At 36.7% G+C, this 71,575-nt stretch overlaps 6 protein-coding genes across 10 annotated transcripts; 4 read left to right on the top strand and 2 right to left on the bottom strand.

Annotated features, from left to right (window-relative positions):
- Positions 1-950: 950 nt before the first annotated feature.
- Positions 951-4,847, top strand: LOC129759435 (alpha-(1,6)-fucosyltransferase). Its single transcript, XM_055756887.1, has 4 exons — positions 951-1,554; positions 1,622-3,106; positions 3,193-3,346; positions 3,409-4,847. The coding sequence occupies exons 2-4, from the start codon at positions 2,028-2,030 to the stop codon at positions 3,895-3,897; spliced, it is 1,722 nt and encodes a 573-aa protein (XP_055612862.1). The 5' UTR covers positions 951-1,554; positions 1,622-2,027; the 3' UTR covers positions 3,898-4,847.
- Positions 4,848-5,099: 252 nt separating this feature from the next.
- LOC129759436 (biogenesis of lysosome-related organelles complex 1 subunit 1) lies at positions 5,100-5,874 on the top strand. The gene is made up of 4 exons (XM_055756888.1): positions 5,100-5,287; positions 5,345-5,417; positions 5,493-5,625; positions 5,716-5,874. The coding sequence occupies exons 1-4, from the start codon at positions 5,137-5,139 to the stop codon at positions 5,815-5,817; spliced, it is 459 nt and encodes a 152-aa protein (XP_055612863.1). The 5' UTR covers positions 5,100-5,136; the 3' UTR covers positions 5,818-5,874.
- Positions 5,875-6,323: 449 nt separating this feature from the next.
- LOC129759432 (DNA topoisomerase 2-binding protein 1-A) lies at positions 6,324-11,391 on the bottom strand. Its single transcript, XM_055756880.1, is given in 7 exon segments — positions 6,324-6,848; positions 6,916-7,289; positions 7,352-8,066; positions 8,068-8,777; positions 8,871-9,885; positions 9,989-11,071; positions 11,131-11,391. Coding segments are annotated over 7 exon segments (4,425 nt in total). The 5' UTR covers positions 11,236-11,391; the 3' UTR covers positions 6,324-6,425.
- A 1,088-nt stretch (positions 11,392-12,479) lies between these two features.
- LOC129759433 (WAS/WASL-interacting protein family member 2) lies at positions 12,480-40,354 on the top strand. 4 transcript variants are annotated; one of them, XM_055756881.1, is made up of 9 exons: positions 12,480-13,362; positions 26,636-26,998; positions 33,922-34,226; positions 34,309-34,367; positions 37,644-37,973; positions 38,123-38,238; positions 38,312-38,679; positions 38,823-39,346; positions 39,626-40,354. In XM_055756881.1, exons 2-8 carry the CDS (start codon positions 26,647-26,649, stop codon positions 39,177-39,179), a joined length of 1,887 nt encoding a protein of 628 aa, XP_055612856.1. In that variant the 5' UTR covers positions 12,480-13,362; positions 26,636-26,646; the 3' UTR covers positions 39,180-39,346; positions 39,626-40,354. The 4 variants fall into 4 exon arrangements, with proteins under 4 accessions (XP_055612856.1, XP_055612860.1, XP_055612859.1 ...); XM_055756884.1 differs by lacking the exon at positions 12,480-13,362 and adding an exon at positions 26,491-26,514; XM_055756883.1 differs by lacking the exon at positions 12,480-13,362 and adding an exon at positions 26,544-26,566.
- On the bottom strand, positions 40,157-41,977 carry LOC129759434 (telomerase Cajal body protein 1 homolog). The gene is made up of 2 exons (XM_055756886.1): positions 40,634-41,977; positions 40,157-40,572 (listed from the first exon to the last, which is right to left on the bottom strand). The coding sequence occupies exons 1-2, from the start codon at positions 41,870-41,872 to the stop codon at positions 40,375-40,377; spliced, it is 1,437 nt and encodes a 478-aa protein (XP_055612861.1). The 5' UTR covers positions 41,873-41,977; the 3' UTR covers positions 40,157-40,374.
- A 222-nt stretch (positions 41,978-42,199) lies between these two features.
- LOC129759437 (fumarate hydratase, mitochondrial-like) lies at positions 42,200-47,057 on the top strand. Of its 2 annotated transcripts, none has more exons than XM_055756889.1 (4): positions 42,200-42,441; positions 45,107-45,244; positions 45,599-46,604; positions 46,668-47,057. In XM_055756889.1, exons 1-4 carry the CDS (start codon positions 42,328-42,330, stop codon positions 46,928-46,930), a joined length of 1,521 nt encoding a protein of 506 aa, XP_055612864.1. In that variant the 5' UTR covers positions 42,200-42,327; the 3' UTR covers positions 46,931-47,057. The 2 variants fall into 2 exon arrangements, with proteins under 2 accessions (XP_055612864.1, XP_055612865.1); XM_055756890.1 differs by lacking the exon at positions 42,200-42,441 and adding an exon at positions 44,446-44,821.
- The last annotated feature ends 24,518 nt before the right edge of the window (positions 47,058-71,575 follow it).

Genomic DNA, 71,575 nt, shown 5'->3' on the forward strand with positions numbered 1-71,575 from the left:
GCTAACTCGGTAAATTTTACCTTTTTATTATTTTCCGTGACAGGGATCCGTTCTCTCTCTCTATTTACAGGTGGAATGGTGCATCCCGCTCTCGCGCATATCAAATTTTCAGTTCTTTCCGTTCTTCCATTGCAGCCAGCCAATTCGTTCCTCTTCAATGAAATATAACGGAACCATTACTACCGCTCTTTCGCTCTCTCTCAAGCTCCAACACCGCAATGTGTGAGTGTGCTACAATCAACGAAACGGCCAGCAAAAGTTTATTTTTTCCCGTAGAAGAAGTGTTTATAAATCCTACTTAATCCATTTTTTTTATTTATGCCAATGCATGTAGGTGATTCAATGATGATGCTAAGCTAAATAATTATTATAATTTCATAAGGGGCCGTCCACATACCATGTGGACAACTTAAGGGGGGGGAGGGGGTATGGAAATGTCCACGCTTGTCCACGGAGAGGGGGGTAGGGGTTTGGGTCATGTCCACGTGGACATAGTTACTTTCAAAATATTTTCTAAAGGTGAATAAATCTTAAGATGTTTAAATCAAAATCTTAAAATTGCAAAGCTTTCTAATTTAAGTTTGAACAATTAGTAGCTACAATTGATAAATATGATAAATTAGAAATTTAAAATTTTTAAAATTATTTTATATCATGAAGTTATTATTCAGTTTTTTTTTTCAAAATCAGCCATGTCAATAACACAAAGGCAAAAAGTGGTGTTTTCTAACTGTCAAATTATAGGTATTTAAAAAAATCTATTTCAAATCTGTCCACGTGGACATCCGGGGAGGGGGGGTAGGGGTTTGCCAAATGTCCACGCTTGTCCACGGAGGGGGAGGAGGGGGTCAAAAATCTCATTTTTCTGTCCACGTGGTATCTGAACGGCCCCTAATACAGACATAAAACTGACAGTCAATCGAGAACTAAAATCGAAAAATGATGCCTTCTTATTTATTGTTGTATTTTAGCAACAACCAAAATCGTGAAAAATGAAATAAGCATCCTCTCATGATTGAACTCATGATTGATATAAATATAAGAGAACTGAGTTTGAAAGTAGGCAATTATTTGACTGACAGTGTCTTTTTTTAGTTATTCCACCTGAAGATGAAATCTCAAATCGACGACACGATAGTCACTTATAGTTGGATTAGTCCTGGCTCTCCGTGTTTATGCAAAACTCAATGCCTCGCCGTGAGGGTCGCTGTCGTGATTTTTGATGCGAAAGCATCACTTTATTCTAAATAACAGTTCGAGTTGAATGGAAAAGAGACACAATTCAACATTATTTAAAATACAATAGTGTCCAGCTCAGGAGCCACACTTGGTCAGTTCAAAATAGCTGAACTGGAAAGAACCTATTCATGACCATTATTTATGTTATCGCGTTTGAAAGTCTTGTGGTTTTTGCTGCGTGAAGAGAGAATTGTTGTATTGAGTCTGGATTGTATGCCTGTAGAATTATCAGGCCACCGGTGGGTGGATTAACCACTCCATAGTGATCGAACGAACGCTGGAAAAAGTTTTTCGAGCAGTATTCTGATGGTAAAGGTAAAACCGAAAGCACAGTGCAGAGTAATCAATCAACCATCTTCTACAAAGTCATTTTTTCCCCTAGATTGTATGGTGGAGGCTTCCATATGTAGGCATTCTGGAACCTGAGAGAAGATAAATACAATCATAACCCATTTTGACTCTGGACATTCGTCGAAATTCATGAGTTGAATTGTAGCTAAGCCCTACCGCACAGAACCATTGGAACCACTGCATGCTGTGCGATTATCGGGAGCAAAAAATACACATTATAAAATCAAATTTTATTTTTGAGAGTGCCGATCAATGTCATAGAACACGTCACTAGGAAATGTGGTAACTATACTTTCGTTCAATTCACTTTTCGGTTGGCTTCATATGTGGCTATGTCGGACAAACATCAAGTGAACAAAAAGTGCACAGTTTTTGTTACTAAAGTGCGGTAGATTCAACAATAATTATTATTCACAACAAAATCTCCCTTCATCGCAATGATTCTACGATCGCTGATGGGGCTCAACATAGGAGTGCGAGTATTGATAGCCTTCATTTCCGTATGGGTCATCCTTGTGCTTATTTTCTACTCGAAGCTGAATGCTGGAGCCGGAACAGATACCGAAGAAGCCATCCGAAGGCTGAACCAGGCATTATCCTATTTGGAAAAATCCAAACAGGTTGATCAGGATCTTAGAGGTCTCATCAACGACTATCTCAGCGATAATTCCTACAATCGCAAACAAAAGTTTGTCGATGAGCTAGGTAACAAATTACAGCTTCAAGGTGCCGGAGCAGGACGATTTAAGGGAGTACCATCACTCGAATATGAACAACTTAGGCGGAGGATTTACAGCAACACTCAAGAACTATGGAACTACCTTCATACGGAGGTTGAAAAAACAAACCGGGCCGCACAGAAAACATCCCCTGAGCTTAATACTCCATTGAAAAACTTCCTCGCACATGCCTCGGAACACAGAAATTCGCTGTTGAACGACATCAATCAGATGCGCGCGAGCGATGGCTACGAGTTCTGGCGTTACAAAGAATCCAAAGATTTAAGCGATCTAGTCCAGAAACGACTTACTTTCTTACAAAATCCTGAAGATTGTTCGTCGGCCCGTAAACTTGTCTGCCGATTGAATAAGGGATGCGGCTACGGTTGTCAACTGCATCACGTAGTTTACTGCTTCATCATGGCCTACGCCACCGAACGAACGCTAATCCTAAAATCCAAAGGCTGGCGTTATCACAAGGCCGGCTGGGAGGAAGTATTTCAGCCTATATCCGATACCTGTTCCAGCGCGGATGGCGCCACTCATGCGAGCTGGCCTGGAACTTCCGATACGCAAGTACTAACCGTTCCAATAATTGATTCGCTCAATCCACGGCCACCGTACCTGCCACTAGCAATCCCAGCAGACTTAGCCCCACGGTTGATGAAACTACATGGAGATCCCATCGTATGGTGGATTGGTCAATTTTTAAAGTACCTACTGAAACCGACCGGAGAAACGCGTCAGATGCTGGAAAATGGAATCGAGAAGCTAGGTTTTCGGAAACCTATTGTTGGGTAAGGGCTGTGTACCTGTCACGGATTCAAATTCAGAAGTTTTACTATTCTATTAACGACCTTGTCCTTGATTGTATCCTTTTCAGTGTCCACGTGCGTCGCACGGACAAAGTTGGAACCGAAGCTGCATTCCACGGAATTGATGAATACATGGCGGCTGTAGATGATTATTACAACCAGGTAGAAATGGTTGAAGCCGTCGACAAGAGACGGGTGTTTATCGCTAGCGATGATCCGAAGGTACGTTTACCGATTTGAGCTTACAAGTCCAGCAAGTTTTAACCGTTCTGTATCTCTTTCAGGTTATTGACGAAGCAAGATCAAAATACCCTCACTACGAGGTGGTTGGCGATCCAGAGGTGGCCAAAGTTGCAGCTGTTTCCACTCGCTATACTGATTCTTCGCTGAACGGCATTATTTTGGACATTCATCTGCTATCTCTAAGCGATTATCTGGTGTGCACGTTCAGCTCCCAAGTTTGTCGGGTGGCGTACGAGATTATGCAAACTATGTACCCCGACGCCTCGGGCCGGTTCAAATCGCTGGACGATATTTACTATTACGGGGGCCAAAATGCACATAACCGGGAGGTTATCATTCCGCACAACCCGAAAAATCACGACGAAATTCATATGCGCAAGGGAGACCTAATTGGTGTGGCAGGTAACCACTGGAATGGATTCTCGAAGGGTAAAAACGTGCGCACCAACCAGGTTGGACTGTTCCCGTCATACAAAGTCAACGATAAAATCGAAGTGGTGGACTTACCGACCTATCCTAAGGTGAAATAATCGACAAACAAGGGCGGGAAGCCTCGCTCGAGTGGCCAACTATTTACAAAGCACGATAATGAATTGGGATGAAATTAGTTTTGTGATGTGATGCATGTTTACTACCTACAATTCAGATGATATTGTGTACATATTTATATTTTCCAAATTTTCTCCTGGTAATGTGAACGTGTTAAGAAGCATATTATGGAATATAACAGAATGACATTATTTCATTTAAACATAATGCTGTTTGGCTTCATGTCTAACAGATAAACATAAATTAAGCGCAAAAGACATCTAGGGCTACTATAACTATACCTGGTTCTAACTTTATTCGGTTTTATATTAATGTTAGCTTTTGTTGTTAAAAGCCATCTTTTATAATTTACTCATGCACTCATAAGGATAACAGCTTAACATGTTCAAGTGCCTACAACGGACTTGAACTCAACGGTGTAACTGAAATAACTAATGCGAATCATTTATCATGCTGTATCCACTACTCCGAACGGCATTTTGTCGAATGATGTGATGCCATCTGTGATCTATTCCTATTATTGGTAACGGCTTAGTAGGTAATAAATCAAAATGAAAAATAGCATACCTTGTAGGACAACCGAAAAAACAATAGGAGCGGATAAATTTGAAAATTTTCGAAACACAAACCGATGCGTAAACAACCTACCAAGAATTTAAATCAATTTTTACGGAAGATTAATAAAGCAATTACCACAATAACTTGAATGAATCTACTTTTAATTGATTTGATTACATTGTTTAGTACTGTCACCTTGATGTCCAATATGTTCAGTATTCAACCCAGATAACGATAAACACATAATATGTTGTTACTTTACCAATCACTGTTGTGAGGGCATCGGACATCTCATGTGGAGTTCTTTTTCCGACGTTGCGTCTTCTACTTGCAATAATATATATTAAATGTAATTTCGACTTCGAAGATCTATTGTATTCCCTAATATAAAAAAAAAAAAACAAAACAATCAATTTGCATTTAGTCAAAAACTCAATTTAATGTATTGCAAACCCTGTTAAGCTTGAGTTTTTTTTTCTCTGTAACCTAGTTTTGAGAGTTATTTTATATGATTACTACATTGCGTTCTCTTTCAGTGTAGGTATGAGTGACTTTGAAATCCAATAAGAATTTGAAACTTTCTGCGGATGTCATTTTTGTTTGGCACTCATTTAAAAAATAATCAACCCTGAAATCCAATAAGAATTAGAAACTTTCTGCGGATGTCATGTTTGTTTGGCACTCGTTTTAAAAATAATCAACGAATCAACATAAAAACTTACTTGTTTTTCCTTTATTTGATAGAAATCGGTATGTTATCGGCAATGATAAAAGATCACCAAGCCCGGCAGGCTGCAAAGAAAGAAGAACAAGGTAAGCAACGGGTTGATGCAGTGTTCGAACTTATATTTTAAAAGCTCTGTTTTCCAGAACGTAGGAGAAAGGAAGCTATTTTGTCCGCAAACGAACTAACTCAAAATCTTGTTGACCATCTGAATGTGGGGTAAGTTGTTTCAAAACCCTAAATTGTCTAATTAGTCTACTTTCTAATGATAATGGAATTCCAAATCTGCCACAGGGTTGCCCAGGCATATTTAAACCAGAAACGATTAGATGCTGAAGCCAAACAGCTACACGTCGGGGCCACCAATTTTGCTAAGCAAACACAACAATGGCTCACGCTTATTGAGAATTTCAATGGATCTCTTAAGGTACATATTTCATAAACCAATAAATGTTCAATATTATCTTTCTTGTCTTGTCCATTTTAAAACTGAACATATTTCATTCAATTCTTCCAGGAAATTGGAGACGTTGAAAACTGGGCAAAAACGATCGAAAATGATATGAATGTTATTACTACAGCACTGGAAATAGCCTACAAAACGAGTAGAGAAAAATAGATTTGATGCATGATTATCTACAACATTGTCATATTAAATTATTTTCGAAAGCATTTACATTTGCTTACACTTATTTTCTATCCGATTTGTTTATTATTGATTTTACGTTGTTGTAAATATTTGGTTAATTCTGTTCAGTAAACGTGAAGTATCGCGAATCACTAAAGGTTAAATGCTTTACATCACAATTGGGAAATGTTTGTTTATGAATTCAATACCTATTGAGATTTGTCGGGACCTTCATCTGTTGTAAATTCATGAATGTTCAAATTTTATCTTCGAAATTTTTAATCACATGGAAACCACGACATTTTGTGTATAGAAAAAGTCGGGCAACATGAAAATTATGAATAGTGTTTTCCTACGAAAGTAGCTAAACCTTTTGGCCCAGAGGTCCTCATATGGAACTTGTGTTTAGGACAAAATTAAATTGCATCAGAAGATATGCACCAACATTCCCATAAAAGACAAAGGCTTTCTTTTTGTCCTACAGATTAGTATTAAATTTGTTAACTAAGAAATATGTACAATTTTTTTCTCAGAAACAATACCTCTAACTTAAAAATAACATTTAAATCATACCCTCGATAACAACGATGATCCGCTCACTAAACTGCAAGCCGGTATTTTCCCGGATCCGGCAAAGTCTCTGACGTAAGGTAGGCATTGAGGTACATGATTGACATGACCGCGATTCCCGCCTCGGCTAATGCTTTGTGATCTCTAGAGCTTATTTTGACTTTTTTGACATCGACAAAACAATGGGTTGCCGTCATGGCATGTTCCGAATCTACGAAGGGAGGCTCAACGTCAATCACGAAACCACCGCCCGATTTTAATAAACGAATAAATTGTTCTTTTTTAGGAGCCAACAGCAGTACACGGAACCCGGTGAACACTCCATCATGTTTGCAGGTTTCTCGGGCAATTTTTATACGCCAATTGTAAGCTGCCTTCGACACTAGCTTCTCCGAACCTTCTAAAGCGGGTAAGTCTTGTGCCTTAGGGTTACCCCATTCGTAATCCTCTTCCTAGATCAAATTGTAGAAAATAAATATTAATTTGGGATTCTTAACTTCAATTGATGGTAATAATTACATTCAAAAAGTATCCATTGCTGCAGCTATCATCGATGTACTTTGTACAAAGTAACCACTTGCCGGCAGCGATTCCTGATAGTATTTTCTCACCACGGTTTGGCTTTCCACAAAGTATATGAGTACATATCGGATCGTATTCATTGGGCTTTGTGGAAAGCTCTCCGCCCAGTTCTTGAATTTTTTTCGACAGCTCCATACGTAAGTCTTCGTTCACACCGGACAAAGCGAACACCGGAGTTCCTCGATAGCTCATTTGATCCTTTTTGCGACCTACTGCCGGTGCACCTTCAGTTCCATCGCCCTGGCGTCTTTCACAATCAAACTCGGTTGGATCCCGCCAGCCTACGCCTGGAGCATCTTCGCCCACCATCTCTAACGGTGAAAAGCAAAATTGTGAAATATAAGTTCTATTGAAATAATCCCAATCGACTTACCTGAATCGAAACGAGGCAGTTCTGAATATTGTGTTTCTTTGCTTTCATCGCGAAACTTTCTCGTCTTTTTGGCGGAGTTTTTGTTTGTGTTAATTAAATCGCTCAATCGTTTCAAATTATCCATTTCCGCTATGTTCAATCGTTTCGGTGCTGGTTCTGGAACAGCATCTCCATCAAAAGCACAATCCTCGTCGTCATCATCGTCTTCACGAGGCCGTTTCTCGCTAACATTGCTTCCGGTAGATTTCCTGCTATCATTTCCGCTCTCATCGGCATCTGGTGCCAGTTCTTTGGACACATCTCTTCCCCTAGAAGTTCCTGCTCGTGAAGTGCTCGGTTGACAAAGGTCTTCCTGTTCTTTCGATTGATTCTTTTGATCTCCCTCGACAGGTTCGTCATAAGGTTGAAATTGGGTTGAAGCAAATTTGGACTCTACGTAGTCTACGTATTCATCTCCCAGGTTCTCACGCCAAAATCGGCGTTTGATCTCACTAAGAGGAGTACTTTTTCTTCGATCCGTGTTTTGTTTTGGACGATAGAACTGATCCCAGAATTGCAATTTTCTTTTATGGTAAAGATGATTCTCGGGGCTGGCATCCGGTCGGAATCCATATGGTGTCACGGGTTTGGTCATACAATCGGGAAGAGTGGGTGTTTTGACGTGACCATCTTGTCCTGTGCTTGGTGTGGCCAGTAATTCATTCATTCTTCGCGTCCCTCGGCGTAATCTTTTTCTCCGCTTCTTCGGCTTCCTTAAGCACTTTGTACAGTGTATCTCGAATAGGAGTTTCAAATTCCATAACCCGTTGAGTAACACTAAGTTGTTCATACTCCGATGCACCGGTCGTGGAATTTGGAGTCACAGGTGAATTTACTCCCGAAAGAGTTGATAGACGACGGTGTTTCAAAACAAATGGTGAATCCACTGCATGACCCGGATCAAAAGGCTTTCGTTGATCTCTTTGCGATTGGATAAGGTCTTCGTACTGATGGAGTTCCTGTGAATAAACCTGACGTTCTTCGTATGAGATTTTTCGAAGCTCTGGAGAAGACAGGCGTTTGAATTCGTACTCTACTTCGGAAGCGTCTTTTGTTTTTTCCACGGAGATATATTTATAGTTATCCGGCTTGTTCTCCTTAGGCAGATCGACGGACGAACGTTTCGAGGCAGTAATAGATGAAGGTTCACCACCTACAGGTGGACCCATCATTACTGAATCGATGTCTACGTCGTCTGTAGAGGTGGTCGGTAAACAAGCATTTCTAGGAAATTCTGGCAAATCAGACAAACGGTTGCTCACTTCTGAAACTTCGGTGACATTTTTAGGTGAGCAAATAGATTTACCCACTAAGAACAGTTCTTCGTTAACACGACGCTTTTGTTTCAGACATTCACGCAGCCAATCGGCATTTACTACTGTTAGATCTGTAAACAAATTTAATCAATCAGTACAAATCCATGTAAAGCTCATACGTAATTCTATTGAGAAAGAAATACTAAGTACACAATTATACTCACCCCATTTGATGGCAGCGTCATATTTCGCTCCACTAGGTTCCTTGCAGATCACAATCGGAGCTGCTTTGCGTACTAATCTATCCTCGACGTTTGCTCCCAGAATGCCTCCCAAAGCAATAAGATAATTGCGTTCGGCCCCAGAGTAAGTGCTTATCACTAAAACTTCTCCATCCAGCGGCTTCGGGTCATTTTCTCCGTACAGAATAGGCTCGAAATAGTATTGTAAGGGATGACAAGTTTCATCCTGAATAGATGTTTCCAACCAAATGCAGTTGACTGTCTCTCGACCTTTTACGCTGAACTCAATTTCACCGAAACTACAAGTCGGTAGCAGAATATAGTCAGCTAAGTCCGTGTAGTTTTCGTCTACTATCATACCTCCATAATTTTCGCAATCACTTACAATCTGCATAGCATCGTCTTCTGAAAACCCGTAAATGAATAAAGTTTTACCCTCCATGAATTCCGTAAATTGAGATTCTAGTTCTGAATCTTGTGTGACTGAAGTGACGGCCTTCTTAGAATCTGACGCCGCAGCTGGGGGCAGTTGCATGGACGTATTTTTTTGCATGTATTGTTGAAGCACGTCATCTTCCGAACGATTCGTTTGTTGTTGGCGACTCGGTCCAGGTTTCGGTTCGTCGTTGAGGCGGAACTTGGGAGGCAATTCCGGTCGTTTAAAAGTGCTATTCATCGACTCGAGGTTTTTTTTACTTGCTGGGGATGGCGGTTCCGGTACTTTATCGGGGACATTTTTCGAATTCGGAGGCTCAAACATGAAATCATCCTCCGCAGAAGGAGATTTCTGTTCCATAGATTTCACCAACCATTCGAATGTCATTACATGAGGATTTACGTTTATTGCATTCATCTCACGAAAATCTGCTGGTACGTAAGAACCAACAATAACGTGACTTATGCCGTCACTGATTTCGTCGTAACGAGTAGCTCCTCCAGTATTGAGTATTTTGTTCAGTTTGTCCTTTTCTTCGCTGGTGAACCCACTTAGGTAAATCTAGACAATGAAATTTTTATGAATTTATGAATTTTACAATTATTCTATACTAAGGTGACATATCCAACGATTTTTTTTTCTGAAAAGGTATATTTAAACTTACATTACAACCGTCCAGAAATGATCCAGCTGCTTTGACTTGCTTGAGATTCAGTCCCTCGAGCAGCGTTTTGTATTTCGGCGTTTCCGACTCTTTACCTCCTGCTAAACTTCCTCTACTGGGTATCGCTGATAAACGAGCTCCAGTTTGCGAAGTGGTCGTCGCGCTCAGTAGACTCTCATTGATGGTTAAATTTCTACTGTTTACATGGGATATCATGGAGAGTTGTGTACAATCAGGATTGAAATCCCTGCTAGAAGTCATTCCGAGATCATCTTTGGTCGGTGTGGACGACTTCAAACTTCGAACTTCATAATTAGTCACAGGAAGAGCGTATCCTTTTTCCACGCTGTCAATCACCCACGAAGGTGTTAAGCATTCTTTCTTGCACCGAACGGCGCCTTGAAACTTTGGAGTTCCAACACTACTTTTCTCCAGTATCAAAATATCTGTTATTTCCGATTTAAAAGCTCCCAAATATTTCCCCCCGTTGTCTTCAATCAGTTGTTTAATTTGATTTCGCTTAGCTGTACTTAACCCGGTAGAGGTAATAGTGAGCGAATAGAAAATCGGAAGAAGATGTCGATTGAAGACAGCATCAGAGGCATTTATTATCTTCTTCTGGCTTTGCTCCCAAACATCCTTTACCCAGTCCGGATGCATAATCTTCAACTTGATCTCTCCAGCTTTCTCGTACTTGACGGATTTAACCGTTGAGGCAACCAGATGGGTACAAGCTGCCGTAAGTATGTCCAAATAGCATCCGCCCATGTAAAACACCATTTGACTGATTTTTGTTTTCTCTTCTGGTTTTAACCCAGAGCTACAGACCATTAGATTTCGCATGGCAGTAGTCATAACAGGATACTTTCCCAGAGGAATGGCTTCATTATCCAAGAAACAACTTATAAGACAACGAGGCCCGATTAACACCGCATTGGCAGCCCGGATGTGCTCGAATGCTTCGCCGGCAAAATTTTCAAACACGAATACGTGTTTTTTAGTAAGTTGATCGGTCCGTATACGCAAACATTCGCTCTCGTCTAGCCAACTTATCAACTCCTCAACGCTGTGATCTCTGGCCATCTTAAAAAATTAAGAGACGATAAAGGGTATTCATTTCGCATATATCGCAGAATACTAACCGAATAAGCCATTTGCATGTCCTCCGTAGCATCCTCCACCTGTTTACCATCCTTGAGAACAAAATACAACTTCACCAGTTGCTGCTCGTGAATCGATTTACTCATAGTTCAAAACACTTTTTCCGTGGTTACTATTTCGAACGAAACTTGCTGGAGGTTAACCGATGTTCCTTGAACTATTTATGCAAACCGTGCGCGAATTTCACACAAGAAACCGAAGCAAGCTGATGATGGCTGGAAATTTTTGAATTTTTTGGTTTGACAAACGTAATCAGTGCTGCCATCATGCTTTTGGTGGGAAAACTGTCGGAGTTCGCGAATGAAAAGAGAATCTGCACGCTGGTTTCATTCAGCGATACCCGTGGTTAAAACATAACCATTCCGATATCGACGACATAAACGTGGTTGAATTCAATATTTTTGCTGAATAGAGTGTTTTTGACATTTTTTTCGCACACTTTCAAAGCTTGTCTATACAAGCTCTGAAAGTGTGCGAAATATGAGACGGTACAATTAACCTCAAAAACTCTCAGAACAAAAAACGGGAGGCCGGTCGACTAACAAGGTCGTTTTTGTGTTTGATTTTTCCAAAACTGAAAAGTGTTGGTGAAACAACCAGCATAATATTACGGACACTTCGCGCGGCAAATAGCATAATATATTGTTTTTTGAAGCCAATGGAAAAAACGCAATCAAACAAGATAACAATAACAATATTGCCTCAGATTTAGGAATTAAGTCATCTGATTCAGTTTAAAGGTCACTTTTCAAAAAAACTAAGATTGATTGTTTCCCATTGTTTTTTTTTTTTCATTACAATTTCCAGGGGCATAGATCAGCTTCAGCATAAACATCATTTCGTTTATTTTGTTATTTATTAAAAAAAAAAACTTTGATTTTGGTTTAATTTTATCTAATTTGAATCTTCATAATCAATCCTGTGTAGAGATGCTAACCGTTTATGATTACGAAACAACTGTCAGTTTTGAGTGAATTTGCATGTATGAGTGAGTTCCTCTTTGACATTTCAAAACTTTTAAAATGCAAGTCAGTGCGGCCAAATGATACATTTTCCCCAAAAAAATCCAGAACTTTGAGGAATTGTATTTACATTAAATTTTTAGCTTTCTTTGGTCTTGAGTCTTGACAATTTAAGGTGTTTTTTCTAGCAAATAAAATAAACTTAATAAAATTTAATTAAAAAAAATAACGGTTCATCCTGAAGTTTTTGGATATAATAAAAAAGATAATGAAATTTTCATTCATTTTATGAAATTTTGTTCATAATAGAAAAGGGAACAAGCGGAATAAACAAATTTTCCAACACTGGCAGCGACGACACCATAAACTTCATTCGAATAAAAGATAACTAGCGGAGCAGTGTAAAACTTTTTCCGTTCTCGTGTCCAGTCACATACAGTTCGGAATCATTGTCCTCGGTTGTTCGGTCGGTCGGGCGGTCTGTAAAAGTAAAAACATCGTCATAGTAGGTTCCAGGTTGTAAAAATTAATTCCGGCGGTGATCCGGCCTCATGAAAAGGTTTTTCGGGTGAATCTTGTGGAAATCGAGCAGGCCTCCTCTAGCTGCTGAAGTGCTTGCTGATGGCTGATGGTGGTGCACAAATTGGTCATCACAGGTTTTTTGTGTGTGGTTTTTTAGTGCTCTCGGATTGAGAGAAGGATACAACATACAGGAATCAACTCGCAAGAAAGAGATGCAGTAGAAAAAAATACAACGAAGAGCTCTGGAAAATAAAAAGTTTCCCGATGATGAGATTTTGTGATGATGTCTGTATTTATGATGTGCACCCTTGCGATTTCGATTAATGAAAACCAATATTAATTTTTCGTAATATTTATCAAGTGCATATATTGAGGTGGCCTTTAGAACAACGGGGTTTGTCAGAGTGTGCTGGAATTCCGGTGTTGACCAATCCCTCCCGTCGGTGGAGAAAGATTAGATAAGCAATCTGCCACAAGTTGTGCCATTCATATTGGTGTGTGAAAATTACAAAGGTGGGATTCCTTATTTTGAAAATATAATCCCAGATCTCCATTCCACCGATAACACGGTGGCTAATTTCGACACGGAACTGGAGTCAAAAGTGGACAAAATTTCACATCACCTGGAAGAACAGCAGCCCCGTCTCCTCCAGACGACAACGGCAGCGGTGGACGGCGCTGGAAGAAGCAGAAGCAAGAGCAGGGAAGGCCGCCCGAAGAAACCAGGTGGTGAGTAATCACTTAGCCTTCTCGTATATTTGACTTAGTTATTGTAATACGTCTCTTTTTCAATCCGCTTGTGTGCCATATTTGCATAAATAAGATTTCAGTTAACTATGTAGTTATTTGTGAATTAAATACATAGGTCAAACTACTGTCTGGCAATTCATATTCTTCGGTTTTAATGCATTTTTTTTTTCGCAAGTTGGGCCAACGCTGGCTCTAGCGGTCCCATCAACAGGGACAACTTCAAAAAAAAAAAATAAATAAACGAATAAAAAAAAACAAAGGACTACGGGTCTTCATTACCTTCGAGTAGTAGCGAATTTAATAACTTAAAATATTATCGTAATGTTGAATGTTTTATGTACCTATAAAATTATAGAAATGCCTAGAAATTTCCATTCTATTGATTTTAAACGGTTCATAACTTTTAATTTCAGGCAGCCAAAACTGTTTTTGGATTTTACGTGGATTTTGTATGTCTGCATAATGCATAATAAATACCAGTTGAATGAAAATTGTTCAATTTCTGTCCTTTTTTGTATGAATTTTCTATGGGAGAGACCCCATTTCAAAAGCGAGAGGAGTCATTCTGCTCAATAAATCATGTGTTTGTGAGAATTTGCGCATCCATTTTTATACATAAGATCTCTTCTAAGCTAAATAATAGGCGTTGCATAACTTCTACATAAGATATTGCAGTTCAAATGGTAAAAGTCCAAAACGTCAACTTTTCGTAGAATTAGTTACCTACTAAATTTTAGGTTACAAAAACTTTAGAAGATCAAATTTTTTGAAATAATAGTGTGCTAGTTGATCTATCTTATTTGGCAATTTGATCAATAAATATCATCAGAGTAAAAAGTTGTGGAAGTTAAAAGTCGAAGTGACAGTGCGCCTGCTTCCCATTTCTATACAATTATTAACGGTACATTACATATCTGTGGTTTCTCAACCGTTTTTTCGAAATTCATAATTTTGGAAACCGTGTAGTGTAACTGTAATATAATTGAGACGCTTAGGATCAGAGAGGTGTAAGTGATTATAGTCAAAATTGTGATAAACAGATTTTAGGAAACGTTAAGTTCAAATGATATACTGAGACACAGGTCTACATCAAAATTATTTTAATATTTTTGAGTTCAACGAAAATTAACCACTAAATGAACATTCTGTTTTGCTTGGGATCAGCAGAAGGGTGCAAACACGTGCAAGTGCACTGACACGTACACCCCTCTACAGAGAACAAACGTACAAGCTAGCCCATGTAACTTGTGTCAAATTTTCAACAACCCTTTTGAACCAATTTTTGCTTTTTGGCTGGGCCACCAGATGTCTCCAAACAACCAAAAAGAACTTTCAAAACTAAACTGAGAAAAAAAACAAAGTTTTAGTCAGTTTTGCATATGTCGTATGAGCAACTTGGCATGCATCCAGAAAATCGCTGTTGAAGTTTCGTAACACTTTTCAATGTTGCCTAATAAAAAAAATATCTTAAAACTTATTCGCTTTTTCCTTCATACTATTTAGAAGTCTTGCCTAAGTTTTAGTGATACTTGAAAGAAGCCTTTTATGTAAATACATCGTATTTACATAAAATATGACATGAATGGTTTTAAATGAAAATCTTGAAACAGATTTAAAAAACGTTAACTTGCGTAGTGGATTAAGATTTTTATTCAATTTTGCATAAAATTCTTGTCCTACCCAGCTGTTGCATATATGCTTTTAAATTTAAATCAAACATTATCAGCAGGAAATTCAATCAGATTCGAAGCGTTTAACGGCGTGTTCGTAAATTGATTTTTTCTATCGAAGTGATTCTTTTCATCGATGCTGGCGTTCGTAAATTAAACAAACTGTATGCAAAAGCATGGGAAGGGGATTTGACATCTACCAAACGAATCGATGCATCACTTAAAAAATCAGTTTAGGAACGCGCCGTAATATTGACATGACCCACACTGCCGCTGCCGGCAAGTCTGTCCCATATGCAAAAACAACGAAACAAGAAAAACGGCTTTAAAGATTTTTGTAAACTTTCGTGGATTTCTCGGTTGAAACTTTACTTTTTTCTATTTCTTTCTTCACAGAGATAAAGATTATTGATATAACATTTCGTCCATTGTATTTTTGCTTTGGAATTTGCAGAGGCAGATGAGAAAATAATGATGGGACAGCCTTAAGAGTACATTTCATATGCGTATTAAATCTCGCGTGAGCTTTCATTACGTCGAATGAAACAAAATTTGAAAAACTGAGATATTCACTAAAAAAGCTTCATTATAACATTATCTACCTATATGATTGATAAAACAATAAATTTAAACCCTTTTAATGCATAAAATTTAAGACTTTCAAAATGACGAATGAAACAAAACTTTGCATGCCCATTTCAATGTTGCTTACGTCCCTTCTTCCAAACGGCGAATGTGCAGAGGAAGAAAAACCTAGCACATTCGCTATGGATTCCATGAGCAAACAGTGTATACAGGTAGAGGTAATCAGAATATCAACCTGGCAATATTATTTCAGATTCTTGTTTTAAGGCGTTCTCAAATCGATACTCAAGACTTTCGAACGCTGTTCAATAATGCAGCAAGGAAAAGAAACCGAACAGCAGCAGTAGCAGCAAACCTAACAACTAACAGCAGCAGGCTGATCGGCAGCAGCCTGCTGCTGTTAGTCACCCAATCACCCGATTCACACTTTTATTACACATTTCATTACACATTCACATTAAATTCACCGCTACACTCGATAATTCACTGTTAACATTCACTATGCCAAAAAAATTTGAAAATTTACCGGTAATTGCCTCAGAAACATTTGGACGTAAGTGCAAGTTGAACGAATCAAAGGACGAATGAGACAAATTTCCCCTCCAGCTGATCGGCAATAGAAAGCTGATCAGCAGCAGCGAGTTGGTTTGATCGATGTCGCACCCGATTCACACATTTCATTATGCATTTACTCACCAATTTACCGCTACACCACTTATTAAACAGCCACTACGCCGAGAAAATTGAAAATTTTCCATAGTATTTTCATCAGAAACATTTGGGCGTATGTGCAAGTTGAACGAACCAAAGGACGAAAGATAAGAGACGAATGAAACAAATTTCCCCTCCAAACGACGAATGTGTTCAGACGTATGAACGATTTATGTTTGAATATGTCGTATGTTCCTATTATGATTAAAAAATAGCTCTAAAAATTGCAAAAAATTAAATTCATAATGTGGAATATCTGACACAATTAGTTTCCATGAATATTGCGTATTTTTTGAAGGGTTATCGGCGAAGGAATAAAAATAGGATTTGAAAAACACTCTTCAAATTTCAGAAGCGTTTTTCTCGGTTCGGTGTTTCTGTTTCATTCGACGTAATGAAAGCTCACGCGAGAAATATACCCGAGAGCTGTCCCATACTTGGCTATTCTTTGTAAGTTGATCATTTGATTCCCTCTATTTGCGCTATTTTTTTCACTTTACTGGCTGTTTACTGATAAAAATAAGTTTGAAATCATGTTTATGACGTTTCTCGATAAAGATAACGTAAGTTTATCAGAAGCACTGAGTAGGTTCAAAATAAAATAAATAACAAGGTTTCATGAATTTAACAACCTGTACCTTCATATTTTTGAAACATCTGGGCTGCAAATATATAATGAGAAATATTAATTCAATATACAACGAGCAATTCAAGAAGTCCCATACGAAATAAAAAAAAATCAGTTTTGTGTAATTTACCCATTAGGCCAAACTTAGTCTGTAAAGATTATGGACATTGTTATTTTTGACTTTACTGTACTGTTTTATCAAGTCTAACTTTCTTAATTTCAATGAATGCTTATTTTGTCGCACACATTCTATGAATATTTGTAAAATTAACATAAATTAGAGGAGTAATTTTAAAGTATTCTGTAAAAATAGACATATGGGACAGCTCTGCGGGTAGATTTCATATGGGCCAGACATGACTTAGTATTTTTTTCATATATGTTAAGAACAAAGCCCCAAGCCCTGGGCATGGATGAAGGCTCAATTATATCACTTGGATATAATTGGGTATGCCTTGACGCCCAAGTATCATCTCTCCACAGTGATTATATCACAATTTTTCGATACTTGGGAGCACCACCCGATCACTAACACCCGATCAAGTGAACCCGGGTATTAAGGTGTTGGCCCCAGGGCTTTAAACCAACGTTCATCCATTCGGTGAGAGGTCCGACCAGTAATGGTTGTTTGACCGGGAATTGGGATGGGCTATTTTACACAAAACACTACACACCGTGACAACAAACATCAGACCCACAAAGGCTGAAATTTGTTGCTCACGTCACACAACATAATACTTCTCACTGTGACAACAAACATCAGATCTACAAAGGCAACTATTTGTTGTTCACTTCATACAACACAATACTATTCATTGTGACAACAAACCTCAGCCCTGCAAAAGCTACCATTTGTTGCTCACTTCACATGACAAAATACCACTCACTATGACGACAAACCTTAGCCCTACGAAGGCTACTATATGTTGCTCACTTCACATGACATAATACTAATCACTGTGACAACAAACCTCAGCCCTACGAAGGCTACTATTTGTTGCTCACTTCACACATCACAACACTATTTAATCTGAAGACAAACCTGAGCCCTACAAGGTCTACAATTTGTTGCTCACTTCACATGACAAAATACTACTCACTATGACGACAAACCTCAGCCCTGCAAGTTCTACTATTTGTAGCTCACTGACACAAAGTTATGAACATTTTTAGACTACATTGAAGAATTAACAAGTAACAGAAAGATTTTTGAGATAAATTGAAAATGATGGAAATACATGTGGGACAGTCTTGCGAATAGCGGCAGCACATAAGTAATGAAAAATATGTAATATCCCGTTGGAAAACGCATGGGCGAGTTTTTTTTTGACAATTTATCAAAAATTTCAGTTGTGTAAAGCTGGTAAGGCTCTAATCTACGTTAAACCTAGTCTTCTGAATTTCTTTTTCACAAAATACAAAATATACGCGACCTGATCGAAAACTCGAAAATATTTGGTGTCAGAAGGGTGTAAGCTGTAGCTGTTTTATCTCAAATTATACTAAAAATATCATTTTTCTTTTAGAATTATCCTTATTAAACCTCGTAACAAGAGGTCACCCAATTCTAAATTAGATTGAAAAGGCCTTTAGATAATTTAAAAAAAAAACACAAAAAAATCTTTGAGGCAAGTTCTCTCAAAATCAACATTTTGGCACTTACCCTCGATCCTATGTGCATAAATTCTGAAGCAAAAGTCAGCTACATTTTTTTATTTGAAAGTTATTCGAAGTCGAAGAGAAAAAAACGAAAAAGAAGATTCGGAAAAAAATGTAATTATTGCATCCGTAGGAGACCTACAGAACAAAACAAAAAATATGCTCATACGCATATTTTTGATGAAACAACAATAAGTCACACAATCGCAACCAATTTGCAAATCATAGCTTGTGGGGAATCGTGGGCCACATTTTGTTGGGTATCTTGGGCCACCTATATTTTGGTGTGTTTATACACATTATGAAGTTAAAATACGTTTTTCCTATGTCAAGTTTTCTTATGTCATTTAAAGAGTTGTGAAAAATATTTTGTCTATTTTTTCCAATGCGATAGACACGAACAAAAATCCTATATAAGGAATTTTGCCGTTCGCAAGCCAGGAATTAGGAACTATTCGATCATACAAAATTCTTTTTTTTTTTATTTCCTCATCAATTGCTTTAAAATAACTAAATGAATTATGAAATTTCAGTTTTTTGCATAAACTTTGCACGTTATCTTGTCAATTTGGATTTGATGGCTCACGTTTCCCTACAGTTTTTCAAAATAAAAAAAAACTACGTTTTTTAAAACAGTCAGAACCGAAAACAAACAAAGATGCCTAATGATACCCTAAAAATGTAGAAAACCTTTCCATCTATTTTTTTCTTTCTTTTTATCTTTTAAAATAAAGAGGTTATGAAGCAAAAAAAAGGGGGCCCATAATACCCCACTCTCCCCTACTCAATACATAAGTCAGCTGAAGCTAGAACCTATGTTGCACATATAGAAGGATATTTTTATATATTTTTTTATTACAGTTAGTTTTGCCAGCTAACTGGTCGTTTTGAATCTTTTTAGTGTACATATGTACGAAATTAATTTAATACGTCAAGGAAGTTAACGTTTAAAATGCAGAATGATTTGCTTGAAAATGCCATATGGAACAGGATGACCCAAAAACTTATTGAGTTGGTCCTATCACAGCAAGTTTCGCCAATCACTCTGGCCTAGCTTAGCTTGATTAACTTCTCATATTCACTTTTGGGATCGACCAACCCGAAATGGTCATCTTGATAATCCCAAGTTTTTGTTTAAATCCTTATGGACCCTACCATCAATTTTCCGTTTTTTTTTCAAATCTCTGAGTTAATCACCAAACAAAAAGTAAAGCAATGTGAAGAAGACGATGAAATAATTCATTTCCTTGAAATAATTTTCGAAACGAAATTTAGCCCCCCACATCTGTTTTGGACAATCCTCATGTACATATGGAAATAAATATATTGTTCCATTGCTTCATTTATGTCGATGTCGAATGGAGGTAGTTTTCCACAATTTTCTTACCTTCATTTGATATAGTCTTTGATACATATTGCTTAAACGCTGCGTTGGTAGAATGCTTATTTTCATCGGAATGTTCCTAACTCTTCCTGGAAATCTCTGGAAACAAACATACATACATATTTACCATCAACGTACTTCTAAATTAAAAGATATACCTCTACGACGATCCAGGCAAGGCAGAAGACTCGTTTCCAATTTGGATGTACAAACATAGGGTACCGACACTTTGCTCTCCGAGTACCGATTTGTTGTTCAAAACAAATGGTTGAAGTAAAAAAAACCGACCTCCCCCAGCGCTTTAGCGATTGAGGTTGCGCTGCGTTTGTCGTTTTGATTTGACAGCGCGTGCATATTTTACTTATCCCAATGCTTACCCCACTTAGGTAGTTACATGTTGGGAGTATAGCCAGTTTGATTCTGAACTGATTTGAGGAGCTGTGTAAACTCGTAATAACATTATTTTTAATTATTATGTTATAACTATAATATTCATTAGTGTCACTTTACACCTATACAGCCTGTTCGTGTAAGTAATTGATTATCAGAAAAAGCCAACTTATCTGATCTCAAGATTTTTTTTCAAAGGTATGGATACATACTTATTGTGGAAACCTATTACTCAACTAAAAGCCGTGTAATGACATATTGAGTGCGAAGCTGCAGCAACTAAGCTGCAATTGCTGCAAAGTGTTGGATGCATCATATTCCAAAAATGCATTTCATTAATAGGGTGATTTACTCGAGAGATGAGAGAACGATGTCGCTTTGTTTTTGTTTGGCCTCATTGCTTCAAGTTAAACAACTCTGTAGTGCCTACAGTAATCCAATACATACCACCAGAACAAGGCAGCGATCAACGATTGATTGATTGAGTTCAGCGTATTTCTGCGATACGCGGTAAGATCTGATCTCAATTTCGGAATTCCGAATAGATGAATGGATGGACGAACAATTAACAAACAAGCAGCAGGCACCTGTCAACAAAATTCTGGTTCGAGTGTTCGTTGAAGTGGCAAAACAGTGTCAACTATTATTATACAATTTTCATTGCAGTACGAAAACTATCAAACCGACCGACTGCCTACCTCATCCGATGGCGGTTTGCTGCTCTCCCGGGCATTCTTGTTTGTTCTCGGTAAGAAAATGGGATCACACGACTGTTTCGGGACCGGCTCTAGTAGCTGCATTATGGGAAAACATTCAATAGGCCAACAGCTTTACATTACGATTGCTGTTCACGCTGCGATCTTTATCGATCTTTAAACCGATAAAAACAGGGTACGCATTTTATCGTCAAACTTGATAAGAGCTGATGCATAAGATTGCAAAATTAAGATAGCATTCGAATATTCTACCTACATCTTGATAGTCAATTGAAATTTTTCGTTATTGTAAATTCATCTTCACCACCATTCTTCAGATCTTGGAAGACTAAAAATATATATATATACAAACAGATAAAAAACTTATTAACATATTATTGAATGTTAATAATGAATTATTATTCTTTGAGTTGATATAAATTTATGAAAATTTGTTCAAAACTTTCTAGAAAAAGATGGCAATGCATATTGTAACTTTAACTTTGAACTCCCATAACTCTAATAAGATTTTAACTCTAACAAAAATTTATCAATTTTCGCGTGAGCTTTCATTACGTCGTATGAAACATCTTAAGAATTCACACAAAACTGCTGCAAAAGTTATCAAAACAACTTTAAAATTTGTATTTTACATATAGAATATGTTATCCAGGCTACAAATATTCTAAATGGAAAGAAATTGCGACTAGTTTATGTTAGCTTTTGTATTTTTTCGTTATAAAACTGTATGTTTATATTTTGTTTTATGTGAAGTTATGAAAGCTCACGCGAGAATTGTTTATTCTTGACTTTTTTTCACATGCATTGACTAAAATAATTATTACTTATAGTCTATTAACACTAGAAGGACCGGCAAATTGAAAATACCTAGTCAGACCGTGACCAGTCAAAATGACTGGTTAATGGGGAAATTTTCTATAACATAATATATTTATCTTCTTCCTTTTGATATTAGTTTGTTATTTATTAGATAATATTTTTGTTATAAAATGGATATATTTTTTCACCGTATTTTCATCAAATATTAGGCTTTTTGCATATTTTTTTAAAATGTATTTGGTCAAATCTTAACTATACCGAGCCCGAAATCATATCTCAACATGAATTTTGAATAAACGATTTTTATTTAAAGTTCCGCTTTTTTCATTTCTGGAAAAAAAAAGTTTCAATCATATCTTTAAATAAAATATTTACTTATTCATTATTAATATACAGGTATTTGCAATCGTATATTTATCTGATAAGATGGTAATTGAATCAACATCTAAGAAATTGAAGAACGGTTGCCATGGACCGAGTGAATTAAAGGAATTATGTGCATCAGGTTATGTCGTACGACAAAATACTGTGAAAATAAAAAAAATGAATCAACATTGTTAAATTTACTTGTTCATTTGTTTTTCCTTAAAAGTTTTTCAACTGGCCAATAAAGGGCGAACACGAAATTATTGCGACACATTCAACAGGGCATAACTTTTTTACCATTGGGTAAAAATGAACCAAATTTTGCACACTTTCTCATTGATGTGTAATATTTACATGCTGTCAAACTCGAAGTCGTGTTTTTCGATTCAACGAAAATGGAGGTGAACCAACGAAAGTCAAGAAAACAAATTCTTTCCAAACACCTGGAATTTTCTGAACTGTCACACCGGCAGTTGGGAAAAATATTGAACATTCACCATTCAACCGTCTCCAGAGTGTTGAAACGGTTCCAGGAGCAGTTGACGTTGAACCACGGCAAAGAAGCTGGAAGAAAACCGGGACCGGAGAACAAAAAGACGGTGGGAAAGGTGAAGCGGATGATTAAAGCAAATCCCAAAGTCTCAAGCCGTGATTGGGCTGAAAAGATGGGCATGTCGCAGAGCTTCGTCCAGAATGCAAAGAAGAGAGCTGGACTGGACATGGTAGAGAACTTCCCAAATAGCGATGAGCAGCAACCATCGACGGCTAAAATTCGGGCACGTAAGCTCTACGAGAAGATGCTGACAAAATATCGCTGCTGTGAGATGGACGACGAAAAGTATATAAAAGCCGATTCTAAGCAAATTCCGAGGTTGAAGTTTTTCACCGGCAAGAGCAAGTTCAATGTGGACGTCAAATTCAAGAAGAATAAAATGTCAAAATTCGCCTCCAAATGGCGAGATCTACAAATCTGAGTGCCTCGAGAAGCGCCTTTTTCCGTTCTTGCAGCAGCACGACAAAGCTCCGCTATTTTGGCCAGATTTGGCATCATGCCAGTATTCCAAAATTGTCCTGGAGTGGTATGAGGCCGATTCTGTCCATTTTGTCTCAAAGGACATGAACCTGTCAAACTGTCCGGAACTGTGCCCGGAGGAACAGTACTAACAGTAATAATATAGCGGGAACTTCGAAAGGGCAAGAAGACATTCAAAGACGAGAAGAGCATGTTAAGAAAATAAAAAAAAACTGAAAATCTGGTACCGGATGACACTGTAAAGACTTTGATGGAGGACATCGAGCGAAAATGCGTTCAATTTTGCACTCAAGGCTCCATCGACTAATTCTTCTTTTGATTTTTGAGGTAAATGTATGTATGTATAAAACTACCCTGAAATTTTGGTTTGATTCTAAACATTATAAGAAAATTGGCATGACATTTTCGGTGTCGCAATAATTTCGTGTTCGCCCTTTATTGCATTGAAAATACCTATCATATGTATCTGATTTGTAAGCAAATCAGATCTAGGACTGAAGCGAAACCCCAGGTTACAATTATTGACCACAAAATATGCAAGCAAAACTTTCCTTCGGCTTTTTGAAAACATTTTTTTAAGTATTGTTATTTTTTGATACTGTTAATTTCCGTGTTTATCAAATGACATTTCAACTGATTTAAATACTCTCGCTTCCCAACGTCTGACTCAAAAATATGTTGTATTCTGAAGCAAGCTGAGAACTATTCTACTCTATATAAATTACTACGGCGAATTTGCTGCCATTTCGTCGTGCACCCTTGTTGAAATATCTTTTAAATTATTCAGTTTCGTAACTTATGTCTTCAAAGATGAATAAATGAATACTTTTTTTCTCATACTAGATTAGTATAAAAGATATTTATCACCTAAAATTACTCAAATTATTCGAATGGAAATGTATTAAATCTAACATAACTTTCACAAAATTTGGTGAAATTTCACCAGAAAGTTTGATTATTGAAAAAAATATACAGGTTGTAGCGATTGAAAATTCATGAATAGTTTTATTTTTTTCGAACTTTTATAACGAAGTTTTTAGAAGATATTCAACAAACAAAATGTCACACCAGTAATTTTGACTGGTGCAAACAAACAATATTTCAAAATTGCGAAAAGTTAAGAAAAAGTCATAAAATGCTGTTCTAGTCACCCTGGACAAAACGAAAACTTATCTTGTAATCTGTTGTTATGTCCGAAAGATACGGATTCTTTATACATCTGCTTATATGATTTTTTTTTCTTTGTACATTTGATTGACTAAATTAATCAACACTTAGGGTAGATAAGGGCATAACGAGCACCCGAGGCATAGTAAGCACTTCCCTTTTCTACAAAAGTACGCATTTTCTCAAATAAATTTTCATGAGGAATAGTTTCGTATTAATTTTTCACCAAAAAAGAAATCTCCTTATCATCTTTAAGAAATATTTAAACAAAAACATCTAGGTTCTCAAGTGACGAAACTATTACAATTTTCAAGCACCAGGAAATAAGCTTTTATGATATTTGAATCATCTTGATTTATAATGTACGCACTGCAACATTGTTCCTCAATTTTCACCATCATTAATTTTTTGATTTTTCACTTAAATCAATTTTAAAACGCTTTTTTGCTTAAATTTGTTGACTCAGGGTGAACAGAGCACAAATAATCGGGGTACGATGAGCGTTTTCTGCCGTAGCATCTAGCAGCGAATTCAACTCGATGTAGCCAACTGAATGATAGAGCTACAGCTGCACCAGTTTACATCTGACGATTTGGCCTTTTGATAAGCTGTCGGAGAGGTAATCAGTAGGCTCGAGTTCAATTCCTGTTCGAGGAGATTTTTTTGTTTACCATTCATGATCGATTATTTTGATTGTTGCATTATATGACTAGTAGCATCTTGGCAGGTGATGCAAAGCACCAAAACCATAATGTATGAGTGTGTGGATTTTTTTGTATTCTACAAACAGTCATACATTATTTAAGTATTCCTTTGTTTGATGGATCTACGCCTCACCGTTTAGTGTAAAATGCATCGACCATGAATGGTAAATGAAAAACAAAATCACCTTGAACAGGAATCGAACTCGAGCCTACTGATTACCTCTCCGACATCTAACCAATAGGCCAAATTGTCAGATGAAACAAGCCAAGCATAGTTCTATTATTCAGTTGACTTCATCGAGTGAAATTCGCTGCTAGATTCCATGGCAGAAAACGCTCATCGTGCTCCGATTAATGTTGCTTATACTGCCTCAGTAGGGTTCTCATTAGGCCCCTATAGTGACTGATTTTCAGCGTTCGGAAAAAATTTTTAAAATGCATTTTTAAACGTTTTCATCTACTTTTTCAAGTATCAGCCAGTTAGGAAACAGACTTTTTTAGTGTCTGAACACGAAACAATGATGTAAGTCACATATCATAGCTGTTTTCTATGGTTAAATGGCCATTATGCCCTTATCTCCCCTATGCATACCCAATTTATCAAAATATTTATTCTCCAAAACTTTACAAAGTTTAACTTGTATTGTGTGTTAGTTGTTTGAACCATTAGTATGAATGAAACATTTGTTTCTATATCAATAACATCTGTGATACAATTGCCCTGCTCGTTGTTGGGGCATCTGATACAAACGCCATCGTCAGTCACTCGAATTGATGTGCTTTTTTCGTGATCGTATCCAAACCATCCAAACATTACATCTGCCCTGAGCAATGTGTGGACTATGCACTATAAACTAATCTGGTAATACGATGCACCTTGCGCACTTGTTAACTCTTTACGGCTATCTGAGGTCATCGTTCAACACCAGGCAGGCATGATTTCTAGTGTCTGGCTGAGGCATCTCCTGCTAAACTGAGCAGATTTTTTTTTTCTGAGCGTTACGATGTCGGTGTTGAATATGATAATGTAGATAGGTATCTACCTAAATAGTATTTCTCTAGGGTGGCATAAACCTCGCCTGTGTGCCGCTTGCAGTTGAACTGAACGTTGTTGTTGACGGTTTGCAATAGTATTGTCATAGTGGGAGATAGTAGCAGCTATGAATGTGAGGTAGTGTTTCACCTGAAACGCGTTGACTTGTCAAACGATGACACTCGCTGCTGTTAGAGGCATCCACCCGCGTGATTGCTATCATAATCGCACTTTTTTAGATATCGTTAATCGTCGTCGTCAGTTTGGTTAGCATTGTACCTATTGTCTTTTCTTCGTCTACATAAAAACTTTTATGAAGTAGTAGCATCAGCAATAAATGCGAAGAAATGTTAATCTTTGATTTTCCATTCATTATTTTCGTTTCAGCTTCCTGAAAAATGCCTCCACCACCGCCGCCGCCTGGGCCACCTCCACCTCCTGGGCCTCCACCTCCACCGGCGTTAAAACTCGGTGGCGGTGCACCCTCCGGAGATGGGCGCAATGCCCTGTTACAGTCAATTCAGAAGGGAACGAAACTAAAGAAAACGGTCACGGTGGACAAAAGTGGACCCCTCATTCAGGGCAAGGTCAGTGGAGGCGGCAGCCCCGCGATAGGAAATCACAGGGGACCTTCGGCGAGCACCACTGCCGAAAGCAATGGATCTGCTGATGGAGGAAGCGGTCCAAAATTGGGTGGTATCTTCGGGGGACTATCGTCAATGCCAAAGCTGAAGCCGGTCGGCAGCAGAGGTGAGTCATGGTTGAGTTTGTTCCTTCACGTGGGTTGATAGACGGGTGGTGTGGAGCGAATCTTGAATATTTTTTTTATGACAGAGTATATAATAGGCATGTGCAGCTTGACTTCTGTTTTAAGTGAAATTTATTTATTTGAAATTTAATTAATTTTAATAACGTTGAGAATTATTTTATACAAAATCATAGAATTTACACATAAATTTTATTCTATTCTTATTTTATGTTAAATAAAGTCTCGTGTAACAATGTCCAAAATAGTTTCACATCAACTGGTCTTACTTTGGCTAGGTATATTGTTTTTCAAAATACATCTTATTCGTATGTTGTAACTTATCAATTCAACGTTTTTTTTTAGTTACTTCCTTAAAAATACAAATCAAACATTCTTTGAAGTCTTAAATTCAATTCGAATGCGCCTAATGTACATTGGTAAAAACAATATTCAATTCGATTCGATTTCGACAATACAATGATATTCTTGCAATTTTTCATTCATAAATCTGAAATCGATTGCCTAGTGTCTAACTTTAAGTTATAAGAATATCGCAAAAATGGATGTATTGATAATACATACCTCACAAAACACTAATTAACTAAACACAGCAGAATTAAAATTTAGTAACGTTCACTGGGGTATTAGACTGAGTGGATTTGGGGTCATTTTTGAATTTCTCAAACCCTGTTGTCTAAAAACGCTTCATATTGGTCCAAAACTCATCCATGATTTTTTGTAGAATTTTTAAGTAACGTTTACATGAGTAAATTTGAGCTTTTAGGTTTGTATGGGAAAATTGAATATATTGTACTGAAAAATCAACATAATTTTTTATTCTTATGTTGAACCGGGCCAGCTAATGGTTTTTGTGCTAATTCATAAAATTCCTAAAGGAAATTTTCCGTTGAACAATTTTGTCGAAGACGGTAACTTCGTATCTTATTAGGAAAAAAAAGTTATTAGCTGTTTAACAGGGGTATGTCTTTTCGCATTAATAAACAGTAAATTCAATAGACATCACTGCTCGAGCCTCGCGAAGTATTGCATGAAAAGTAGTCATGTAATACCCATGAGCTAGATGTAGAGGTGTGGATGAACTCGGTTTGCCGTGGTATAGGTGATCGAAAAAACGTAAACATTGTGTGTATTACAGTGATGACGTCATAACATCATCGGGGCTGCAGTGCGTAATACAGTTCATTAGGAAAGTTGTCAAATTAACATGATTAAAGTACTATAATACTAATAATAATAGTTCAAATACCTCGCTGTTTCCATCGTACGCAGGATTTAGATTTGGAATAACTTCTTCCGGCCATTCAGAGTTGGTTTTCAACGGATCGCTTATCGCCTCACAAATCATCAGTTTGGTCTGGTAGCTCTTGGTCCTTGACGTTAGTGCTGTTCTGTAGAGACTCGATTGAACTGTTGTTTCCCATCCTGGACAAGTTTTTATTTCTCTGTAGAAGTTCTTTTCTTTTCTGCTTCCGGTTCCTCACTTTAGCTCTGATGGATCGAGCAGACTCAGTTGGAGGGCAACGAATGGATGGCAAAGCTGAGAGAAAAAACGAAACATAAAGAATATTGCGATAATGGCCTAAGTTAGAAATACTTACCAGATTTTATAAGAACCCTCCTTGCGTTTTCCATATAAACATTAACAAACTCCGTCAATTCGAAATGCTGGGAGCACACGTATATGCCGTATCCATCCTTACGGCCACAGAACGCGAGCCATTTTTTGCGTACCGCGGGTTCCTTCGTTAGCTGATGAAAACTCACTGCTCTATTTTGCTTCTTAGCGTCGACCTGCGAAATTTTGCAGGATTTTATGCAGCACTTGGTCATTTTTTCATTGAACAAAAGTTATCTAAATCAAAAAGTCTTCCGTAATTGCAACCCAAACAACTCTTATGACGTCATTGATGCGAATCAGACCGCATTGCATGCACACCAGTTTGAAGATACTGATGTATTTGTGACAGCATCAAAATATCTCCGCACCTTATGTAAAGCTCATGGATGTAATACCTCGCTAGGCACCCTGCAGTGATGTCAATTGAATTTATTGTTTATCAATGTGAAAAGACATATCGCTATTTAACAGCTAGTAACTTTTTTGTCTAGTGAGATACAAAGAAACAGTCCTCGACAAAGTTGTCCAGCGGAAAATTTCCTCTAGAAATTTTATAAATTGGCGCAAAAACCATTAGCTGGCCCGGTTCCACATAAGAATCAAAAATGATGTTGATTTTTCAGTACAAAATATTCAATTTTCCCATACAAACCAAAACGTCCAAATTTACTCATGTAAACGTTACTTAAAAATTCTACAAAAAATCATGGATGAGTTTTGGACCAAGACGAAGCTTTTTAGAGCCCAGGGTTTGAGAAATTCAAAAATGACCCCAAATCGAATCAGCCTACTGGGGTATCATGCAACACTTTGCGACTTTAATGGCTTCTAAACAAATTTATGCCCACTGATAATACAAGGCAACAAAATTTACACTTTTCCGATGTGCAAAGAATATAAGAGCTAATTTTGACTAACTTTGGGGCGCTGATTTCAAATATTCATTCAATTTTTTTTCTCAACACTTGTTTTTAGTGATGAAAACCTACAAATATCTATCCCTAAAAGTGCCATGAGGGCCATAAGGAGGGTGGCCACTCATTCGGGAAAGTCGGGAAATGCGGGAAAAGGTCGGGATTTAAAATGCATCGGAAAAAAGTGGGAAGAAGTCGAGAATTCCTCCCAGAAAGCGGGAATTTTTGGCTCAGCTGCTCAGTGCATATTTTTCAGTGCCTTCAAAGCTCCAGAAAAACTGAAAAATCATGAAACTACACTTAAATAAAAAAAAAAAAAATTAAACTCGAAACTTCGAGTAACTCAAAAATGATAAAATTGTGTACTTCAGTCCAGTTTTTATCTAGAAAAAGTTGGTATAAATATGATATTTTTCTGTTTGAATTTCTTTGCGGTTTTCAATATGTCAAATCTATTTTATCTTGCATCCTCTTTATTGTTTAAGTAGCGGAATGTCTTATCCAAAATTTCGAAGATCAACTAATGAAACATCTAATTGAAATAACAAGTTGCACATATGTTATAATAGCATTAGAAATTGGAATTCCGGACGATTTCTGCAGATTGTATATGAAGTGAAGTCAGAGATTCGTCGTTTACTTTCTTTTCTTTTCTTCGAGTAATGCGGATGTTTTCTAAGAAAAAGGTCTTAAAATATGTGAATTTGTATTGAAAATTCACCAGCTTTATTAAATCATTTGACAAGGAACCCACGAGAACCCACCGACATTTTTTACATGCATTTAGATCATAATCACAACTGTCACTTCTCAAAAAATGAGGTGCGCCAAATTGCACGCAAGCAAGTTATTGCAATTTGAAAAATGTATAATTTTTACTATTTTTTGCGATTTTGACAGAAAAAATCTGAGAAACGAATAAGTTTTTCACTAGAATATCTCATTTAAGTCAATTCCAATCGAATACTGTGGAAATTTGAGGTATTGTATAGCTAAACACAAAAATATGTGAAAAAAACCATTTTTTGCAAGGTTTCCTTAAATTATTATTTTTGTTAAGTAAGTACACAACAAAGAGCTTAACAATGTTCTACAAAGTTGATGTAAAAGGTATAATGAACAACTTTGTAGAACAAACCATGCCTGTATCTTGCTTCTGTAAAAAGTTAGATTTTGGCGCCACCTTGCGGAGAAAAATAGAACTAATTCAAATCCATCAATAGATAGCGTAAATATAGTCGAGTAACTTTGTTGAAGACACCGATGAGCTACAACAAAGCTTCTGGCCTGTAGTCAATTTTGACCGCAAAAGTGTGGTTCCTGGCCCACTGTGTACCGGTATTTCTTACCGATAGCAACTTACTACCTTCTTCAGTGAACGTTCACTGAAGAACGTTCAGTTGAATTATTCAACCAAGTAGGCTCACAACGCAACAGAGTGAACAAAATGTTTATACATACCAATCTTTTTAAATATGCTGTGATTTTTGGGTTTATTAAAAAAAATTATAATTAAGTCACTTATTAAGATAGCAAACCGGTAAATAATGTTTTTGTGACTTTTTTTTTGTTTTGATAATCGGGAATTTCGTGAGGCCAAGCGGAAAAAAGTCGGGAAAAAATGCGGGAAATCAAAAATTTAAATTTTGATTACGTAAGTAAAATTATAAAAAAATTACTTACGTAATCAAAATCTTAAAAATATTAGCCTGATAAAATTTTACTATGTTTTACAAAACAATCATATTCCAGCATCGGAGAACGACAGGACAAAAATTTCGTATTTTATTGCATCTTACCCCACGTAAGGAGAGCATTCGATAAAAATGCAACACTTTGTTATGTGATGGAAATTTATGAAATTTTCAGTGAAGCCGCCTAGTAACGTAATTTTTACATTTGCAAATTTGTGTGACGTTATGTCAAGTGGTTTTCGAGATAGTATCCAATGAATAAGTCCATCAACATTATTTTTTGGGCGCCACGTGCGCTACGTGCACATTCTGAACCATCTTATTTACCAAATCAAGTTTAGTTTTGATTACTTTTCTGTTTCCTGATGCTTGAATTTCAAAATTACCAAAAACTTTTAATTTAATCGAAATTACGGCAAATTTAGCAGATTGTCCTTCTTTGTCACAAAAAAAACATATTTGACCTTTTATCACTCCACCACCGTTTTCACGAAATTACACGATTTTAGATCCCACCGAAACAGGGTATTAATTTTGTGTGATCTATGGAAGTGCTTTACAAGGAAAACGGTCGCATTTGGAGGCAGTCTTCTTTGTATGTATATTTATCCAATTGTGTCAATCGTTATGTAACATTGACTGATTTGCAGCTTTCACAGATCGTCAGCCACCTAAAGTGATGGACATAATATTTTAAATTTAGTTTGTTCTGTTTATTTCCGGAACATCCAGGCAAGACTTGTCAACGAGAACTTTCTGGCTGGAAACCTGCCAGGTGCTCACTTAAGAGTTCATTTGACTGTCCATTACGAAATTGTTAAAAATGCCTCCACACTAGCGGTCAAAATATTTTCCGCCCGATTTAACCACCGTATTTCGTTTATTTTACCGGTAGGTCGCTTTTTTACGTTGTGGAAATGAAGCCAGGCCTGTTTACTATTCAGCTAGGCGAACCAGTCCTTTCGTTTCTCCCATTTTTTTTTCTTTGGGAATTTGAGTTCAATGTACTTTTCTTGGCGTTGCAGGATATGCTAACCCTTCTCTAATACAATACATACGCACAGCATTGACAGAGCGGATCAATTTCAGATCCCTGCAAGGATATACAATCCGAGTGGAGCACATCTCTCAGATTTAAGCTTTTTTCCTCAGATTTAACCTTTTTTTTCAGATTTAAGCTTTCATCTCCTATGCTCTCAAGGCAAAAAAAGCCTACATCTGAGGAAAAAATGCCTAAACGAGATTCACCAACACTTAGTTAAAAGACCGATCCTGTATCGTTGCAGGAATCCGATCAATTCATTCGAGTGGCCAGTGATTGTTTCTATTCTCCTTTGGCTTGTGGTGGGATAGGGAGATACGTTTTTATTTTGTTTCCTTGAGTCATTCGCAATGCGGTTTTAATCTTATGCCAATTACGTCGAAATATCGAAAACTCTTCATTGGGGTAAAGGCTGAATTTGGGGTAGAGTTTAAATTTGGACATTGTTAACGCGTTAATTTAAGCCAAATTAATGAATCTCATAATGCAGAAGCAAAACGAGAGCAAACAAACCTATTGAGAGCAAATTTATCGCAGACTGGATACTCTTTTGGCACAGCTGATCAACACCCAATCAGCTGACGATCGAGGCAGTCAAAATTAACCACCGAAGAGATCGGATATAGCTCCACAAGATACAATAAAGATTAAGTCGAAAGCGCAAGTTAAGTTATTCTTTAAAGTTGTATAATAAAAAGGCATATCTTTGAAGACAATATAAAATGTTTTGAAAGTCAATCCGCGTTTCTGAATTCATCCGAAAGTGTTAAAATAAGTCGTTATAAACTGCAACAGACATCTTTGCTCGATTTTTTTTTAATTAAAAAAAACGCTAGTCTAATAGCTTTGAAGAATTTAATCACCGTTAGTTATGTTTGCTGGTTATTTCATCGGTCTTATAGAAGAAATGTATGCTTTTATTAAGGAAAATTTCAAGATTATGAAATTTTATAGTTAGGAGGAACGAAAGATGTGGAAAATTACCAAGAAGAATTTTATTCAAAAGCATTTCCATAACATCTATAGATATAACAATGAATATCTGTCTGTCTGTCTGTCTATTTCCTATAGATAGACTATGAAACTATTGAACCGATTTGCGTGAAACTTAGCTAGTGGGTGCTTTTGAGGCCTGTTTCTATAAAAGTTTTAGACCCCTCCCTCTTTTAGAGCGGAAATAGGAGAAGAGAGGGGAGTAACTAGAAAACTGATCATGGAAGTAAACCAAATTTGGTAGGGGAGGATATTTGAGTACGAGAAATGTTTCCATAATTATTTCAGTGGGGAGATAGGACAGAGGAGAGGGACTGCTATACAATTTGGAATGGGAAGGTGTCTGAGTAATCAACCGAATGGAGTAAAATAATTCTACGATTATTTGATAGTTATCCTTTTTCCAGTGGGTATATGTGAAACGAGAAGCAGGGAAGAGGGGCTTCCATATAATATTTTTGAAATAACTCTAAGTCTTAACACGCAAATGAAATCAAATTTGCGTCAAAAAGGTCACTGATTCATCCATAATTTATGACGTCAAAAGAACATCGAATTATTCATCGTGCCATACATTTTGCAAAAAATATTTTCGCTTAAAATCAACAACTGATAAACGACAACTTTCTACGGTTTGTTCCAGGCGCACAATCAACCGCACCATACGCCGGCAACAACAACAAGTCACCATCGCCAGAGAACACCCTGCGGACCAATAATAATCGGTTAGCGGGTGCCAGTGCCGGTGGGGGAGGAAACGGTGGCGGTACGATGGACTTTGCAGATGAGCTGGCAGCCAAGTTGACGCTCAAGAAGCAGAAAAACAACAATAACAGTAATAACTCATCATCTTCGGGAAGTAACAACAGCAGCAATCACGTGCCGGTAACGGAGAATAACCTACGAACGAACCGAGGTCCTCCCCCACAGCCCCCGACTCAACTAAAGGTACGTTATTGAACCACCGCCTCATCTAAACTTATTTAGGATTTTAACCGAAACATTTATGCTCACTCCCTTTTTTTTGCAGAACGCCAATGATTCACCGACGGCAGCCCAAGGAAGGAGTGGCTATTCCAGCCAGAAGAGGTACGTGTTACTATTTTTATCAATAGAAGTAGATACTATTTCCTTAAGGCAAGCCAAGGCAAGTTTGTTTTCCGTTTTCTTCGTTTGCTGTGTGAGCTTTTACAGTATGTTGAAACCTAAACAAATTACTCTGCTGTAGCTTGTATAGTTGCTTTCGTTCAGTTTGATAAGGATTTGCAGTGCTGTTACCATTTTAGGCTTGGATATTGTTGTTAGAAGCTAGCTGTATTTGAGACATTATATTGCTGATTCTTTTAAAATTTCCTTATAGATAGAAATGTTCTAAATTTTTTAAAATCTATAGAACCACACAGGTATCTTATGGGATTCCTCTTACAGATAATCAGGAGTTTTTCGAAGAAATAAAAACAAATCAAACCAAATCAAACAACGGGTGGCAACTAAAATTTTGGAATTTCTCTTTCAAGTTGTAAAAAAAAGTCAAGTGTACTTGAAGAAGATTTCATTTACATAGTCCATTGTTGAAAAATTTTTAGTGAACAGTTGAAAACGGTCCAAGCTTCCGTTTGATGTCTTGGCTCTCCAATTATTTTACTACACCAATAAGCTTAAAGTTTCGAAAAAATCTTCGATTGAGCGACACTGAAGCAAATTTGACGAGTTGTGGTTTTTGGGTACAAATGGGATCGAATGGGTATTCAGTAGGGGTTGTGTTTTTTGGCATAATGCAATGACGCTTTATCCGGCAAAAACACATATTGTCCATCTGCATTTGTGTAGAAACGGCATAAAAAATTTTCTTCAAACATTCATTCTGGTACAGATTTTGACTGATAGCCAAACCAAACGGCTTGAACCATAGCTTAGAAATACCTCTCTCGGAAATGGCGATGTATAGCCATTACTTTCTGTTCAAACTTATGTTTGAACTTGTATTTAAAGTTCGGAGTTGTAGTAGAACTATCTTTGGAATAGTATCGATCGTTTCCGGGAATGTGCGTCTTGGAAAGAGGGAAGTAACTTTCATCGTCCAAAACAAAAAAATTTCCGGAATAATTTTTTAATCATTCAGCGGCATTGGGATTTAAGAGTCGAAATCTGATCCTCACTGTATTCTGGGGCTCTTGTCTTCTTTCGGCACTTAATTTCAACTTTTTTCAATGTTTTGCCAATGTACTGGTGAGAACAATTGAACTTTTTGGCGGCATCCCGTTATTTTCGCTGATATGCCAATACCTTGCTTGTGAGTAGTCGTTTGGGGATTTTAGGATATGGTAAACAATGGAAGCCGCCACATTTTTACTTTTTAAATGGTGTACTGTATACTTCGCCGCGACTATTACGGCCCCCCTCCCTACTAACCAGTGATACAAAGACCCTCGGCACATTTAAACTTTGTAAAAGTAAAAGGCATTTAATAAACTAGTTGTAAATTTAAAAAAACTTTATACTTTTTGCCGAGATTTTTGTGCAGTTCGTAGATAGCTCGCTTATGTTTGAGTATTCGGGAAAATTCCAAAATTTGAGTTGCCACTTGTTTAAATCAAGCTTTGATCACCTTTGGTAGTAACGAGTGCATGTGAACATCGCGATGCCTATTAGATAAGGTTTCTGAACAATGAAATGGAGTACACTCTCAGATTTCGTCAACTGCTTTTTCTGGTTCACTATAGTTTCAAAGTATTTTGTTTTCTACAGGGTTCTTAACCTATCTCTCATGGTGCTCCACGGAATTGAGATTAGACTATTTTAGGGGTTGGGGTTATTTTAGAGTAGTTATTCTCGTACAATATGAGTGATTTTTTCAGGTTCAATACCATACTGGAATGAGTAGCTAACCAAATTTCTTCGCGAAAAGGTACAAGTAATTTTAAAGGATATTAAAACAATCTATGCATGCTTACAGATCTACAGGCCTTCCATGGACTCCGTCACTTTTTGTTCCCTTTTTTCGCCATTTTATGTTGAAGCGAAATGCTCTGCCTGTAGCCCAGTTCTAGGTTTTATAGTGGTACATCGTTTACTAAATGAAGAAAATGAGTCAGCTGCCTGTTAACTCTTTCCAGTACGTCGAGTACTGTAATCCCGAGTAAATCCCTGTTGTTGTACGAGAGTAACTATTGTAAAATACCCTTCAACCCCTCAAAATGTCTCCAAATGGTTTTATTTCAACTCCGTGAAGCACCTATAAAAAATCAAAAAATCTTTGGAACAAAATTTAATTATAAATAGCAGTTAAGAGGATCTGAGGGTGCACTCTATCTACAGTGACCAGAAACCTCATTCAACTGGTGTCGTGACGCTCAAATGCACTCGTTAATACCAAATGTTCAACAACTTTTACAAGGCGCTAGTCGAACTGAAATCTTTTGGTGGTTGACCAGCCACCATTTAAAGTTATGTTCGGCTAAAGAACGGTCAGTTCTTTATGATTCTTTTATGTCATTATATCATTATGTGTCGATTGCGTACATTAGAATGAGTTTTGACATCCGTACATTGATGGCAGTATCTTTTTCAAGTCTCGAAAATAGAAGTAGTTCCCGTGGGAAAAAATGTTCGTAGTGAATCTCGTTTAACCATTTTCGACGATCGCGATTGAACGAAAAAAGGTCATCTATGAAATATAAATCTCTGACAGATATTTTTCAAAAGGTTCTTTCTATGATTTCAAAAGTCATAGTCGCTGAATTCCTTTGAATTAAGCCACAGTATTTGAAAACCTCAAATATGTACCTAAAACGAAATTGTGCTGGATTTACAAGTCATGAATGGGCATAAAGGGAGATTTTTTTAAAAGTTTCTACCCGACAAATGGCGTTAAATTTTTCGGGGCTTTCAATCAAAATGGGTCTAAAATTTGATTTCAATGCTTGTTTGACAAACTGGTTCTGATTACTGTAAATGAGGTCTTCATCATTCAAACTTTCATCCTTAAGTTGACAAATACGACATACTGGACATAAATTTACACCATAATGTCAAGCTAGTTTTCTTTTTTCGATTTAGTTTTACTTCATTTTATTGAGTAGTTAAATGTCAGTTTACTTATGCAACTAGATAGTTTGTGCGTGATTTTATTTAATCTCAAACACTGATTCGGTATAATTCACTTCATTCAAACTATCCTCAAACTTTAGCGATCTTGCTAGTGATTGTGTACTCATCACAACTTCTCCCCTTTCTCTGTATTTTTATTCCTCCCGGTTCAATCATCATCAAAAACCATGTGCCATGTACATTATACAACATACTTTACACCACTTTTGAACTCTTGTTACCAAACACCTGAATTTGTAATTTTGTGGTAAGTAGTCAAGCACCGTCGACGCCCAGTCCTTCGCCCTCGAACGGATCTACCGCATCCGCAGTAACTAGTCCCGTTGGAAGCAGTCTTCTACCAAACAGATCAACTCTATTTGGTGGCGGCAGCAGCAGTGGTAGTAGTAGTCCGGTTCCTCCGCCGCCAGTGCCTCAGACGCAACCTAGCGTTAAACCGGTGCCCAACTATGGCAAACCAAACCTAGCCCCGAAACCGCCAGGAATGCAGCTGAATGTGAGCGGCAGTAGCAACACTTCCAATAGCAGTGGCGGTGGATCCAATCGAAATATGGTTGGTAGGCATCACAGTATGAGGAGTCCAAGGTAGGTGTTTTATTTTTTCTAATAAAAAGGTTTTCTATCTTGGTGAGCACAGAGTGTGATCGTGTTTCATGTTTAACTGTAAATTATGTAAGATACATGAACCGAATACCCCTTCAATACATTTTCTGTATCATAAACATCGATAATAGGTCTCCACCGGTTGCACCGAATGGGCCTGCTTTCCCAAATCATTTTGGCACGTTGCGTGGACCACCTTCGAGCTTCCAGTCTTCGGAATCCCTGTCAAGGACAAACAACCCGATAGGTACGTCTAACAGTAATTTTGAGCTCATTAGAAAAAGATCTAGCTATACAATATAAAAATTATTTTTCAACAGGTCGACCTGCTGCGCCCCCTCCCAAACCACCGGTCATGAAGCCGCCACCACCTCCTCCGGTCCGAAGCGTATCGAACACAAACCTTTCGCATTTACCCCTTAGTTTGGCTCCTGAAGCACCAGAGCCGAACTTCGGTTCCGCCAATAACGTGGTCAGTGCTGTTGCTGACGAGCTCAAATCGAAGCTAAACAACAGCGGTTCCGCCAACAACGTTGCAACGCTCACCAGCACAACCTCTTCTAATTCTATAGTATCCAACAGTCAGCTCAGCATCGCTAGCACCAAAACCATTAGCAGCGGCAGTATTAAATCAACGGCAGCACCACCGCTGCCCCCGCATCGGACGTGCCCAGCTCCACCTCCACCGGTAAGCTAATGACATGACTAAAAACCATCGCCGCGCTAGATTGATTAATCTATCTTATCAACGTTTCCTTGCCCTTGATAAGATAGTGTATCATAGAACGAAATCAATCTTAACACCATTTTCATTTGTTCACTTTATTTTAGCAACTTCAAGCAAACAACACCAACAATATCAGCGGGGAAGCACCACCGCAACCTCCGCAGCGAATTTCGTCTATGCGACAGCAACAAATGCAGCAAACGCAGTCCGGCGCCAGCAGTCCGAATAGTCAAAGCTCAAACCTCCATCGGAAGGAAACCATGCTCGGAGCAACGGTAGCTGCCCCGGAGCGACGGAAAGCGTCTGTTACCCCACGACAGGAGATTGACCTCGAAGCCAAGTATTCTTTCTACTTCCGAAAGGTGACCGATTTCCCGGCACCGATACCCTTTCTCAATGTGGCCAAAATCAACACCATGCGACCCCAGGGTGGTCAACAGCAACAGCAGAAACAGCATTAATGATTCCAAGGCGGTTCAACCAACAGATGGCGAACATTGACAGTGTGATATGTGATGATGAAGGCCCAAAATGCTCGTTTCTATTTTTCGGCTACGCACAGTCGGGCGCTAAATGATCGTCCTTTGGTATTGTGTAACAGGCTATGCGTGGAAAGTTTTTTTGAAAGGTAGGTGCAATATGCAATCATTAGTATATTCCATATTTTTAATCGAGTGAAACTGATTATCTAGGTCACGTGCATTGTTGCATAATTCAGTGAACATAAGCAGCACATTTTGCATTTATTAACTGATGTAGATTTTTCGATTGGTTATTAGGAACACATTTAATAGTGAAAGAAGGTCATAATATATGTGCTTGCAGTTTGAAACCTAAACACCAACATAAAATAAATATAAAAGGTTATTTAATTTTTTTTCAAATTAAATCTGTAATTTCGTTACAGCTCCATCGGGCGATTTCCACGTAGCATCTGGTTTAGGGACTCTAAGTGTGAGCTACTTAATCACACTAACACCGCATTGTGGGCAATAGCAGCTGAGAAATCTAGTACATTAAGATTCAGTTATAGAGGAACACACATTACATAAATGTCACGCTATCAATGAGTCATATCAAAGTTTACACACAATAGATATGTATAGCAAACCTCCTCCTTATACCGAACGAAACCCAACCAGCAGCAAACCAACAGAATCATTTTATTAGGATATCTTTTCCAATGCAACAGTAGGACAACTATTGTATTTGTGTATAGGTATATGGTCAATCTCTTATGACTTCTTTCAACTATACAAAATGAATAATACATTTTTTCGGTTCTATGAACAAAATCATAAACAAACATAGGTCAAGCCAATTGTCCTTATAACCGTTGACTAGAAATCTAAAAGTAATGAGCAACACAAACTTTGTGGCATGGAAACAATAACACACAAATCTTTAGGGAGTTGTATTCGAAGCAAATATAATGTTGAGTAAAACTATTTCGATCGTCAAGCAAGCAAACAATCCGCATCGCATCGCGAGAAGGAAAATCTTTAAGCATCGTTACGCGTAAAGTAATAATCTTTATTAATTTTATTGTTATTTTTTGTACATACTATAAATATATTTAATCCTTCTGATGTTAGCAATAAAGAAGAGAAAGATTTTAATCTAATCGAATCAGAAATCCGAAACCGAGCGATGACTTTATTCCTCCGAAAGCCCATTAGTAGACTTGCCAATCCACCAGAGGGTGAGCGAATTTTCCTGCTCATTTATGAACGAAATCTCGAGCTCATCATCATCGTTAATTTTCTCGGCATGAAATTGACCACTTGTTGTCGCTATCACCGGTTTTGATGGGTGAAATGAAACTCCGTTACAACAATCCCGATGGAGGGGAAACTAGAAAGAGATTATCTATAATAAACAATTTTTTTTTTTAAATGTTTAGCTGAGTTCTCACGGCGTGTTGTCGATAAGATTTTCTATCCTCGTCTATGTCGAGCAAATTCCAAGCCCGAACTATTCCATCAGTGTTACCAGAGATAATCCATTCACCGTAGGGAGAGCTGTCGAAATAAATCCGTTGGTTCGTATCGCATGTTCGCTGCAACACGTGATATGGTTTTGTTAAATCCCGGATGTCCCAAATTATTAACTTAGAATCCTTTCTTCCGCCAGACACAAAAAGATTTGTACGGGGTATAAATTTCAACCACGTGATCCCAGCACCGTGGCCTTGACCTCGCGAAGAGTTTCCCACTTGGATAGTTTCCTTAGAATCTGTGATTAATGCCGTTATTGTCCGGCTCCAACTTCCAAAAAGGACCATATTTGGAAAGGGGGTACATATGGTCATACAAGACGCGGTTACTTTAGTAGGATAGGTACAGATTTCTCTGCCAGGAGTTTTAACGTCGAACTTTTTTATGCTTTTCTTGTATCCACCATAGATGTGTTCACCGTCGATGGACCAGGTCAAACTGAGAGCTGATTCGACTTCATCTACATTATTGTAACCCTTGTAGGAGCACCTCAATTCGCCCGTGTAAGCGTCCCACAATTGAATAGGCTCGTGTTGTCTGCTAGCAATCCATACACTAGTTCCAGGAACAGAGCTATCCATTCCAGGATACCATTTGTAGTCGTAGACCAAGGTTGTTTGTGGAACATGTACGGCTGGTTCCATTAAATTGACCGATCTCGCTGATGAAACTTCTTGCGCTCCATAAATATCTTGGGGAAGTTCAAAAACCTGCATCCCATCATTGTGAACGGCCGTTAGAACGCAAGTACCATCTGGAGACCATAAACATCCTCGAACGTAATTATGCTTGGTAGCCTTGTCCCATGAACAGCGACCTATTTCCTGGATTTGACCTTGTTGGAAGTAGCTCTGTTCGTACGAGTTTCTACAGTTTTCACCGGCATTTTGAATGCTTTGTTCCTGCGTTGCTTCCTGCATACATTCTTCCATATTTTTTACTAATGAAGCTTCCTCGTCCAAAAGAATTGGTTCAGTATCCAAATCACATAATTCATTTTCTTCGATCGTTGGAGTTAATTGCCGGTTTTCAATTTCAGTGGTATTTACCCGATGATCTCCGAGCTCCATTGCTCTCTCGTGCGAAGCACCAATGTTTATGGAGTCAGTTTCCATAATATTGTTTTCGCCTACATCTTGTATGTTTGGTTCAGTCATAATATATTATGATAAGTGAATGGAATTTGTATGCTTTTACAAATAAAATTTACTTTCGCATGCTCGACTCGTTGTAGTGTTTTTGTTTAACTGAAACACCTGGCCTGGAACATGCATGTTGACCCCAGATTGGCAAAAAGTAGACGAGGGTTGGATGCAGCGGAGGGGGCGAAACGCAGCTTCAGTTGCTGTTAGCTGTCAAAAATTTTGTCAACATGGCTGAACGTGCGATTTGGCTTATGAGACCACCATAATTAACTCATCATGTGACAAACACTCGCGGTACTCACAATTCCCACAGGCGATTAATGGACGATTTCGATTTGTGAGTGACCAGCAGCGAGAGGTGTTGTGATTTTTGGTGGACACGGATATTTGCGGTACGGCCAGCAGTTGTTGGATAAATTCCGAAGGAGATTACCCAGTGCTTGTTATTGAAACCGATTTTGTGCAAAATGGCTAGCAGGATTTGTCATTTATCGCGGATGGTGCTCAATGGCCATCAGCAAGTGAAGCTGATATCAAAGCTGCAAGCAGCTCGAATGCGTGCATTCTCCACTACTGCCAAGGTAAGTGACCGGTGCAAAAAAAATTACATAATCTATTGGTTATGGAATAATGACATTGTATTGCAATTATTATCAAATTTATAACATTAATTTTTTCGATCTTATAAAATTTATAATATGTGCAGGATTACAAATTCGAAACGGTTCAAGAATTCTTTCTTCAATCAGTCAGATCCCTGTAAAAGAGGAAATAACTAAAAATAATATTTTGTTCTTCGTGTACTGCATCATTTCAAGGATTCTACCCATAAAAAGGGTTCATTACATTCCCTTTTGTGATAGCGAAAGACACCGCAAAACTGTGCATCGCATCCATCCATCGATCCTGTTAGTAAACAATAACAATGGACGACTCCGAAAATGTGTTTCTTCTAAAGAGCGATGAAAGTTTGCAAAATGGATCGAAGGCGAAGAAAATTAAACTGGTAAAGTAAAGTACATAAAATATTAGACTTAATAATCATCAGAAAATGATGACAAAACAATAGAATTAATGAAAGAACTATTTTATGATTTTTTTATTGCAAGAACTTTTTTCATAAATTTGAAGTAATAGACATCTGAGCTTAAGCTTGATAGTTAGTGAGGTTGAATCCAGTCCCAGACTTCCTACCACCGTGATATCAATCAATACGAACTCAACAACAGTAAACGATCAATTTTGTCGAAAAGTTATATTTTCTTTTAGAGAAAACTTTTGATCGTTATCGTATTATTTTCCCTGGGGTTCGAAGAGTGATTCATTATCCCGAGGGTGCACAAATGCAAAACATTGTCTATCGATAGCAGCGAGTTGGCTAGGGCTGTTAGGGGGAAAATTTTGATGAATCTCGATTGTGTGGCTACTCGTAGTTCTATGCTATAAAGCGTAGCAAATTTTTTTTTTCAAATCATATATTTGTTAGGCCTTTTACTTCGAAAGTTTCATTTTGCCGAGTTTATCCATTTGTTCATAGGTATTATTTTAGTAAGAAGGGGAGCCGGGCACCCAATACAGTAAAATAAATCACTGTCAGCCTTCTCCACACATCTCATCAAGGACACGCATATGCATGACATATGTCAGCACCAGCACCACCTACTAAAGTTCCCACTAAAGTCACTGATAGTACCACCAGCTTCAACATCACCACCACCAAATCGAAATCCGCCAGAAGTATGTAGTTATTCAAATCGTCGATGTTTGTACATGATAGTTAGAGCTTTCTCCAAATGATGGCATGCTTGATGGTGTCGCCTTGTTTTTTAAAGAGTGATGTATATTGGTTTGGTATATTACTGTATTTAATTAAATGGTATAAAGAAAGTAAAACTCCAGTATTTCCTGAGATATAAGGTGTATTTAGGATCTGGCGTTGCCACTTTTTTCTGAGCTTAAGCCTAAGTGTAACTAAAACATGGGTTCGGTCTTTAAAATTCAAACGCGTAGTGTAAAGTGATAAGAGCTTAAAACAAACATTAGGTAGGTATCGTTATAACATTTCCTGTAGGTAATGTTTTTTTTTTAAATAGGTATTTCTTGATAAAATCATAATTCTGTTATTTTTAATTTCAAATTATAATCATAAAAATCATCTACATAACACATTTTTCGTTCAAGATTCCAAAAAAAATTCACATTGGTTAAGGATTAAAGCTTAACAACATTTGAAGAACATAATAAAAAATATTTTTTCAAACAATCGTTAAACTTTGTAATGGAGAACCAAACAAGTTTAATATTTCTCAAAAGTTTACAATTTTAAGGTTCTTCAATTTTTTTTTCTCAATTTTGTTGTTGTTTGTCCTATGATCTGTTTTCATTTCGTGGTTCATATTTTATTTTGAAACTTTTTTTTTTAAATTTTATTTATATTTAATATTTTGATTAATTATGTAAGTATCTTAATATAAAATTAACCCGTTTTCGAATATTTGTCTTCCCCGAGCTTTAATTTCGCGGATTTCGCTGCTTCTTATCGTCCGTGCCTACTTTGTGTGATTCTCTCTGTGGTTTATTATGATGATTACAATTTTTGTGCAAGTTTCCTTTCCACCAGCTCTCCAACTAGACACCGCAACGATAGTCCAGCAAGACAGTCAAATACTTCTCATTCTCTCGTTGACGACGCGACATATCGTCGTTCCAGCTCGAATACCAAAACCGCTGTTTAATCCGAGAAACGTGAAAATCAACTTCTCCTTCTCATCATAAGTCTTATAAAGCTTATAAAATTCATTCAACCGTCATGGTTCAGTCTTGGTTGTTTCGTTGACCTGTTGAGTTGAAGACCTGTTGTTTGTATTTTCTTTTCGTGCAAGTGATTTCGTTATACTGCTCCTGTTTTTTTTTCTGTTTATTCGCCTTTTCGTTTCGTCGCGAACTTCGCTGATAAATATGGTAAATATGAGTTTAATCGTGCCGTTAATTTTGCACGCGGCCAGATAAATGATTCATCAATTAGACCCTTCGCAGATCCAAACGTCATACTATCACCATGGCTACCGTTTTTTCAGAGACAGCATGACTGCTGTGTTATATAATTTTGTATGGATAGTTCAAACCTGTTGCCAGAGGCTTACTCTAGTCTTATTCGAGCAAATACAGCGACGACCATCCAACGAAAACTATTCATTATACGCCGGTATTGAATTCTTCCCATGCTATTTTTCTCGTTCATTCCAGGCCAGCAAAGATGTGGGCTTTCGTACCGAGTCGGACACGTTTGGCGAGCTGAAGGTGCCGAACGACAAGTACTATGGCGCGCAAACCGTACGTTCGACAATGAACTTCCCCATCGGAGGACCAACCGAACGGATGCCGGTAAGTTTAGGAATATATTGATTGATTTACAATATCACACAATATTCGGAAATTTCAAAAAATCAATTCGACAATATCAACTTACAGACAGATTTCAGTTCAGTTGAAGGGCCCTGCGGTTTTGGTATTGTTTATTGATAACCCATAACTGAATAGATTTGGCATAATGCAATCAACCACAACTTCCGTTTCTATTTTTTTATAACGTTCAATTATGGTCGGCTGTGTACACTTTCTGTACACTTGATGATAATATGAATTATTTTCCTTAAAAATGACAAAAAAAGGTTTTTAGTGAAATATCTAAATACATAATTCATATTATACTTATTATTATTTCTGCTTATTTCACAGAAACCGGTCATCACGGCTATGGGAATCCTGAAGAAAGCGGCCGCTCTGGTCAACAAAGAGTACGGATTGGATGCCAAAGTGGCCGATGCCATCTCGCAAGCGGCGGACGACGTTATCTCGGGTAAGCTGTACGATGACCATTTCCCGCTGGTCATTTGGCAAACCGGTTCGGGTACCCAGACCAACATGAACGTCAACGAGGTCATTAGCAACAGGGCTATCGAGCTGATGGGAGGAACGCTGGGCTCGAAAACTCCAGTCCACCCGAACGATCATGTCAACAAATCCCAATCCTCCAACGACACTTTTCCGACCGCCATTCATGTTTCGGTGGCCTGCGAACTGACCGGTAATTTAAAACCGGCAATCGAAACCTTGCGCGATGCCTTGAAGGCCAAGTCCAACGAGTTCAAGGATATTATCAAAATCGGTCGAACTCATACACAGGATGCCGTCCCGTTGACACTTGGCCAGGAGTTCAGTGGCTACGTGCAGCAGATGGAGTTTGCACTGCAACGTATTGAGGCCTGCTTACCTCGGGTTTACATGTTGGCATTAGGAGGCACAGCTGTCGGCACGGGTCTGAACACTAGAATCGGCTTTGCCGAAAAATGTGCTGCAAAAATCTCCGAGCTCACTGGACTACCTTTCATTACTGCTCCAAACAAGTTTGAAGCCCTGGCGGCTCGTGATGCCATGGTTGAGGTTTCGGGATGTTTGAATACCATCGCTGTGAGCTGCATGAAAATCGCTAACGACATTCGCTTCCTGGGATCGGGACCACGTTGTGGTCTGGGAGAACTTAGCCTACCGGAAAACGAACCGGGTAGCTCCATCATGCCTGGCAAAGTCAACCCAACTCAATGTGAAGCTATGACCATGGTCTGCGCACAAGTCATGGGTAACAACGTTGCCGTTAGCGTCGGTGGATCCAACGGTCATTTTGAGCTGAACGTTTTCAAACCTCTGGTGGTTTCTAATGTGCTTAGATCAATTCGATTGCTGTGTAAGTTTTTCTGTTATACATTTAACATCAACCGAAATTGAATTTCTCTCTCTTTTCCCCCAGCCGACAGTGCCCGCACATTCAGCAAAAACTGTGTGGTCGGTATCGAGGCTAATCGTGCCAACATAGATAAGATTATGAACGAATCTCTGATGCTGGTAACGGCACTGAATCCGCACATCGGCTACGACAAGGCCGCTAAAATTGCCAAGACTGCTCACAAGGAGGGAACCACGCTCAAACAGTCGGCCCTGAAGCTGGGTTACCTTACCGAGGAGCAATTCAACGAATGGGTTCGCCCAGAGAACATGCTGGGACCGAAGTAAAATGTTGATCATATTCGGTTGTTCGTGCCTCTTTTTTTGGAACTATTTGTACGTTTTTTTTAATATTATTTCGTTTCGAATTTAAATATTATTTATGTACAATAAATGCAGTATAACTGGAAAACGACTTCAGAGGCATTCTTATTTCGAAGAAACGAAATGCCAAATAATGGTTAAAAATAAGATGGAAACGTATTAATTTTTTAATCATATTTAGTAGAAAGTTCTTAAGTTATCTGCTTTTTTTTACCAAAACCTTCGAAAAAAAAATTTAATTTAATTGTTTTTGAAAGTTAGTTATGGTTTATGAGAAACACGAGAAACATGATTTTCCTTGCGTACACAGTTATCAACATTCAGGCGTTTGCGATTGTTAATTCGATGTTTCCTTTCCGTATCAGTGCCGACATTCCTATTATCTTTTTTGGATTTAAAACGTTTTATATGCTGAAGTAATAGTAAGGTAAAAATCCGAAAATTTATTGAGCACACCCACATTTGAAAGCTTCAATATGCGATGTGTAACCGGCCTGAATGTTGATAAACTGAGTTGAGTCGATTGGTAGATTTTATTCATAGTTCTATATTTTATCATAAAAACCTTTTTTTTTGTTTGTGGAATATATCTTTTAAAACTCATCAAGAATCATAACTTTTCTGAATAATTGAGACTTTTAAATTCATTGGAGATTTTAAAAAGTAAAACCAAGATGTCAACTGAAATTGTATTTTTTTTATAGCAAAACTTATTTCGACTTAGCTGTTAGACTCCGTTGTGACGCAGCAAAGACACACATGCGACGGTATCGCCAAAATGTCGCATCAGTCGCGTCACGCTTCAAAATATCGTGTGACAAAGCCGGGTCCAAAATGGCAAGCTGGTCTGGATAACAGATGGCAGTAGTTGACGAATGCTTTCCATTTCACTATTAGGTCTGTACAATGCCATACCTTTAAATAACATGAATTATTTGGTATGTTGCAAGGAATATTCAAAAAGATAGTGCCTAAAATCATATTGATTTTTTTTGTGACGTCACAAAAACGATTGTATGAAAAATTGATACATGAATGGCAGAAATTTCAAAGGAAAACACTTTTTAAAACAAAAATAAATTTAAATTTAATTTTTATTGTGTTGTAAGGAGCTGAAACTATCCTGTCTTGAACATTTTGAACTAGTTTGCATTTGAGTTGGAAATATCAACAATTTTTTTCGAAATTCTATAGTCTGTTTTATAGAAACATTTCTCGAAAATCAAACTTTTTTGTACCGATCTTGAAGAACAAGAATCCTTTTAGAATAACATTCTTTCAAAGTGGAAAATTTCCAGATTCTTCGAATTATCAACAAAAAAGGCAAGTTTTCTGGTAATTTAACAGATTTTTCGTGATCTTGACGTCGCAGTCCGTGCAAAGCCAATGCTAGAGCAGAGCTGCCTTGGCACTTCCTTCTTTTAATATACTTTGGAAATTTTTGGTAATTATGCGCTTTTTCTTTATTGCATCGTGAATTTATTAATAAATGACAATTTTTTAATTAATATTATGTACATTGATTCATTAATTGAAAGACTAAAAAAATTAACTAAGATTGATTTATACAAATATGTAAACTTACACAGAGCGAAACATTAATGGAATTAATATTTTAGGAACAACTAATAACAATTTATTAGTAATTCAAAGAAGGTAAATGGAAGAAACTTATAAAAATTAGGTATACAGAGTTAAATTTCAAATTCTTCTTTTAAGAAAGTTAAATACATTGGAACCTCGCTTATCTGAGCTTCCGCGTTATCGGAGCCTCATGTTCATACAAATACAGTAAAACGCCGCTTATCTGAGATTCGGCGTTATCCGAACAATCATGTTCATACAAGATGCATGCATTTATCGAGCTCATCGCCTGGATGATATGCAAAATCATAGCAAAAGGAGAGCTTTTCAATGAATTTCGTGTAATTAGAGGTTACACTTATCGGAGGTGACCATTCTCCGAGAACCACCTCGGAGAATCGGAGTTCTACTGAAACAACTATTTATCAGACCAAAATGAAGATGAATATTTTAAAGATTCTGTTACATCGTTTAAAATAATTTTTTTTTTGCTTTTCAATTAATTATTATAATAATTATTAACAATCTGAACTGACTTAACCGAAATACGTATTACTACTTAGTGTCATGTGCTTTACTTTTCTATTGAGTCGTTGCAAAATCTACGGTAGAATGGGGATCCTTGATCCCATTTTCTTATTATCATTTCATCGTTTTGGAAGAATTTAGGAACTAGCCGCAACCTTTTGCATTTTTGGGTGGCGTGTACATGAACATGAACCCGTAGAACAGCTAGAAGCATTTTCGTGGGACGAAAAAAAAGTGATATTTTTAATACTAAAGGAGACTTGTAAAGTAAAGGCCGGATACTCAAGGTGCCCAATGTCCTTGGTAAAAATCGAGGAAAATTCAAAGATAAAATGTCCGTTGACTATTTTGGCCATACTAGATATCATTTCATAGTTTGTAAGTGTCAGACATAGAGAATTTTATTAGTCCATCTTGTACCCTGTGTAAGTAGTTTGCTGAATCGTGCAGAAATCATCGATTTATCCAATCTCTCATCCCGCTGTCTGTACTTATCAGACAGGAATTATCTATCCCTGTGACTTTTTTCACCATATACGAATCACTTCTGCCTGTTTTATCTGTACAGCGTCTGTAATCATCTTCCTTCAGATGCTTAAATTGGAGTTTATGAATTTTGGGAAAAGCTTCGAATAATCTGGGAGAAAAGATTTTACTACTTTCCGAAAAACAAAATTTAAGGCATGTCGACAGGTTTTCCATCCTTTATAAGAAACAGAATATATAGTTTCCTTCGGTATTTTTGTCTAATCAAATTCGTACTTGGGAAGGCTAGTCCACACTAGGAGACGGTTGATCTTGAGAAGGTCGCAATACAGGAATAGAACATTTAGTTCATCAGCATCAGTAGTAGAGAAATAGAAAGACAAGAAGGGGCGGGGGAAGGGATGGGGAGGGGCGGAGTTGGAGTTGGGAGGTAGGTTTCCTAGAATTTCATCCCATTTTCACCGGAAGCCAAGCTTTGAGGACTTCGCCATGCGACGGTGGCTGCAGGCTGCTACTGGCGGAAAAAGGCACACAATTTCTCTATACTCGAACAAAAAGCCATCGTTAGCTCGAAATTCTCGACCGCTGCTAGCCGGGGCTAAACCGCACCATCAGCAGCAGCATCACCAAGAAGGAAAATGGGAAACCGCACCCTGATTCGGGATTCGTGGGGTAAAATGCTTGCAAGGTTTTACGAAATTAGTGTTTTTAAACTGTCTAATAATGTCGATTGTATTTTTAAACGAAAATTGTGGCATTTTAAAACAAAAATTGTGGCATATGTTTGTGAGAGAAAATCGATGTCAAAACCTTAAAATCAAACAATTCTGCCAAATTGCTTCTTCTCAAATTGCAGCATACATACAAGCACTTGAGAAGAATAAAACAATACAAATGGGCACGGGTTTCAATGCACCCTTCCGCACTTCAAATCCCCTCTTCTTCCGGTTACAGCAATAAATTTGATCTCGGAAAACCTTAACAAAAGCAGAACCGACATTTCATCTGAAATGTTTCCCATCAACCAGATGCTTTATTGTAGCAGGAACATGTAGGACACTACATAGTGCTTCATGCAGGAATAAGTTTTGTTGAACACTTTTTGCAGTTTCAGGTGTCCTCTGTGCACAATTTTCCATCTCGAATTCGATGCTAGTTCCGGATTAAAGTGGCATCCTGTTTTATGGTACGTGACTTTTTTTATCATGAATTTATGTAATTTAGCTTAAATTGGGTGCGATCGGTTTAATTTAAACAACTCATTGATTCATGTTGAAATTTTTAATCATATATTTACCAAAACAGATCAACTTGGTTAAACATTATATCATTATTCATTTTGAGAAAATTCTACTATAATATTCATTTTCTATAGTTTTTCCACCGGAACACCCCCCAGAGTAGGCGTTGGTACAGTTATAGCATGCTGTCTTCTGCATCCTTGAAAATTTAAGTTGCTCAAGTGTTACCTAGTGGAAAATCTTGAAAAAAAATTGAAATTTCTGAAGCCAAAATTTAATTGATAATTTTAAATTTCCGTTAGAGATTTTCCAGCAATAGATGAATTACTTCAACGAAACAACGGTGAAGGTGCGACTTGGTGGAAATCGCGTTGTTTATTCCATGGGATTAGCGAATTTAGAACGATGAATTACTAAAGCGTTTCATACGTTTGATCGATTCGAAAACTGGAAATGTATACACTGGCATGAGCGAGCGAAGCACGTTTTCCGTTTTTAATTTTAAGAGGTGGAGCTAGATTTACATTTCCGACGAGCGTAAGCATTTGTTATTTCTTTCAAAAACTCAAAAAATTTAAATTTAACAGTTTTCCCCTTTTATGTGAAAAGAAAAAACCATAGAATGAATATGAAGTAAGTTATTATTCATCAAGTGATGAAGCAAATTTAATAATTTTGGTTAGTTTTTGACAAAATTAGACTTTCCTACGAATTACGAACGTAAAACCGCTATTTAATCTGAATACTGTAATCTTATTTTTCTAACCATAAAATAAAACTAATCGATTTTAGTATGATTTACCTTTCAAATTTGAAATTGCGTTCTTATATCAAATTTTAATTTGCCCAAATTTAATCTTTTCTGAAATCTGAATTGTAACTTCTGTTCCTGGACTTTTCGCACTGATTTTTAAACTATGTACCTAAACACTAAGATTTTCGTTCAACTTCCAGCAAAAAAAAAAATGGCTGGAAACGAATCCAAATTTTTGCTGGAATTCAACAAACACGATTCGTTTTGCTGGTTTTTCCAGCACTTGTTCTTGTTTCTTGTTCTTGTTCTTCACTTCGGACTTATTTTTGAAGGTAAAATTAAACTGAGTGGAAAGTGAATGCTTCGAGTTCAGTGAAATGTTCGGTTAGTAGATGCTTCCGATGCTTCAGCTTTTGATCAACAAATAAACTAACGACTGTTTTTATTCTACAGAGCGATTAATCAAATCGTAATCATGACTGGAGGATGACCGGAGCTGCAGAGTAAATAATAATCGTTTAAAATTGAACATTTCTAGGTTTTCTCGAATGTATTTTTTCAATCGCTGATTTTCCGGCTATTGAGTTTGCTGATCTTTTCAGCAATCAATATTGCTGGAAAATCAGCGGGACAAAACCTAGCAATTCAGAATTTGCTGTGTATATTATTTTAAATTAAAATTTTTAATTTAGAAACATCGAGGGTAGAATCTGAAAGAGAAACAAGATTCGGAATTCGGAATGTATATTCAAATTTTCCGGCTTGAGGACAAAAAAGTAACAGTTTTAAATTCAGATATTTTTTGCATTTAAAATTCGACACTCGAATCATAGAGATTCACAACAAAGAATCAAAATCAAAATTTTATTTTCATATTTAAACTTTTTAGAACTCCAGATAAAATTGGAAATAAAAAATTAAATTCCTAATTGCGAATGTGAAAATAAAATCAGTATTCAGAATCCCTAGAATCAAGAAAGGCCATTTCAGATTGAGATTTAATAATTCTGAATCAGAGTCCTAAAAACATCAAGAATCAGACTAATTACTACAATTGAGAATATGCAGACGGAAAAAAAAATCTAAAATAGTAACGGATTTCCAATTCTGATTCAACAAAGTAGTTCAAAATACAGAATCAGAATTCAGGATTCAGATTAAGAATTCAGAGATCCATTTTCAGGAAATCGGAATTCCTCATTCAAAACTTAGATTCAGATTAGGATTCATATTTAGAATCAATCCGAAATGAATCAGAAACAAATTCGAATCAGATTTGAAAATAAGGACATTTTAATCTTGTATAATGAATTTCAGAAGAAGAATTTCGTAAATATTTCCGATCGCTACCAACAATTCCAATTAGGGTGCAAGGGAAGAAAAATAGGAACTTTTGTGTAACGAGCACACACAGTTACTCAATTTCCCGGTTCTGTAATTACGTACAGCGCCTAGGGGAGGTTCTGAAATCTCAAATTCAGAACGGCAAAGAGAAGAAGCATTCCACTTCCATTCCATTTAAATTCGTGAAGGAAGTTTATCTTCTACTTGCACATGTGCCACGATGATGATGGCACAAAAGCATTAGGTACGTATACACATCCTTCACAGCACAGAATCTGGCCAAGCACCGTTTTTGTTTTCTCGTTTCAGAGTTTTTCCTTTCGAAAGATGATAAAACGGCGAGGGAAAACCGACGACAATAAGAGCCATTCTTGGCGAACACAAACAAGAACAAACACCGAGCACAGGCTCAGGCTCAGCGTCCGTCCGTCGTAGGCAAGTATAGGTTTGAAATGTTAAACACGAGCCTCGAGTGCATTGACCTCGTCCGCTTCACCCAACCCAATCCAATCCAACCCAACCCGGCAACCCTCTGAATGGAAGGATATTTTCATTTTCGTCCCTAATTCATATTTTCCATCCTCGGAATGGTACGTCGTTTGGGACAATCTTTCGTAGGTACGTTATGGCGCTGGCACATGTTCTGTTCGTGCTCTTGTTTCGGATCGAGATCTCTGTGGGTAAAATTGCTCGGAACCGGAGCACCGTCCACGCTTCACGTAACGCCGTTTAGGGACCTCCGTCCAAAAGGACGATGCCATTCATAAGCATGTTGTATCGTTGGCACAACGAAAAGCGAGGGTTGATTTCTGCTGCGTGACGTCATTCCAAGCCGGACCCTTGTTGATCCGTGAATCATGTGCAACGCTCGATGAAAGGACCTTTTTTTCTCTCCCGTGCCGTTACCTCAATCTCGAGCTAGTGCATAGTGGAAAATGTTGAAAGCGTTTCTCGTTTCGTCTCAAAGGAAGGTTGAGCGTGTTTCGTGAACATTTTCACTCCCCTATACAATTCCTACATGTGGTATATGGTATTTCGAATGGTGCACCGCAGTCGGTTGTATATTTTAAACTTTATTCTGCGCTGGATCATATTTTGAACCGTACCTAGGTGTGATATCGATAAGTTGGGATTCTCCGTAATAGTGCAATTTCAATAATTCATATTAAAACTAGCTGACCCGGTAAACTTCGTTTTACCTTCTTATGTAATCGTAATAAATGTTTGATTTCATCTACACGTCCTTAACTTCATCGTGCTCGCGAATCGATTCTTATGGAAATCGTAACAAATAAAGTTGAATTTGTATTGGGACCACCTTCCATGAAAAGTGAGATTCTTGAAACTATTATACAAACAATCTCTGACCCAAAAAAACCCTCGAATACCAAATTTCACTTCATTCCGACCGACCATTCATACGTGATGTTGTTACAAAGAAAACGCCTCCATTTTTATATATAAGATGTGAAGAGATAATTTTGTATGGGAACCCCCCTTTCATTAAAAGTGAGCTTCTTGAAACTATTATACAAACCATCTTTGACCCAAAAAACCCTCGAATACCAAATTTCACTTCATTCCGACCGACCATTCATATACGTGATGTTGTTACAAAGAAATCGCCTTCATTTTTATATATGAAGAAGATGTGAAAAGATAATTTTGTATGGGGACCCCCCTTTCATAAAAAGTGAGATTCTTGAAACTATTATACAAACCATCTCTGACCCAAAAAACCCTCAGATACCAAATTTCACTTCATTCCGACCGACCATTCATACGTGATGTTATTACAAAGAAAACGCCTCCATTTTTATATATAAGATAAGAAAATATCGATTAAAGCCCCTATTTAAGGGACACACCTTATACACGTGTCTAAACTAATTTTAATATAAAGTTCTCTAAAAATTTACGGTTTCAATTCCATTTTCAACATAAAACGAAAGCATTCGTGGCCTAAAATAAAAAACAATATAAAACAACATCAAAGAAAATAAAAAAAAAATTAAAAAAAATACAAAATTAAACAAGATAAAACATGGTAGAAAGAATAAAATAGTTAAAACATGATGAACAAGAGCTCCAAGCTTCGATTCTTTGATCCTCAAAAGGGGGAACGGAGAAATCGAAATTTTAATTTTGATGTCAAATAACTTAAAAATTCCTAAATCGTCAAAATCTTTTGTTATCTAAAAAACTATTCCCGTCAAAAATAGACCGCCTGCCATTTTTCTTGTAAATTCAGTACAAAGCCGTCTTCAAAACCATCTGCATGTCGAATACATTTGGAAAAAGGCCCGCTAACTGAAAACCTCTGCAACTATTTTCCTTGAAATAATACTACTTCTTAAATTCATCGCTTTTTTCTCACTCGGTAGATTTTCTCGGCCCCATAGATACTTTTTCTTGAGTCAAGTTAAGATCTTTCGAACCGTGTTTTGCACATCCGTGTACACCGGAAAATCAAATTTTCCCAGTCTCCTTTGGCATTGAAATTGTAGATATAAATTTAAAATGTATAAAAAAAAACTACAAATATAAAGCTAGGTTCTGTTATGTTTTTTATTTCGAAGGCCGAGAAAATTCGCAAGAAAGAGCTTGAGTAGGCGTTGACTTGGATGAAGGCAAAGATACCGTCACTTCAAGATAAAGAAGTGGGCTTTGCCGCGAACATTAAGTCTTCTATACGGACTTTCGATGTTCGCAACGCCATCTTAAGAATTCCGGCAACAAGATTCATGCATCTAGCCATGGTAACCAACGTGTGGTTTGGAAAAACAAATCAGCTTTAAAAGTATATCTTTCGGAAGTGAGTATTGCAGAGCCATCTATAATGTTTTAAATGGTGAAAATATATTTTGGTGGATCATTTGGACGAATGATTAACCTTATTCTGCCATCCGGAAAACACTTGATTTGAATTTGAATAAAACCGAAACTCAGCTTTCCCTATTTTACTCTGTTCGAGAAGAAATCATCTATTGAATGCTCAATTGGGAATCTTTTCGCTCATAAAAACAAGCATGTTAAAATTGATAAATTTTGTATATTCTTTGACGTTGACGTTGTTGAATACTCAAACCATTGATCCCCATGGAGGGTGTACCTACAAGCTATTTTAGTCGCCTGTTACGATCCCTCTTCTCAGAAGGGAGCAGCACTGAGCGAATAGAAAGAATTATCGATAAGTTACATGGGTGTGATGAAGGTCACACATTTTCGCACCGTGGATAAATTGTTTTTGTTGAAAAAAAGGTGTGGAAAATAATATAATCGAAATCAAAATTCAAATATTAGGTAATAGTCGCGAGGAATGTGGAAAGCGGAAAAGTGGCTTTAGGAACTCAGCTGCCAGATGCCCAGAGGTATCAAATTAACACCAGCTCTTGGCCTGCCAAACCTTAAATAGAAGAAAACCAAACGACATCCGGTCCGGACTAGAGGAAGAGGTTTCTAGGCGATGACAACGAAGACTTATTTGGTGAGATCCTACAATGTATGTTTACATGAACAGAGATTACGTTGAAAAGAAAAATAAAGGGCGCAAGTCCTTTCATTTTCCAGGATACTCACATATTTTAGCTTTGTTGGTAAAAGAGGAGGTAAAAGTTGGAAGAAGAGAAAGAAGAAGAAAGTTGAGAAATCGCAATTTTTCGAGAAAATCTAGGCGTCAGATGGTAAAATTTCAAATACAAAATTGGGATTTGAGAATCGAGAAGAAAAATCAAGGAGAAAATAAAAGAACCTTTATTCAACAGGAACAAAACAAATAAGTTAGTAAAAGCTTTTTCTTTTTAATTTCACTTTGAGTTTTTTGTTAAATTTTGTGAAAAACGTGAAGAAGTTATAAATGGCAATCATTATTATTTTATGATAAATTCAAGATTACTGACACATAAAATATGAGAAATAAAACTACAGGTATTAAAAATGAGCAAAGAACATGAATAGAAAATTCCCAAGCAACCAAAAGTTCAGATAACATTCCGACTTTTTTGCAGTTTCTGATCTGCCAAGCAAAACTAGCGAATCGATTTTCTTCAAATTTTGTGCAATTTTTTTTTTTCACTCATCATTCACTCATCATATTCACTCATGTCTCCTGTCACAGAATAATAATACATGGGCTCCGGAAAAGCGCAAAATGTCGGTCCAAGTCCTACCGGGAGACAGCGCCATTTTTTCACACGTTTTTCAACATTAATTTCCATCTAATCTGTTTCTACAAATTTTAATTTTCACTGTTGGATTAATTTCTTCACAACTGTAGCTTAAGTTTGATGGAAATGAGTTAAGTGAAACTGTTCAAATTTTGTATTCTTTTAAACTCAGAAGCGGAAAATCATTGCCAGAGTCAGAATAACCAAACTTACACCACCTTTCGGTTCGTTGTACAAAAAACCATTAGCCAAAGTTCAACTTTTCCTTCTAGCATCGCTAAAGTTATTACAACAACACATCAATCGGTTCGCTCCATATGCCTCTGCTTCTGGATCAGAAACTGTTCAAAAGTTCCAATTTTCCAAGCCAAACTACCGACATCCTTCCTAGCTAGGGAGGTTAGGTTAGGTTACACTATGCCAGTGCTAGGTCCTTCCTATTATGTTCCAGCCGATAAGCGCGGGGCTGCAGCAATCGTTCGTCGTCATATTTGCGTGATTTGTTGTCATGCTTTACGTGCTTTATCCTTTCGTTCGTGGTTCGCTTTTCCCCGTGAATGGCACACGGAGGAACAACTCAGTTCAGCTCAGAGGTTCGTGTGCTTCCTGTTCCTGTCAGCTGGGCCGGTTCACCACCCGCACTTGAGGCGGCCTATCTATAGTTTCGCTTGCTTGCTTCATGCATCAAGGGACCTTTTCTTCTGCCATTCCTTCATAATCCCGAGGAAGTGGCAGCAGCAACGAAACGAAAAAAAAAAATCGATTGTTACGGGACCGGAGCGTGGGGTGTTATTGTAATCTTGATATTAGCATATCAAACTTTTCTTTTAAACACACTCGCTAGTTCGCTGTTTTGTGCATAAAATTCTCATTAGACTACGGCTTATCGCGAACTTCAATCTGGGTACGGGCACGAGCTCTTCGGAGGGGACGAGATGGAAATGTTTTCTCGGTGCGAAAGTTTAGAACCGTGGGCTCGTTTTTTGCGAAACCGGAAGTTGCAGTACATGAGGGAAGGGGTTGGTTTAATTTTTTTTCGTGAAATTCCTACTGTTAAATTGATCCTGGGTTTGAAAATGAAAATTATCAACCATGCCTACGTGGAAACAATTTTAAAAACAGAATTAAATGAGACTCAAAATTATGTTTGAGCAGAAAAGTCGCATGTTGGATACATAAAGCAAATATAGCCGGAACACATTTCCTTCTTTTGTCACCCGTCTTTGTCACTGTTTTCAATAAATTTGAACAAAAGTTACTAACTTTCATACAATCTCCATTGAACAAAATAAAAAATCTAGTTATTTTGAATCGAAAAATTCATAAAAATCTCGAATACAAAAGGTAATACAATTTCCATCTTCTGCAGTTTGACTTTCGCTCTTTCACCTGTTTGCATTTTCGAAAAATGAATCAAGTTTTGCAACAAAATACCTTAAACGTGATTGATTCCTACTTCGGGATTTTCGGTTTACAAAAGAAGAGTTCGATGTTTGTTCCGGCCTTACAATCTCTTGAAATTCTTTATGATAACGCGAATAAAAATCTTAAGCTTAAATGTTTAGTTAGTTAACAACAGAGTTAACTGCAACCAAATGTTTGGAATGAAAGTGAGGATGTCAATCTAACCTCGATTTATAAATATTTGATTTGATGGTGATTTTCCAATGATTGTCCTCTACCTCATCGATGAACAGGATGACTAAATCGCCAATACGTTAAACGTCTTCCTTTTTTACCAAAAATAATCCTGAATCAAGTTTATTGAAATATTTGCTGATACTGAAAAAAAAAGACTTTTTTTGTGATATATTATGCTCTTAGACAGGGACGAGCAACATAATTATTTTTTGCGGGCCAGTCGTGTAAAAAAAGCAATTCATAAATTGCTAATTTAATTTAAGTAAAAAAAAATAATTATCATTATCAGTTTTTTTCATAGTTGAACCGGATATTCGGCGCCAAATACCATCCAAAAACCTTCAAGCCTCGGCTCTTCGGATAGTTTAGCTGTATTCGCCCTAAAACACCGAATATTAAAAAATACATTAAGCTTTATATTGTATACAATAAAATCTTTAAAAAAAATTACTGTACATAAAGTCAGTGAAAACCAAAATAACAGAAAATTCGAAGTAGGTTATATCTGCTAATATTTTTCACTTTTGGACTAACGCCTAGATTTTGTTCAGAATTTTTTCTGATTTAAAAAAAAAATCGTTCGGAATTGCCCGGTTGTGCGGATACCTGCGGTAGACAGTATGACACGCTTAAGGTATTGTCAAAGTAATTGAAATCCGAAGTTTTAACGCTGGTGATTGGCAACCTTGCCAACCAGCGACGAGGAAAAAATTATGATATACCTTGGCAATCGGCAACCCTGGAAGATGTTTGATAGATGTCTGGTCTATAGGTCGGCAATCTGCGGCTCGCGAGCCGCATGCGGCTTTTTGGATATAAAACTGCGGCTCTTTAACTCATTGCGCAAATATTATAAAAAAAATTGAAAAAAAAAAAATAAAACACCGTACTAAACCGATAATTTAGGTAAATTTCAAATAAAAATTCAAATATCCGAAAGATTACAAGACTAAGAATCAAATTTTGGAAGATGGAAGTTAATTCACATTTTGTTTTCATGATTTTATTAAATTTTTCGATAAAAAAAAACATGATTTATAAGTTTTATGCAAAAGTATAGCATGCAATTTGGTTGCATACAAGCTTTCGTGCAATTCATTCCAATTTATTTGTTTTTCGCATTATTTTTTATTGCCCCCCCCCCCCCCCCCCTCGCGATGTTCTAACTCCGAGTGACAAAAGAAGGATTGGAAATTTGTTCCGGCCTTATTGCATTTCACTGTTTTTGCAATATCAACATTGAGATCAAAATTTTTATTTAACATTAAATACTAAAGAATGCGGAAATGCTGTTGTTTTCAAACAACGAAAACTAAAATCAAATTATGTATTACAAAAGTACACAAAAGTTGAGCTGTACCTAACAGCAAAATCCAAGTTTATCATTTACAAAAAGTAGTTCTTAGATTTAGGTTGCCAGATTTCCCGATTTCATTCAGATTTGCCAGGATATTGAATATAAAATTTGAGAAATCGGGAATCGGATTTCATTGAAAAAGCCCGGATTTTGCCCAGGTTTATTCTCATTCTCAAATAAAACTTTAAAAAACAAATTGTGTTGTATTTTTTATAAATTAATGCGTCCAAATCGAATTTCATAAAAATAGTCATGAATGGTTTTTTGAAAGCCTTTAATACGATTTGAAATCTGCTGATAAATTTTGACGAAAAATTATTTTTCTTGATTTTTGATGAGTATTTTCTAACTTTCAACCAAATTTGCCCGGATATTGCCCGGATTTTGTTCGACAGTTTTGAAATCAAATGCTCGAATCTTTAAATAAAATAGCTCAGATTTGTCCGGCCTGTGCTGAAAAAATTCTGGCAACCTTATCATAGATAGCCCCTGTGGGTAACCCAGGTTACAAGGTAACCCTCTTCAAATTTTATATTTGAGGCATTCGCATGCCCTGTATGTTAAATGTATATTTGAATTTTCCAAAACCATATTTGAATTTATCAACCATTTTCGACAAATATGTAAAACTTTTAAGCTTAGCAACATAAAAATATTAAAAAAAAAACCCTCAATTAAGTCCTAGGGTAGATACTCTAGATTTCGACAGGAGCTAGTTTTCGACAAAATTTTAATGAAAGGCTTATCTTTCTGTTTGATGACTCAAGCTATCTATCTTCATATTTTTCAATTTTTGCTCTCCCACTTTAGTATACCTTGAATATAAAAATTCCTCTAAATAAGTTATTGAATAGTTGTAAATAAATAATTTAAAAGTAACATTCTAAATCACCTGTGAAATCCAATACCAACGACCAAATAAGAATGATTTTGAATCACGAAAAACACCCCTTTTATTTGATTAGAAGCAACATAAAAGGAATCAATGGAAAGGTTAAGGTTCTGAGATCAATGTTTTCGGTTATTTATTGAATATTTTTGCTAACATTTAATGAAATTTCAACTGTTTTTTGAGCTGTCGAAAACTGACGCTGAAAATACTCTTAGTAATCTATTTTTCGATACCCATCTTTATCTGTATGTTTATACTGTTTCCATGGTGTAAAAAAAAGCCGTGAAGTAGACAAGCAATTCCAATACGCAAATATTCATATTGCTGAGCTAACAAAGGAGGTGTTAATATGCTTGTCGAAAACTAAAACTTTTGTGTCGAAAACTAAAATTGAATGTCGAAAACTAGATCATCGAGAGGTTTTAGTAAAAGGCTAATAAAAACGTTGTTTTGAAACTTTTGATCAATAAAAAAGGTAGAGAATGAAGAAAAAAAACTGATTCATATAACCAATCACATTTGAAATGAAAAACTTTAGTCAAATAGTTTATTTACATGGTTTTTCTAACAAATCAAGCCAAAACTGTCGAAATCTAGGTATTTTACCCTATTTATTTGAATTCAATACGATAATTTTGATTAATCTTAATATAGATTACCATTCCAGATTGCTCGGTTTCAATCCGACTTGCCCGGATTTTCAAAGAGAAAAAATTGAGAAATGTCTGCTCCGGTTCAGTTGTCCTGGGAAAATAGGCCCAGTTTTCTCCTAGATTTTTCACAATTTTTACGAAAGTCCAAATTTTTAACTTGTTTTAGCGAAATAAATTCGCATGCATTTTTTTTAATTTTGAGATAAGATTTTAACGCCACTGATGTGCCTTTGGTAAAAGTTATTTTTCGTGTGTTTATATTAATGCTTCTTCTTATTTACCTTTTTAGGAAAACACACAGTTTTTTGCTGAATTTGTCCGAATATTACCTGGTTTTAAGTTTAAGATTTACAGAAAAAAGAGAAAATTAATAAAAAATTTCAATTATTAAAATCTATTTGAAAACTGTATCCCAGGCTAACTAACTTTATTGACCTTTACACCCCGAAGCAGGTTTTTTTTTAAAATAATTAATAAAACTTAATGAATTTTAAAAAGTAAACTTTTGATTTTTTGAACTCATTTAAAATTTTAATTATGATGCCTGCAGCCAAAATTTACCAAAATCATGAAATTTCAGTAACGAACATAAATATTTTTTTACATTTTTGATTAAAAATTGATTACCGTTGATTTATTTGCATTAATTTTAGTTTCGAACTTTTAAAAGTATCCTTGAACTGATCTTGCCAGTCACAATGCACTGTTGCTTTATTAATTGTCACGAATTGTCGGCTACAAATCAAATTTTTAAAATTTATACTGAGTAAACAACAGAGTTTTTTCCAGTAATATTAAGCAAGTTTTAATGAATAATCTAAATACAATGTATTGAATTTCATTCTTCATTCAATCAAACGCAAAATACTGAATCACATGTGACATAAATTGAGATTTTTTAATATACCAGATGCATAAAAATTCTGAAGACACGTATCAAGCACACGTGTCATGAATTTTGAAAATTCAAAGTTTGGAATGACGTTTGTAACAACCAGTTGATTTCAATGATAAGTTTAACTGCTTAATATGTGAAAACAACGGTGATAAACGTCAATTCGACTCCGAATGTTAACGATTTGACTCTCGGGGTGCCGGATTCTTCTATAACAGAAAATGATAAATTTGAAAATTTGGGAAAGATTGATGATGTTGTTCTGGTGCATGTGATAAATAAGTGATTTTATCCTATGGAGTTTGTGTAAAACGATTAAAACAGCTTGGCTAATGTTGCACCAAGCTTCAACATAATTGCCTCATGAATATTTTTAAACCGCCCGAGCTAGGAGAAAGAATTGGATTGCTTCGATTGAAAAAAGGAGTGTGTAACATCACATTCAACAATCCTGGACAACGAGGGACTTTGGTGAGATTGTTTGATGTTGGATTCCCTCAATTGCACCTTTCCCATTCCTATATTAAACAGCTTTATAGTTCGTTTAAGTTCTCTGCACTTATTAAAGAGTTATTTTACTGTTTCAGATCTTCCCTACCATGGTTACATTGACTTGTCGCAGAGTGCATTATGATACCAAACTAATCTTCAAAATCAACATTTGAAATGAGAATTGAATCCAGATTCTGATTTTGGCATCTTCTGCTGGGTTTTGATTTTAAGTGCACTTTGTGTATCAGCCAATGCAAGATGTGTGTAGTCATCCCATGTAATAATCTTCTTCACCTTCATCTTATGAGCAAATCATGTTTAAGGAATAAAGAAGATTAGCCAAAATAAATTGAGGAGGTTTTTCAACATGAGTATGCAGTTGAAGTAGCAGTTGAAAAATTTAATGCTGGAAACCAGCAAACATCATTCGATTTGTTTGTTTATGCAGCGATGGTGACATCGAATTTTATTATTAATTAAGCGATGAAGCACTTAAATTAAAGGTAATTTTTTATGAAGAGAAAGTATTTCGTTAAAGAAAACTCATAATTTTTATTTTTATTTCAGATGGAGTAGGATGTCCAAGACTTGGCAAAAAGCGACCAACCCACTGGAGGATATAATTTAAAAAAAAAAATCGCTCAAGAAAAATGAACAAACCCATTTCTATTTGTAAATATGAAATTTAAATTTAAAATCTAATTTAGAGTCCAAAAATTTCCGATTGTTTTGGTAAAAAAAAAATAATCGAGATTGCGGGATTATGCTGATTGTTTTCAGCAATTCAAATGGCTTGAAATTTGCGGAAAAGTCAGCAGTGACTTTCTAGGGGTCACGCCCAATATGAACATTATCCTATAGAATCAAATTGTAGTGATAGAAGAAAACTCGCCTCATTTGGTATGCAAATTTTTAAAATTCAAAGCAAAAATCAAGCCAAAAACGCCGCCGCTCCGCTGAGCTGTGGTTCAGTAAATTTACTTAGTCCTGTGTAAGTGTGTTGTGGGGGTAAAAAGGCTGATGGCAGTCTCCTTGCTTGCTATAAGTATTGGTCTGGAAGCGACCGAAAAGGGGTGGTGTGGTGGCAATGGCCGCCGACAGTCAGCATCTCCTGCACACGCTCGACTTATGGAAATTTCATCGATTTTCTCATCCCCGCGAAAAAACCACCCCTCGCACAAACTGGCAAGCAGACGGAGACGTTCTCTTCTACCTTTTATCACAATAGGAAATTCAGCCGGCGATTCGAGACGCGCATGTGCCACTTTTTCCTCCAAACAAGACACATTGGAATGGAATATTCTGTCTTTTTTTCTTGTTGTTGTTTGCCCGACATGATGTGGAAAAGCTCTATGTATAAAATAATCATTAACTATACTAGTCCGATTTTCGTATAATATGAAACGCACCCTCGAGGCAGACAAAAACCGTTTCGTTGTCGAGTTCGAAAAACAAGGGGGTTGAGAGAATTTTCCGTACACACTTCAGACAGGCAAGCAAGTAAGCTTCGGAAAAGTGTGGCCTGGCCTGGCCGCCGATGGCAAAACTGACCGGCCGGTTTCCTTCCGAGTCCCGTTTTCTTGTTCCCTTCCCGTGTGCTGTTTGATTACATTTAGGTAGAATTTTTTTCTACGATTTTATTTCGCAGCCCCTCACTACTGAATGGCGTCATTTTGTTTAGAAACCGAATAACAGGTCTCTGTCCGTCCGTATCTCGTCGCGAGGCAACTGGATTCTATCAAACGCATTCATGCGCCCGGGTGCCTACTATGCCTACTTATTTATCGTTCCCAGGCGAATGGGTAAATTCAATTTCATACAGCGTTTTCCTTTTTGACCGACAACGAAATAGGCTTTGGAAAATTTATGTTCAGTCAGATGTTGTATAGGTAACTCTGGTTCTGGATGCTGTCGTCATCTGGCTGCAAAAACTAGCCTGCTTTGATACCGACGACTACATACCAAGTTTTAACTTAAAAAGTTGGCGTATCAAATAAAAAGGGTGAGTTTAATCAGACCCGCGTTCACTGGAGGGTGAAAAATCATGTTTGTCAACCAGAACCATCCTATTTCATTTGATTTGCAGTAAGCCATAATCAAACTCACACAATGAAACTTACTTCAATGTTTGAAAAAAACTTTATAGAAAATTATAAAATATAAGTTATCAATCATCATTTTTTATTGGAAAAGTACTAACAGTAATTGGGAATCTAAAAGTTTAGTAATTTGTTTATCAACTAGTTACTTATTGGACATTCAATTTTCATAATAACATTCGAATCGATGTTGAAAATATGGTAAAAAATTAGCGGTTTCGGCATTTTCCGTTAACTCTTTACCCCTTCTTCGATAAAGCTGTATTAAAATTCTCACTCACAGTTCTGATTCGTTATTCTGATTCAGTATTTGGGTCTGAATATTGATTGATTGATTCTGATACTTTTCGAACATTCGATTCTGAATTTAATTTGAATCTAAATCTAGATATTTCATTATGATTTCAATTTTGATTTATGATTTAAGATTACGTTTTAGAATTCAGATTTCGATTTCGAATACTAATTTCGTTTTGATAAATTAAAGACTAGAACCAGATTAGAAATCTGAGTTCTGAATTTGAGTCTGAATTCTAAAAATTGAACTAGCCTAAAGAGCATTCTGAATTCTGAATCTGAATCTAAAGTCTGTATCTGAATTCTGAATGTAACTTCTGAATCTGAATTCTTCATTTTCACCGTGGAAATCGCATCATTGCGGGGAAATCGAAAAAAAAAACAGTTGTAGGAGGTTTAAAAAAACGAGACCAGTTGGATTATCATCTTTGAACCATTTTCTTTCATTTCTGATGAAATCAGATTTTTCACGTCCATTTTCTCGACATCTGTAAATGTGTTTTTAATTCCAATGCTTCAATTCCGAAACTTCCTCAAGGTACGAAATGTGTTAATTGATAAGTATAAAAAATGGTAGGGGAGAGTGGGGTATCATGGGCCATGGGGAAACGTGGGCCAATTTAATATCTCAGATGTGTGTTGAGATAAAAATCTCGAACCAACTGTCATCGTCGTCGCTTTGCGTGAGCATATATTTCTATATGTTGTTTACTTAAATACGCATTAAATGCTTCTTCTTTTATTTATCAAGCTAAAAAAAGTTAGAAAAATTTACTTTCATAATTAAAAATACACCCGCTAATTGCATCGATAGGGAACCTAAATTTTATAACGAAAATATGCTCATACGCTTATAATCTTAGTTTTGTCATGATCTTTCACATGGAAAAGGAATTTTTGATGAAACATCAATAAGTCACACAAACGCAACCAATTTGCAAATCATAGCTTGTGGGGAATCGTGGGCCACACATCTTGAACCACCTATATTCTTATGTTTTTATACACATTCAGAACTTAAAATACGTTTTTCCTATCTGTAAAGTTTTCTTATGCCAAATGAAGAGTTGTGAAAAATATTTTGTCCATCCTATATAAGGAATTTTGCCAAAACGTTCGCGAGCCAGGTTTTGGAATCTATTCGATCATACACAGCTCTATTTATTATTTCATCATCTGAAATTGCTTTAAAATAACGAAATGAATTATGAAATCATAGTTTTGGGTCAACTCATAAACTTTGTATGTTGTTTGGTCAATTTGGATTTAGTGGCCCACGATTCCCCACCATTTTTCAAAATCCAAAAAATATTGCTTTTTTTAAAACAGTGAGAATTTGGGGAAAATAACTTGTCAAAAATTAAAAAAAAAATACCTTATGAAACCTTCAAAATGTAGAAATCCATACCATTTATTATATTTATTTTATCTTTTTTTTTATAAGAAGTTATGGAACAACGAAAAAAAGTGGTCCATGATTCCCCACTCTCCCATACTATTATTTTGAATAAAACAATAATTTTAAGTTTATTTAAAAGAAAAACCAGCTAGTATGGAAATCGGAGCAAGATTTTTCAGCTGTCAAAAGGTTCAGATCATTTTAAAATGGTAATTATCATCGGCTGTTGGTTGTATTTTTTTCTTTCGCACAAAATTTCATCCACTAAATGTTACTCGAAACGATAAGTCCAGTAAAGTCGATAAGTACTGCAAAAGCCATTTGCATTGGATAAGAGCTTGAACAAAAAAAATAACTATCGTAAACCTTTCGAAAAAGCCTTCAGAAACGCTTAAAAGTACATTGCCGTTGCTAATAACAAGAAGAGGTTACCTAGGATATATTAGGCGTTGCCTAGCAGTTTTTTCTAGGTAACCAAAACTCTTATTCTGAGTTCTTGAATCAAATTCAAAATTTCATAAATTTGGTTGATATACCTGTAATGTTTTTTTTTTGTCTATTTTAAATGAAGGAGTGGCACTGATCAGGTGAATAATTTGTAGCAATGTTGGCCGGGGCTCGCTACTTGAAGTAAGCTGAGTGATATCGATTTTTCGGCTTTTCCGAACTTCTCAATCGAGGGTGCTGGTTGTGGTGGTGGTGGTGGTGGTTTCTCCAGTCAGATTTTCCGGGATGGGCCAGTCGACGGTGGAACGCATGCGTGAATTTTCGGCCTGGTATGTGGACACTCGGTGTGAAAAACACACACCCAAGACACCAAGCCGCCGGATGCCGTAAAATCGAACTAAATGTTAACAACCAAAACTTACTGTTTTTAAGGTGTCACACCCAACTTTTTTTTGTGTGTTCCATTTTGTTGGACAGGATGATTTAAAAACCAGTTCATATATTTGTACGAATTGTTCGCTTTATTTGTTCTATTTAACATAAACTCTACTGCTTATTATACTTTTGTTTCAGTCTTTTGGTTTACTCAACTAGAATTAAATTCTAGATCGTACACAGCCGTATTTGATAGATGCTTTTGGGGAAAAACATTCAGCTAAACATTGGAATTTTCTTTTCGTCCATGTTGTACACTTTCAATATATTTGCTATCGATTTTCAGAATTCGTTTCTCAAATCGCGGTTTTCGTATCATTGTTAACGGTTCCAAATTCGACAAAAATGACAACAAACTAATCGACAAATATATTGAACAACAAATTAACAAACGAAATATATGATAAATGTACCTGAAAAAGTAAGACGGATGAATAACCTTAGCATTGCACTGGCAACGACTCGTGCATTTAGCTGAAAACCTTTGCCCAATCAGTTGAATTGGTTAGTGTTCTTAAATACACAGTTTGGTTTCTGTTTTCGATAATAAAACAGAATAGAAATATAATAAGACCATAAGAAAACTATTACTCAATAATAGATAGACAACAACAAATATGAAGACAACAAAAACTCATGAAAAAACGTACAGAATTTTTTTCATAAAAATATGTTTTGATAAGTGACAGAAGCTACAATCAAACAGCATGCCAAAATTAGGATTTATGCAAAATTGGTAATTCGGCACACAAAAAACGTAAACATTCTTGTGTGTTTGTGTGTAAGTGGGTAGAACAGAGATTTCGTGATGCCAAACTTAGCTTCAAAAATTGAGTACAGAATTCAAGTCCGATGGTCATTGGCAAAATTGGTGATTTGGTTGACAGTTAACGAATTAAATGTAGGTATGTATGTAAATAAATAAGTTAAAACAAAAACTTAACGATTTGTGGCAGCGATGGCGTGTTCACTATAACAATACTCTACGGAAAAGAAGAAACAAAAAAAAACCTCTCCCGAATTCAATCGATCATAGTAGGCCGACCGCAGCACTGGTTGAGTCACGTTTCGATAATCAACCATTCTCACGGGTATGATCGATTGAAGGAAGTAAAAGAAAAGAATAAGGCTGTTTTTTTTTGGTTGGCACGGAGTTGATACTAAAACATTGTTGTTGATAAATAGACAACGAAAAATTTTAAACAGGAATAAGAAAGAAAGTCAAAAATCATTACTTACCCACATAAAGAGATAAACAATAGAATTTATAACCAAATCAAACGACCTTTCGGTTGACACAAAAATACTGTTACAAAAAACTGATTAAAAAATCAATTCTTGCTTTCTATCTGACGAATTCCAGCGTGAGGTGGTGAAACGGAAAATAACACAGTTCTGATTTTCTTTTGATCAATTGCGATTTTACACGCCCGCACACACATACACACGTTCGCACACGCATCAATGAAACCCTACTGCGCAATTAGGTTTCATAAGAGTAAAAATGTAGTAAAGCCGGTGGTGTGGTCGTGGTTCATTTCCTGTCATTTTTTGAATGCTTCTACCAGAAAATTACAGAACAAAAAATCGTAGAGAAAGCCAATAAATAAGTACATAACCAACTATTGTTTCGAGTCTTGTTAGCGACTTGATCATCGAAAGAATGAAAATCCTGGTTTCAGGATTGCAAGGATTTTTGTAAAAAGTCCTCTGCAACCTTAAACCGAGGGTTTCTCTTCCTTTTGATATGCGCATATCAAGATGCCCCTCTGTCATCAAAGTTCTTCAAAGAAACCAATAGTAATTGGAACAGAAAATCAACGTTGAAAATAAAAACAACAAGAAGGCAACAAGAAATGCTACCGCCAGCCGCCGACGTTTCGACCGACCGTACAAGAGTGTGTTATCTTGAGAGGGTGTTCGTCATTTTAAAATACGAGATTTTTAATGACTGCAGTGAAAGTAAGCGGTCGTGTGTGAGTTTTTTGTCTTCATTTTTGCGTGGCTGTTATGTGTATGTGTGCGTGTAGGAGCATCATGTAAGAAAGGATATGTTTTTGTTGGTTTTTATCTGTTCGATCAAACCCAAACGTGTGTGTGTTCCGATTGGTTTTTGGGGAATTAGCGTTCGCGTCAGCATCTCTGCTCGAAGAAGAAAGACAGTACAACACAACAAATAAGACGATACTCGGTGTAAGAATAAGGACGCAACATACGAACTCAAGGATGGAATCAAAAAAAGCACACGGCTAACTTTTTTGGATTGGTTGGCTTTTTTCGCTTTTTTGTTTTGCTGCTGTGATAGGAACCAATGATGGAAGAACGGAAAAAATAAAATGAAGAATAATGGACTCAAATTATAAATTTTTATTGTGTTTCATATTTTCACTATTTTTATGTTGCTTTTTATAATTTTTTTGTATATACACAAGAACATATCCAGGAAAATAAAATCATACATTGTTTAATTGGAATATAAATAATGACAAATGAAGATTAATAGTTTTTGCTACTATCATATCTGTTCATTTCGGGTTGTTTTTGTGGTAATTGTAGTTTTTTTGGAAACTGATTTCTGATACTAAATTAAAAATGAGATAAGACTAAAACAGTAACCGAAGCTGCTAAGTTTAGCGATATTTTTTTTGTTTTCTCTTTTGCCTGGTTGATTTCGTTTAGCTATTCTGATTCGTTTCTGTTATGGCGTCACTTTCAGACTGTTTTTTTTTTTTCCAAATACACAACTGTTGCATTAAATAAGAAAACGCAATTCTGTAACGGAAATCAAGCTACATACTTAGCAAGGTATGATGGTGGTAGTGGTGGTGGCTAATAGTTATACAATTCATACATCATTGCATATTGCATAGTGGTTTTCTTCTGCTACTATTACAATTATTTCCAATTGATTGAAGTGACCATACGGTATATTATATGTATGTAGTTGCACGCTCCAAATCTGATCGACAAAAATAATTAGGTTTCCAGAAGAAAAAGAGGGCAAATTCATTCGAGCAGTTTTTGTACTTTTGTAAGATTTTTTTTATGTTGATGTTGCTGTTTTCTCAACATGTGGTACCTATTCAGAACTGTCGGTTTCATATACATTATAAGAACTTGTTTGATACGATAAGGAACTAAAAAGGTAGCTTTGCGCTAGACTGTATATGTTTTTTTTTGCGATTTCTTAAGGGGGATACTCAAATAAACAGAGTATGCGGCGCTTGCGTACAAGCTTTCGTACCTACATTTGGAACCTAGTAGCCAGATAAATAGATCATTGATTTTCTTTTATTTCATATAATGGTGGTGGATGTTGCTAAGAATGAAAATATGCTTAAGGTTCTAGCGGTTCTTCGCATATAAATAAGTATGAAAATCTGTTTAAATAAATAGTGTTGTCTCTGTCCGTTTCGCTCTAAATATATACTAAGTTTTTCATCATATATTATACGTTAAAATCTAAGCAAAAGCAAGAATTAGAGTGGGTAGGGTAGTTTAGAAGAAAGGAGATAGAAACATATATTTATATAGTCACATCCTATTGCACACATCACTCTCAATTCTTTCTAACAAATATCCTAAAAATAAAAATAAAAAAGAAAACACACAAAAGAAAAGTGAAACATAAATTAGAGAATAAAGAATGAAATAAAAGTTGATAATTACAAGATATAATTAAAATTATAACCCGACTGTATGTTATATGAATGTGGTTTCGATAAAATTCCAGCGAGATGCGCCAATCATGTGAAGACTTGCACTCCGATAGGCCACACTCTCAGTGGAAGCAGTAAAGTGAAATAATAAAAGAAAAATAAAACTAAAACTAATGCATGATTACGGTGAACCGAAGACGAAAACAACAATTAATAAATGAAAAGGAAATAAAAACAGAA

Source organism: Uranotaenia lowii, unplaced genomic scaffold (genome assembly GCF_029784155.1).
Source record: "Uranotaenia lowii strain MFRU-FL unplaced genomic scaffold, ASM2978415v1 HiC_scaffold_156, whole genome shotgun sequence".
Lineage (NCBI taxonomy): Eukaryota > Metazoa > Arthropoda > Insecta > Diptera > Culicidae > Uranotaenia > Uranotaenia lowii.

Coding starts and splice junctions, on each gene's coding strand:
- LOC129759436 (XM_055756888.1), top strand. CDS start 5,137: ATGTCATGTTTGTTTGGCACTCGTTTTAAAAATAATCAACGAATCAAC. Junction 5,288..5,344: donor TGCAAAGAAAGAAGAACAAG/GTAAGCAACGGG, acceptor TCTGTTTTCCAG/AACGTAGGAGAAAGGAAGCT. Junction 5,626..5,715: donor ATTTCAATGGATCTCTTAAG/GTACATATTTCA, acceptor CAATTCTTCCAG/GAAATTGGAGACGTTGAAAA.
- LOC129759435 (XM_055756887.1), top strand. CDS start 2,028: ATGATTCTACGATCGCTGATGGGGCTCAACATAGGAGTGCGAGTATTG. Junction 3,107..3,192: donor TTTCGGAAACCTATTGTTGG/GTAAGGGCTGTG, acceptor TATCCTTTTCAG/TGTCCACGTGCGTCGCACGG. Junction 3,347..3,408: donor TCGCTAGCGATGATCCGAAG/GTACGTTTACCG, acceptor TATCTCTTTCAG/GTTATTGACGAAGCAAGATC.
- LOC129759437 (XM_055756889.1), top strand. CDS start 42,328: ATGGCTAGCAGGATTTGTCATTTATCGCGGATGGTGCTCAATGGCCAT. Junction 42,442..45,106: donor CATTCTCCACTACTGCCAAG/GTAAGTGACCGG, acceptor CGTTCATTCCAG/GCCAGCAAAGATGTGGGCTT. Junction 45,245..45,598: donor GACCAACCGAACGGATGCCG/GTAAGTTTAGGA, acceptor CTTATTTCACAG/AAACCGGTCATCACGGCTAT.
- LOC129759433 (XM_055756881.1), top strand. CDS start 26,647: ATGCCTCCACCACCGCCGCCGCCTGGGCCACCTCCACCTCCTGGGCCT. Junction 34,227..34,308: donor AGCCCCCGACTCAACTAAAG/GTACGTTATTGA, acceptor TTTTTTTTGCAG/AACGCCAATGATTCACCGAC. Junction 38,680..38,822: donor GCCCAGCTCCACCTCCACCG/GTAAGCTAATGA, acceptor ACTTTATTTTAG/CAACTTCAAGCAAACAACAC.
- LOC129759434 (XM_055756886.1), bottom strand. CDS start 41,872: ATGACTGAACCAAACATACAAGATGTAGGCGAAAACAATATTATGGAA. Junction 40,573..40,633: donor AATCTTATCGACAACACGCC/GTGAGAACTCAG, acceptor ATCTCTTTCTAG/TTTCCCCTCCATCGGGATTG.